At 39.3% G+C, this 72,089-nt stretch overlaps 2 long non-coding RNA genes, 1 other non-coding gene and 2 pseudogenes across 3 annotated transcripts; 1 reads left to right on the top strand and 4 right to left on the bottom strand.

The window, feature by feature from the left end:
* Positions 1-13,324: 13,324 nt before the first annotated feature.
* Positions 13,325-13,463, bottom strand: LOC140699933 (small nucleolar RNA SNORA71). Its single transcript, XR_012078164.1, has one exon. It is a non-coding gene; the product is annotated as a small nucleolar RNA SNORA71 (small nucleolar RNA).
* A 7,351-nt stretch (positions 13,464-20,814) lies between these two features.
* Positions 20,815-63,786, top strand: LOC140699619 (cortactin-binding protein 2-like; annotated as a pseudogene).
* Positions 48,369-48,468, bottom strand: LOC116279514 (U6 spliceosomal RNA; annotated as a pseudogene).
* LOC140699621 (uncharacterized) lies at positions 51,146-56,819 on the bottom strand. Its single transcript, XR_012077840.1, has 4 exons — positions 56,676-56,819; positions 54,782-54,877; positions 52,990-53,312; positions 51,146-51,508 (listed from the first exon to the last, which is right to left on the bottom strand). It is a non-coding gene; the product is annotated as an uncharacterized lncRNA (long non-coding RNA).
* On the bottom strand, positions 59,794-62,810 carry LOC140699622 (uncharacterized). The gene is made up of 3 exons (XR_012077841.1): positions 62,698-62,810; positions 60,749-60,902; positions 59,794-59,900 (listed from the first exon to the last, which is right to left on the bottom strand). It is a non-coding gene; the product is annotated as an uncharacterized lncRNA (long non-coding RNA).
* Positions 63,787-72,089: the final 8,303 nt, after the last annotated feature.

Below are 72,089 nucleotides of genomic sequence, written 5' to 3'. Positions count from 1 at the left end.
CCCTGTATGAACACAGTATGTCCTGTTCTTCAAACTGTGGTGTAGTAGGCTTTTTCAGTTTTGCTGATTGCCAGGGAGGTGGGAGATTTGTTATCAAGGAGAAATATGTAAACAGGGATAAAAGCCAATGTAGTGTATGCAAATGTGAGAGATACTGGGATCTCTGGTCCCCCAATAATCTCCTTAAACCTCTTAAACATCATTTTTTTAAGACGGTCAACTAATGTTTTCTCAATCTTCTTTGAATCTTGTGCAGCTTCAAAAAGTATCACTTTCCTATCCAGATCACCATTTCTTTAGAAATTCTAGTGCCATTATTTTTACATCAATAAGATCAGTATTCACAAGGGCACCATGAAAGAGCATCAGGGTTGCCTAAGACTCCTGGGTAGTGGCAAAGAAATAGATAATTCAGGGTGTTGGAAGCCCTTCCTGAGATTTGAGGGAGACCTGTCCTGTGTTTCCTGCTCGACTATTAAAGTGGCCTCAGACCTGTTGAACCTTTAGCCAGGAAAGCAAAAGAGAAAGAGCAGGTTTCGTCAGGGGACCCAGGATTCATTTCCATAATTAACACCACTAGGGGGCATCTCACCCACTTATGATTTCTTTTATCTTATTTATATTAGAGAGCATAATACAAACTTGAAACACAGCTCCTTCTCAAGAAATCCTTAAAGGAAATAACACTCCTGTCCAGTTATTTATTAATGCATGCTGATATTGTCATTAGAAGAATATTGTTTTAACATGTATAAAAGGTGAAGCTATGTCACAACAATTGTATCTCTTTTTGAAAAAAGTCACCATACAATTTTGGCAAATAGATGAATTAGATAATATTTTAAAATGTGTAGTCAGTTTAAATGGCTAAAAATTTGAAGTCTAATGAAGGTTTGTTATTGAAGGAAAGGAGTTTGGGGAGTGCACACACAAATGCTAACAGGACAGTGTCAAAACAAGCATTCATGAGGCTGATTGAGAATCTGCAGAATGAAACAAGCAGACACAGGCTGTTGTGGGTTCATGTCATTAAACAGCGATAGGTGAGTCAGGTCTGGTATAAAAGACAAAGACCACTTCAGAAGGTAAAAATGAATAGCTTAAAGCAGGAATTTAAAAATAATATCCCTGGTAAATAACCCTTTGATTATTTTTCTAAACAAGAAAAATGTTGCATGTTTTTATTCATGTCATGTAAGAAATTAAATCCCAATTCTTTTGTCTTCTGTTTTCTAATAAATTATCAGTTTGCATTTGTTTCCTTTTAGTAAAATTAACAAGTCCAAAAATGCTATGAACTCCATCCCGATCCAAACTGTTCTCAAACAAAAGGACCTCGTTCACTCTTTGTCCTCCCTTAACCTGACCAGCCTTCTATTTTTACCTCTTTGTCCTGATATGACTTTGGCTCTTAATTTGAATTTCCTTCACCTTGTACATGTTCTAACTTAACTTGGAGATATCGGTGTTTGGTTCACTAGTCACAGTCCAATTCTTACCAACCTATGTCCCCTTTAAGAGTCACCTCAAATTTCCATTAACTCATACATCAAATTGCTTCTAAGAATATGACATTTTGGACATGATTAGAAGGCCAAGTGAAAAATATTTAGCAACATCACATGACAAGGCCACTTGGACAAAAGTAACTTGTGGATGTGACTTCACACAATGGGAAATCATGAACTTTTTGTCACCCTGTATGTGGCACTGGGCCAGAGTAAACTTAGAAGCTACCCTCTGGCATGGTTCTGGAAATCTTTTCAGACTTCAAGATATCCAGAGTTTTTATATTAAAATATACATTAACATTAGGAATAATTAATGATTTTTCATGGATTAAAAACTGTATCAGCCCCTAAATCTTGTTGAAGAACACTACCCTCTTATAGAATATAAATCTCATTCATTACTAACATTTTGTTCATGCAATAGTTTGTCATACATGGGATTATAGGTAAAAGAAAGAGCATAACAGCAATAAGAATGGAAAAAACAAGGGAGTTGATTTAGTCATTGTTCATGTAAGTGAATATTGTCTTTTCAGAAAATAACCTTTTTTTAATTAAAAAATATATTTCTGAAGTTGTCACTGTATGCTCTGAACTGGGCTGGGGGTGATGGAGAACATAGGGCACTGAGAGAACATAGATCCTACTTTAAATGGGATTAGTCTTGTAGAAAGACTAATAAAATTAAGAAAGAATAGAAACCTACACTTAAATGTAGTGCATGTCAGATATTTTATGTACTTCAGCTCTTTTTTTAAAACATTTTTTATTGATTTATAATCATTTTACAATGTTGTGTCAAATTCCACTGTAGAGCACAATTTTTCAGTTATACATGAACATATATATATTCATTGTCACACAGCACTTACCTTCACAAAAATCTTCCACAGAAGACATTATCTTTCCCAATTTATCTATAAGGAAATGTGGTTCAGGAAGGTGAGGTAACTTGCCTGGGGTCACTTAGCTAGGAAGTTGCCAAAGCAGGATTCTCAGTCAGATATTTCTAACTTTAGAGAACCAAGTCATTTCCACTAGGAGAAACATGTAAACAGCATCTAGCATCTCCTGTTTCTAATGTATTACTTCCAGTCAGGATGAAGGAGGATGCTGAATACTAGATGCTTGTACTCAGCTTGAAAGGTTCAGAGAGACATTTCAAGATTTTTGCCAAATCCCTATGCCACTACTTACTGCTTCAGATCTTGAACTTGATAAATCACCTGGCTGAGAAGCTTGGATCCTGTAACAGAAAAGATAACTGTTGGATTCAGAAATATTAGTGTTGCCTGACAAAGAATAGAGCCCATAAATTCATGGTAAACCAGTGAATAAGGTCTGAGAAGTAGGAAAATTTATTGAGTTTTCCTGGAGAGTTAATAGATTGGCCCTGAGTTACCAGTATCACCTGATTCTCCTAGGCAAATCCTCTTAGACCCCTACATGTGAAAGAGGGGCCTGGATGAGGATACCATGTGTGATTGTCAGTGTCTTTCATCTGTGCTAAGTGACTGGCCCATTTAAGGGCTCAGTCCAGTGCAGGCCTGATGACAGCTGTGCTCTAGGCAGCTTAGCCAAAGACCTGCAGGTGGGCATAACAACAAAAGTTTTTTTATAATGACTGTAGTTTCTATTTACTAAGTGCTACTAAGTAGTGGACAGAGCTGGAATTCAAACAAGTATTTATCTGCTTTCACAGCATCATTTTGCCTCTTGTGTATATATGGATCAGTCTTGTCATTCTTTCAAGGAACAAATTGTTTTTATTCTATACAATCTATTCCAGAACATGGAAAGCCACCCAACTCATTTTTAACTATCAAAACCATGTAGCACAGCTTGGAGAGACAGGCTACCCCATCAAGCTGTATGATCTTAGCCTTAGTTCCTTATCTGCAAAATATAGATAATGCTATATCTGTAACTGTTGAAAGAATTATACAAGAAAATACAATGTTTGGAACATGGTACAAGTTTATCACAACTGCCATTATTATTATTGATAATAAAACCTAACAAAGATATGATAAAAAGAAAAAAATCTTTTACAATTCTAAATAATCTAATAGCCAATGGAACTAAATAATATTTGAAAAAAATAATCTACCAAAAGAAAGTATCGGTTTGGTCTAATATTAGAAAATGTACTGTTATATCATACTGAGATTAAATAAGAAAAACCATAAGATCATTACATTTGGAAAAGCATAAAAAGTATTACAATCATTTCTACTGAGAAAAATCTTTTTGTTCCCTATGAATACAAGAATAATTCCTTACCACATTAAGGAATATTATACACAGACAGCTCATATCATAATTATTGTGAAAATACCAGTGGAGACATTTCCATTAACATCAGGAACAAAACAAAGTTGTCTACCATCTTCCTTATAGTTATAATTTTATGTTTTGTTTACAGCAGAAAACAAAGATAGGAAGTGTGATGACTAGAAACAAGAAAACAAAGTTATCATTGTCTGTAGATGATATCACATACCTAGAAAAACTCTAGAGAACCAGCTAAAAAATATTAGAAGTGAGTTCAGCAAGATGAATGAATATAAGTATCAGTGGATTTCAAACACACCCACCACAATCAGGAAATATGAGGGAAAAAATCTCTTTCACAATAGTAACAGAAATATAAAGAACCTAGAAATATAACCTTAATTAAAAAAGTTTCAGACTTCTGTGGAAAACACAAGACTATACTGAGAAACATATAATAAGGCTTAAATAAATAGGAAGCATATAGTGAGTGTATCTGTGTGGACTATTATAAATATATAAATTTCACCACCATTAATTTCCAGATCTAATGCAATCCAATACGCTCTCAGTGGGATTTTTCTTAGGGAGTTTTACTCGAAGAATAAATATATAAGAATAGCAAAAGAAAATTTGGAAAGGAAAGCTAATAAGGACAGGTGAGGGTGAACTCATTTTACCAGTTAGAAGATACATTGCAAAGGGACTGTAAAAAGTGGTATTTGCACAAGAATGGATCAATATAAGAGACTAGCCTTCAAAAAAGAAAGCACCTTATAATATACAATGGCCTGAGATACTGTAAAGACAATGTTACAAAACAAAGGAAGGAATGGATTACACAATAAATGGAATACAGAAAATATTAGGCTAGGTCCTAAGCTTACCCCATATGTCACACACACTAATCAATTCCAGTGATGTCTGTATAAAACAATGTATGTAGCAAATAAAACAACACAAATATTAGAAATAAAGAAAATTGACACTCAGGAGAAGGGTTTTTTTTTTTTCAGATTAGGAGTAGGAACATTTGAGAAAAGATCAATAGAATTGGTGACATAGTTTTAAACACTGTATATCAAAGCTCTCATTCCTTAAATTAAAATGAAAATATCATGGGAAACAGTAAAATGAAAAAGTTGGGGAAATGTTTGCCACTGACGATAGGCAAAGAGGTAACAGTTTTTTTCCTAGAGTTTTAATAAATTTGTAAGAAAAATACTAACACTTCTAAAGAAAAATGTATAAAAAAACATAAGTCATTTATGGAGGAATTACCAATGGTCAATAAAGATGGAGGAAAGTTCAAATTCCTGATAATCTCACAAATCTCAGCAACACTTTAACCCTATTTAATTGTCCACGCAGGGTGAGAGAGGGTCAGGTGGTGGCTGCTGTCAGATAACTGGGGGGAGTGCTCAGTCACTATCTTCCTGGGGTGGTATTTCGTGGTATGTTTCAGGAGACTAAAAACCTCTGGTCTTTTGGCCAGGGATTCTTCTAGAAAGGTGTCATTAGAAATGAAAAAGAGACGCAACAATGCTTTTTCACAGAGATGGTCTTTACATTCTATTTATAATATCAAAAACTGGAAATAAGTTAAATGAAAAATTGTATTGGAATGGTAGATTATGGTACATCGATGATTCTGAAAAAAATCTTATTTTAAAGAAATGTAATGATGTGTAAATGTTCACTATAGAATTTTTCAGTTTAAGTATATAATTCAGAAATGCATCCTTGAGAACGTACCTCGAGAATTTGGGGCAGGGTATTTCAGTTGGAATCGTTATTTTCATTTTTAATACTTTTTTTTAGAATAAGCTGCAATGTCTCCATAAAAAGAAAATAAAAGAAAGAAAACTAGTGTAAGTGTGTCTATGTGTATTTAAGGTGCAATATGTGTAAGTCAGTATGCTTTTCAAGAAACTGATCAAACATCGGCTCCCCTCGCCCGGCCCCGCGCCGCCTTCCGCGCTGCTGCCCACTTCTGGCTCTGGTGGCCGCTGCCTGAGTGGAGGAGCGCGGAGCCCCAGAGTGGGGGATGGGGGGGTCGGGCGCGTGCTCGCGCCTCCCAACCGCCAGCCGCGGGGGCGCGCTCGGCCGGGCCCAGAGGCGGCGCGGGGCCGAGGGGAGGGGCCGCTCCGGCTGCGGGGGCGGCGCGCCGGGGGCCGCGCCCAGGTGCCCCCGGGTCCGAGCTGCAGCCGGGGCCGCGGCCTCCGGAGCCGTGTGCTGCAGCGGCGCCCGCCCCTCCGGCTCCGCGCACCGGCCTGAGGAGAGCGGCGGGGCGGCCCGCGCACCGGCCGCAGCCCCGGCTCGTCCTCAAGCCCGGCTCGCAGCACCTCTCCGCCGTCCTCCGGCTCCTCCTCGTCGCGGACGCCGGCTCGCCGGCCCCGTTAGTCCTCAGGGCACCGCGGCCGCCGGGCCTCGCCGGCCCCGCCGAGGGGTCGTCGCGTCTCCCCGCCCCGCGGGGCCGACAAGTCTTCCCGCCGGGCTCGGCCGGTTTCCAAGGCAGCGGCCGGGGAGAGTCCCGCGCCGACTCCGCCCGGGACGCCGCGGGGACCATCCAGGCGACAGTGGCAGCCGGGTAATCCCACCCCTCGACCCGGACTCCCTCCATAGTCCAGCCCCCTCCTCCGGGGTTCCCGCTTTCAGGAACGCCTGCAGCCCCGGCGCCCCGAGGCCTCCAGGCCAGGGTCTCCAAAGCGAAGGCCCTCCACTCCCGCGGGTCCCATAGCGACTCTGTAACCTGGAGGCTCCTGGTCACCGCCGGGAGTTTGGTTCGCACAATGAGGGACTCAGAATGCGCCTGGCGCGGGTCGGGAGGCAGTGCTGCATATCCTGGGAATAGACTAAGTCTCTCACTCCGGATGAGGTGTGGGAAAGTTTGCCAAATAAACAAAAACCCTTTTGGGTGAATCAGCTTTGAAAATACCCTTCACACTGCAGTGCTCCTAGAGCAAGCCCAAATTAATCACCAATATTGGATCACTCTTGAACTAGTGCCATTTCTTCAGTATGTTGGAGGTAATAATGCCTATTCTAAGGATTATTGTGAGAATTAGGAATAGGAATAATTCTTAGCACACTGTAAAAATCACTGGGATGATGATAGTGATGATGGTGATGAAAATCTGTGTCTAAATCTGCACTGGTGCAGAAAAATCAAGAGTGAATCCAATCCTCCATCCACAGACAAAAGTTCACACGCAGGGTATTGCAGGAACCCAGAAAGCTGGAGCTGGCGTGTGCCCTAGAGACCAGCCTCTCGCATTTTATTGCGGAAGAAACTGAGACACGTAGATGTTAAATGATTTGCCAGAGAAGTAGGCCTGAAGCCTCAGAACATTACTGAAAAAAAGACTTGTGTGCCTGGAGGCCAGAGGTGCTGGTGAATTAGCGAGCCCTTCACTTTTCCTAAGCTATTTAAATAATATGTCAGCAAAGGCCTGCTTACGAGTCAGACACGGTGTGCTCCAGGAGTCTCTTCTCTTCTCCTGAAATCAGTTATTAGCCTAATCGTTCCTAGCACTCATTGTTCTAGAAGCTGAAATCAGAATAACCAAAACGCACATCTTGGGGTACAAATACTGCCTGGATCAAAGTGATGTTTTTCTCCTTTTTAGCATTACATTTCTGTGTTAGGCCATTTCCTACTATGTTTCTGTAAGGTACTGTGTGCTGCAGTTGGTGAGGGGCTAACAGAGACACTGGTGGTGTACTAGGACTTGCAGAACGAAAGCAATGTGAATCCTACTATCACCTTTTCTTTTGCCATTTCTGACAACGGAGAAAATTCATTTCAGTCAATATTAATTCAGGCTCTGTGTAACTCCTGGGCTCGGCTATGGCTCTGTTTCTTCACTACAGTGCTGCAGTCAAGCGTAGGAAGCAGTTAATAGGTGTGGGTCCATCACACACATCCATTCTGCCTTTCTCTGCCTTATGTCCCCTTCCAGAGGGGTTCTGCTTCTCCTCTCAGTGCCTCTTTACTCCAATAAGCTAAAAATACATGATTCCACATTCTTTGAACTTAAACTTCTTCAACTCTAAATATGGGGTATTAATATCTTTATTAATGGTTTGCTGGGATAATTTAAATATAAAAGCTATTGAACAAAAATTATATATGTATATATAGACACACACACACACACACACACATATATATAATAAGTACTATTTACCTTCCTGTCCTTCTTCCCTGACTCCTTCCTCCCTCCCTTTATTTTCTCCATTATTCCCCCTCCTTCCTCCCTCGCTCACCCTTTCTTTCCTCCACCTTCATGCTGTCCAGACACATTGATCCTACACCCCAGCATCCTACAATGATCATGGACCACACATGCCACAGTCTCTACTCTTTGGGGACTACCTCTTCCATTTTGTGAACTAGAAGAGAAGCATCCATTTAGAATTTTGGACCAAGATCCTTCCATCTCTAAAACCCCACAATTCTTTTCATGACACCAAACCATCCAGCGTTTGTGGTAGAAGTACTTCTAGGGACAGGTTGATTATAAATATGTTTGCTTTGGGACTTGGGTTTTTAAAAGCTTCTGATAAAAATCACTCATTCCCTTTTTTAAAGAGAGAATTAGAGAGCTGCCTAGGTTGGGGAAAACACACATTTTCCCCTGATGACTTTTCAGTGTTCTGAAGTCAAGAAACTCATATTGATATATATTTCTTCATTTTCTAAAGAGAAATATGAATGTTTCATGTGCTCTTTTTACCTACAGTGGGTTTGGGGTTGAAACAATTATCTAAAAAGACAAATGTCTTGAGGACTAACCTGGAAGTTTGGTGTCAGTGAATTGTATTTATACCCGGCTTTCCATTATTTCAAATTCCCATTAAACTACACAATATTGTGCTGTGGTGTTTAGCTTTCACTCTTCTCTTCCTCCTAAGATTTGGAGACCTAGAGATACAAAATGAAATAAACCAAAAGGAGAGAATTTCCTAGAAATATTATTGAATTAAAAAATTACTTAGCTGGGTTAATACTATGATTCTTTGCACCCATTTCAGGGAAAGAATGTAGATTCAAATGTATCATCATAGCAAAAGAAGTATCATAAGCGTGAGAAATGTAAGAGGGGCAGGAAGAGAGGGAGGAGAGCACAGAGACAGAGAAACAGATGAATAAAAATAAATTCTCTCCTAAAATCACAGGCATAAAAATCTTGAGTCATCAATCCAAGCTCCATTTCAGGAAGATTTTTAAACTCACAGTAACTGTTACATACCTGTCCTCACACTGGGTGGCTGCCTAGTTTACTATCAGAATGAAAGCTTGGGTTTAGGGTTTGAGTTGGGCTATTGCTATTTAAATGGTACACCCAATACAGGGGAAGGAAAAGACAATAAGCAAAAAGTACTGGATCACAGAGAGGAGAAAGCGCGGAGGGGGCTGCCGAGGACAACCCACCCAGCGCTAGGTTTCCTGGGGGCTCCCTGGCTACTTAACCTACCCAACTCCCAGAATGAGCTACAGAAGTCCTTTCTGAGGGAAGTCAGTCGGTCTCAGGTTCTTGCCCAAGCATCCATATGATCAAAATCACCATCCAGATGAATGTACAGGCAGAACATGATATAGACATACAATGGAATATTATTCATTGTCAAAAAGGAAGGAAATTCTGACACATGCTATAACAATGATGAACCTTGAGGACATTATGCTGTGGGAAACAAGGACAAATACTGTGAGATTCCACTTACATGGCATGCCTAGAATAGTCAAATTGGTAGAGAAGGAAAGTAGAATGGTGGTTGCCAGTGGCTGACAGGAGGAAGCAATGGGGAGTTAATGTTTGGTGGGTACAGAGTGAAGATGAAATAGTTCTGAGGTGGATGTTGGTAATGGTTGCAGAACAACATGAACTGTACCCTTAAAAGTCATAAAAATAGTAAATTTTATGTTATGTGTGTTTTACCAAAATAACAACAATAAAAAAAATAATGAATAAATGAATTACTATGCAGGCCAGAAAGAGCAGCAATGGAGAAAGTTGCTTCATAGGAAATGAGCTGCCTCTAGATGAACTAACACAGGGGGATGGAGAGAAAGGGAGTAATTTTTACCATAGAAGTTTCCTGCTGTCTCAGACATAATGTTAATGTTATCTTACTCAGCAAAAACTCTGTAGAGCAAATCTCATCAGGAAACCAAGGCTCAGAGGTTACTAGCTTGCCTATTCTTACAGTGTGGGGGTGAGTCACATAAGGAATTTGAGGCCAAGTTTGTGACAAAACCCATATTCTTTCCTACACTGGGCTTTCTTTAAAGGGCTAGTTTTCAATGAGTTTGAAATACTGAAGATAAGTCCATACATAGGAATATTTAAGAAAATGCAAGCACTGCACAGTTGTGAGAAGAGAAAGCAGGAGGAAATGGTCTCTAACAAAGCAAGAAAGATGGAGAACCCGTGGCAGGATAAGAAAGTTATCATTAACTTCCAAAGATTATTTTGGCTTTCTTACCTCCTTTGACTTCTAAATTTGAAAGCTTAATAGTAGATATGCCTACTTTATCCCTAAACTGGAAGAGATGCAACAGGAGACTAAGCCAGCCTTTTCTGGATATTCTAATGATAATGGAGAGTTTGGCATTAGTTTGATTTTTAAGAGAAAAGAGGACCAATCCAAATCAAAGACAGCATAGCTCAAAATTGAATTAAAACATTGGGGGTCAGGGCATCATCTTAATAATATCAGCTATCTTTCTGATTTTCTTCACAAAATGAACAAAATGTTCTGTGGTAGAAAGAACACTGGTACAGGAATCATAGAAGGAGGCTAAATCTGTCATTAGCTGCTTTCAGTTATGTCACCTTGAACTCCTCTCTTAACCTCTGTGAGTGTCAGTTTTCTAACATATATATAGGAATAATAATGCCTAACTTACAAGGTTATTGAAGGGTTGAATCACATTATTCCTAACACAGCTGGATATTCATTAGTCTGCCTGGCATAGTTTGATTTAATATGCAATGGTTTTTAATTCACTATGAAAAAAATATACTTTATTTTTCAAGTAACTGGTCTCCTGTGTGAGAACAAGGGTAGGCAAGTTCAGGCCTATCTAAATCTCAAAGTTGCTAGTAAGGGAGGGAAATGTTTCATAAAAAATATTAAAAATTTCCATGCTTTGATGCAAAAGGTAACTGGAATCATATTAAAATTAAATGGAACAATATGATCCAGCAATCCCATTCCAGGGTATATATTCAGAGAGAATTCTAATTCAAAAGGATACATGCACCCCAATGTTCATAGCAGCACTGCATACAATAGCCAAGACATGGAAGCAACCTAAATGTCCAACAACAGATGACTGGATAAAGAAGTTGTGGTATATTTATACAATGAAATACTATTCAGCCATAAAAAGAATTAAATAATTCTATTTGTAGCAGCATGGATGGACATAGAGATCATCATTCTAAGTGAAGTAAGCCAGAAAGAGAAAGAAAAATACCGTATAATATCACTCATATGTGGAATCTTAAAAAAAAAAAAAAAGACACTGTGAACTCATCTACAAAACAGAAATAGACTTGCAGAGAAGTAAACAATCTTATGGTTTCCAGTGAAAGGGGGTGGGAAGGAATAAATTTGGGAGTTTGAGATTTACAAATGTTAGCCACTTTATATAAAAATAGATTAAAAATGTTTTCTTCTGCATAGCACAGGGAATTATGTTCCATATCTTGTAATAATCTTTAATGAAAAATATGAAAACACATATTTGTATGTGTATGCATGACTGGGACATTGTGCTGTGCACTGGAAATTGACACATTTTAACTGATTGGACTTCAATTAAAAATAATGGAGATCCAATGAACAAAATAACATGGTGCCCTGCTGTCATATCACACTTTAGGCTGGCTATTAAAAAACAGAAAAACAAAGATACGAAAGAAAACACAACAAAACAAACAAGCAAAAAACTCCCTATCTTAAGTCTTTAGGAAAACTGATTGGTATTAGCTAATCACATTTATTAAAAGAAATACTTTATAGAGCCTTTTATTTTTACTAGCATTCTGCATGTATAACAAAAATAGTTCATTTAACTGAAGCCAACGGATAGCTGAGCAGATTCAGAACACATCTGCTGAAAGTGAGATTTACAGCTAAAATATAAAGCCACCATTTTTAAGCTACAATTATTGGCTTCAGTGGGGTGAAAATTATCTGAGAAACTAGGCTTTTCAGCCTCTCATCAGTTGCTTTTCAGTAAATGAGTGTTTTAAAAAGCTAGTTTTGAACTCCTGATCAGTGCTTGTCCATTGGTGTCACTTGGAGTGAGGTGGAGAATGAAAAAGTTGAGGCATTTTTTTTTCAATAAAATGTTCTGTGTCCATATTCCAAATTTGTACATAACCATTAAGATCAGTGGAATTGCAAATTTCATCCAATACTGACAGGCCATCTCCCAGATTACTAATTATTCATCCTACTTCATGGACTGGGAATTATAGTTAGGCAGGAAAATCATATAAAGCCTACAGAGACATGAGAGACTGGATATCTAGTTTCATAAATGCGTAGATGTTTGCATACTTACAATGGTGAAAATCATTAACTGTTCATTGCAAATATGTTTTGCCTTCATTGCTACAGAGTATTGTAACTTCAAGGCAAAGCCAGCTTGCCAGCATTTTTAAGAAAGAAAAAGTTTCTTAGGAAGGTTTATGACACAGTGGACCTCTTTTTTTTGGGGGGGGGTGGCAGCTTCAAGATTTATTGAAGCAGGTGAGAGGACAATGTGCACACACAGAAACTCCAACACAAACTTTTGATTCTAAAAAGTTACACAGCAGTAGGCAGAGGGACATGGTGGCCAGTGGATGACCTGGTCCAGATGGAAGGAAACCAGATTTTTGGGTCTGCAGTGCTCTGTGGCATCTGCTAGGGAGAGGCAAAGCTAAGTGAAGGTCTCCAGCTCTGAACCCCAAGTCCCTAGAATCGCAGGACTTTCCATCTGCCCCCTTTTACAGAGGGGCAAAGTCCTTCCATTCTGTGCTGAGCCAACCGAAGATAGATCTGGCTATGGTCATACAGCAATATCACTCTTCCCTCTGCTACACAGTGTCTGTGATCAGCCCCAAAATAACCATGAGGAGGCCCCTCCAGGGGAGCTGGGATCCAGGTCACCAACCTGAGGGGAGCCACTGCTTTCCCTTGAGGCTTCTTCCAAACAAGTCCAGATCCCAGGCAGCACCCTGAGGGTGATGAGGAGGTCACAAAGCAGGAGCTCATGACAAGGATTTGCTCTCCAGTGTTACCTTATCTTTCTTCAAGCTGACATCTGTGAGAATGCCCCCACTTAGTCAGGGATGATCTGCAGGTGTTTTTCACATCAAACTTGGCTCAAGAAGGAATCTCAATCCTCCTCAACCTGACACGGACACAGCCTGGCTCTGATAACAGGAAGGAAAGCTCCAAGTCTCCTCACTGCCACTCACTCGGCAGCCCCCGGGGCCTGAGAGCCAAAAGCATTGGCTGGAGAGAAGCCAGAGTGTGTGAAAGTGCCAGCATTTGAAAGGGACAGGTGTGGACCCTCCAAACATGGGAAACTGCTTTCCACAGTTCCTCTCCCTGCATCATCAACTGGACCTCTTGTGTTAAAAAGTGCTTTAACATTCTTAAAAGACAAAATAGCAGAATAATTTATTTTTTCTCCTTCATCAAGGAACATGTAGCATTGGTTACCAGTTATAGAGGATGAATACACAGGTGGCAAATGTACTTCTCCATGTATGATGGTGAAATTGTGATTCATTTGTTTATTGATAACATCACTTAAGATCAACTGGAAATTTGGTGACAGCACTGGCTTTACTTTTTTATGAAAACATCTTAGTCCCTTTCAGTTTTGACTTTCTTATTTCTTAGGACTCATAGGGAGAGAAGAAAGCAAGCAAGAGATCAAACTCTTGGCATGTTTTTTTCTGATGTCAAATTTTAATATGTCAAAATGTTCCTAATAAAATCAGCTCCTCTCTTTCCCCCTCACTCCCTGACTGCTTCATGCACAGAGGTTGATGCTAACAGGTCAGGACCTGAGTTGACTGTGACATCTTAATTTGATCATCAAGTCATTTGGAACTCCTAACTGCCAAAATTCCAGTGATAATTTGGCATGTGTTAACAAGCCACTGAATAAGGAAATAATTTCACCTACTTCTTACCTTCCCCTTTTGCTTAACTGGCTACTCAACTAGTGGTTTTCTCATCTGTGACATTCTAAGACCCAGGGCCACCCCTTAACCCCACCTCTTTGGGACCTCTCATTTCCTTTTCTAGTTTATTTCTTACTTAAGCAGATTTCAATGAATCTCATTTTAGTCTCTGAAAGAATTAATGCTTTTCACTTGATGCCAAAGGATAAAACTTAATGTCACCAGCTTTTTTTTTAATGTTAACTGCTTATTCATTATTGTAGTTTGATATTGTTAATCAACTACTGTAAATAAGTGCTAATTAACATAATGTTAATTGACTTTCAAAGCAGCTGCAGATGGTTTTTACTTTTCAAAAACAGTTTCAGCATTATCAGCAACAGAGGAAGAACCACCGTATCTGACAACACAGTGATCCATTATTGTTCCAACATATACATTTTAAATTAGGCTCAATACAGTGTCTACTAAATTATATACTTTAATTGATTTAATAATGTCTAATGGGATTATAATAAATGAGCCTCATTGGATGAAGTCTAAATATAGTTAAAAGACATTTTTGAAGAGTCATGAAAGAAAGAGAATAGGAATGCTCACATGAACATATATACATAGAATTCTCTCCTATTTTCCTCATTTTGAAGCATTTTGTAACAAAAGTATAGGCTCATAAAGCAAAAGATTAGGAAATTATTGGAGCCAAATTAATGTTTGCAAGATAAAGAAGGAAACTTCATCTCTAAACAACAGGAAGAACCTCACTGAATTAGAGACACTCAGAAGTTAGCAGAGATTAACCTGAAGCTTAAAAACTCAGATTAGGGAAGTATGTCTTCCAGACATTGGACCAGAAGGCCACACCTCAGGCAACATGTGACAGACACATTCTTTTAGTTGAAGGCCTGGACATATTCATACATACAAACTAGGTAGACTTAGCCCTAAAGTAATGAAGCCATAAGACATCTAAGTGGTATTGGAATCAGGTTCTAATGTATCTGAGAAGACATCTAGAGTAATTTTCTTGTGTCTGACAAAGAAGAAAGATGAAAGCAGAGAGATAAAAATTGTATGTTTCTACTATAGAAAGCTTATCCTACTTCCAGCAATAATGGAGTATCTCACTGCAGATCAAGCCTCCTGCCGAAACCTAGATAATCCACATAAAACACGAAATACACATTTTTGTAACATATTAAAAGCAGCCAAGATACCCAAGACTTGAGGAGTCAAGATCACAGGAGGAGAGAAACTCATGTAAGTTGAATATTCTCTGTGCCACATTCAGGGTCCCTGCCAATTTTTGGCATAGAAGGGAAGGCTGGGAGTTGGGCAGAAGTTAGATGCTAAGAGGCAAGAATCCATCAGAGTTTTCAGTATCTCACACAGCTATGGAGACAGAAATTGGAGTTTTGGAGTTCATGACTGACTGGGAAGACAGGACTGAGGCTAAGACCTCTGAGATGAGAAGTGAAGAGGATACTCTTGTTTTCATTTAGAGGCATTTGTTGAGTTCTTAAGGTGTACAGGCAAGAGACTAAAAAGTCAAGTAGAAAGCAGGTTAAAAGCAAAAAAGGAGTTTGCAGCAGTCTCAGGAGTGTGAGGTGGTAAAAACTGGAGTTCAGGGTCTGCTCAGGAGGACTTCAGAACTAGGCTCATTTCCCTGATTTGCAGCAAGCCAAATGCTGAGACACTGAGGTTTGCTGCAGAGAAGCAACATAGATAGACCTGAAGATTGTCATTCTAAGTGAAACAAGCCAGAAAGAGAAGATATCATATGATATCACATATATGTGGAAGCTTTAAAAAAGAAAAGAAATGGATTTATTTATAAAACAGAAACAGATTTACAGACAGAGAAAACAAACTTATGGTTACCAGTGGGGGAAGGGGTGGGAAGGGAGAAAGGGATAAATTGGGAGTTTGAGATTTGCAGATAGTAATATATATATATATATATATAAATTTTATATATAGTTTATACTATATAGCACAGGGAACTATATTCAGTAGCTTGTAGTAACCTATGGTGGAAAACAATATAAAAATGAATATATGTATGTTCATGTATGACTGAAGCATTATGCTGTACACCAGAAACTTGACATATTGTAAACTGACTATACTTCAACAAACTATATATTAAAAAAAATAGGTTTATTCAGGAGGCAGCCAAGTGATGAGGTGAGATGGGAGAACAAATTTCAAATCTGTTTCCCCAAAGGTGAGGGCTTTGGGATATTTATGGGATAAAGAAACAGGGTGGTCTGAGGCATGGTGGGGAAAGGTGACTGGAGGTGAGAAAAAGGTGATGTCATTATTGTTCTGTACAGGAGCAACTAAGGTACATGCTTTTTCATGGGATGCAGGTGCAGGAAATGTTGGTGTTAGCTTGTTCTGAGGGTGGAGCTTTTGACCCTTTGATGCCAATAGGTCATGGATTGGACACGGTGCATAACCCAGTTGTGGATCAGTGGTTCCAACTAGCTGGGGCTCAAACTTGAAAACAGCTGATTCCAAGTTCCTGAAAAACAACTTGGGCAAACATTGTTTAGACTGTGTGATGCTTGAAGGATATGTGAGTTTCTGTAAAGACAAAGTGAGCTTAATCATTAAAGGCAGGTTACAGTTTACTGTTTATTAAGCAAGCTATAGTTTAATGGATCTAACCAATGACTGACCTCAGTTTCACTAGTAAGTATCCTAAGCTCTCAGTTGACATGCTAGAGGTATTAAAAGTCTTACAGAGATTACAAGTTGTTTCAATCAGCCCAGTCTCTTGTTTACTATAGCTGTTTGTCAGAGGATGGGATATATTTCCTTTGAAGAATGATAACATCATCCTGAACATCTACAATTTTCCATTAACAATGTTGTACGTTCAGTAAAATATTACAAGTCATTCCAGGAAACAGCATTCTAAACAAAAACTGGCAATAGAAACATCCATAGTTAAGCTAGATGCTAGGATTAAGAGACATGGATATTTTAAAATCCTGATTAATGTATTCAAGAAAAATAGATGTCAAGAAGGAATTACACCAGAGAAATTCTATAAAAGCATCAAAAGGAATTTCTACACCTGAAGAATGTAGCAAGTGAAATTACGTTCTAAATAGGTTTAATCACATATTGGACATAACAAAAAGAGGATTTGTTAACTGGTTAAGTCAGTTAAAATATTCAAATTGAAGGACAGGGAGCAGAAGGTTGAAGAATGCAGAAAAGTCACATAAGAGATACATGCAACATAGGGAAAAGATCCAATGTTGAAATCAGAGAAGAAATGGAGATCATAGCGCAGAAGCAGTATTTGAAAAAATAATAACTGAGATGTTTTTTCCCCCAAAACTGATGAAAGGTATCAAAAAAGTGCTACAAACTCCAAGCTGGATAAGAACAAAAGAAGCCACAATTAGACTCATGATTGTAAAATTTCTGCAAGCCAAAATCTTAAGAGCATCCAGAGAAAACTGACACTTTTAAAGGAGCATCAATCAGACTGATAGCTATTTTCTCAAAAGAGAACTGAAAACCAGAAGACAATACAATGATATCTCCAAAATGCAAGAGAAAAAAGCCAAAAATGTCAACCCAGAATTGATCAGCTAGTGACAATATTTTTCAAATGTGAAAGTGAAATAAACAGTTTTCTAGACAAACAAAAACAGAAAAATTCATCACCAGGAGACCCACACTAAGATAAATGCTAAAGGGAATTCTTTGGACTGGAGGAAAGTTATCCCAGAAATCCAAAAAGGAATAAACAAGAGAAAGAGTGGGTGGTAAATACAATGCTATTGATAGTTTTGCAGGGCTTAAAACAAACAGAAAATTACTGTTCGTGAAAACTATAACACAAAATTAGGGCATGTGTCATTTAGACTATCATTTATTATTAAGCCAAAAAACCTCAATCATATTGAATTGGTCAAGTCTTTGTGATCTCTCTGAAGGCTTCTGGGCAGAGTTCAGTCTGAGTGAAATTAGTTACAAAAGGGGCCAGGGGACCTTGGGAATATCAGGCTAAGGGCAGTGTCCAGGGCTGAGGGAGAAAAGGATTACATGGCCCTCTCTCTGAGAGGCGGGACTACCAGTGCAACTAACAGTCTCATGTGTGGACTTTTAAATGCTTCTACATGAAGAAATATTTTTTATCAGTACTCTTTCATTGTTTGCCCCCCTCAAATCCCAAATTTATGTTTGGTTATTAAACACAAGGGCCATTTGATGAGTAGCAGGGTGTTCTTTTTTCATTTCATTATCTAGAACAAACTGAAACTAAAGTGTGAGAACTTGAATTTCATTGTTGCAGATCAAGTTAATTTGATCACACGACCAAAATTCCTAGATAGGACAGAAGGATCAGTGTCTTGGTGGCCTGATGGGGAGTTTGTTGTAAGGAGGCAGAATGAAGCTCCAAAACTGGATTGAAAATCATTACTTTAAGGTGGGCAGGAAAAGATGGTAAGTTTTCCTCTCTCCTCTAGCAATATAAACACATATTACCACAAAGTTGGCCATTTGTTGAAAAATTAATGGGATGTTGAAATCCAAAGAAATTAACATCATTTTGTGGCCCTTGCTACTTGTGGGATATTGGGCACCTCTTCTCCAAATATCTAATTCTCTCTTTTCATATGTCTAATCTGCTGTTAAAAATTTCTATTAAGTTTTTAATTTTTGGCTATTTCATTTTCCCTTTTTAGACTTTCTATTGCTTCTTTAAAGAAAAATTTACACTGCCATTTTTGTGGTTTTCTGCTATGAATCCTGTTATTTCTTTTCCTTTAAGAATAGTAAACACTCTTGCTCTCTAACCTGTCTCTGATACTTCTAACAGCTAAAGTATTTGCAAATCTGTTTTTGTTGACATCCTGGTGCTGTGTTTAATTATGTAGGTTATTTTCTTGATGGTTTGCTAGGTCCTCATGCTTGGGAAAACATATATATGAGTAATCTGAGACCCAGGATAAATTATAAGTGCCTTCTTCCAGATATGATATATCTTTGCTTCTGAAAGATGTCTGGAGGAACTATCACCTTCAACCAAGTTCAAGGCTAGAGGGTCTTTGATCTACCTGGGGATGTGAAACCTACTTATTTGCAGGTGAGCTGCTTCACTTCTGTCTCTCTTTTACCCCAGGAGTTATTCCCTTTGAGTTTCAAGTATATAGTAATGGTGATTTCTTAAAGATTTTCTAGCTTGTACAGGCCCTAGGCTTTGATTTCTGCCTTGATCACCCCATGAATTACCAAAAGCAAAGTTCACTTTTGCCAGAATCAGCAAATGATGTCAGGGTAAAATTTGCTTCTGTGCTTGCTTAATATTTTCTCTCCATTTAGTTCTGGTAGTTTCTTCCTATCTTGTTTCCTCTCAGATGCTTTTAGGCAGATTTTTTTTTGTATTATATTCAGCATTTTCAGTAGGATATTTGATCTAGATAATCTACCCCACTATTCCCAGAAACTGGAAGCCCAAGATAATAAATAATCTGCATTAAGATGATATTAGCTCACAGAATTTGCAGTTCAAGCAGATAGTGTGTACTTTCTAAGCTGAAAATAGCTGTTAAGTTGTCAGTTATTATTATTGTTAGAAAGTAGAAGAAAGAAACCCAGTTATTGTGTATTGGCTACCACCTTATATGGGGCTGTGTCATCCCCTCAGAATGGCTTTGGTTTTACAAGCTCCCATTCATAGTTTAGCCAAAGAAGAAAATGTATTAGAGCTTTGCTAGGAAGCAGAGGTTGGCAAACTATGACCTAAGAGCCAAATCTGATCTGTGGCTTGTTTTTATAAATAAAATTTTATTGGAACAAGGTCCCATATTCATTTACGTATTGGGTATGCCTGCTTCTGTATTAATAAGGAAAGAGTTGGACAGTTTCAACAGAAGCAACATGGACCACAAAACATATGATATTTACTCTCTGGCTCTCTATGGAAAAAGTTTGCCAATCCACTGATATGAAGTATTATTCCACCCAGGTCTTGTCTGACAAGTGGATGTGCTGGGAGCAAGTCAATTATTTTCTGCAATATTTGTGTACAATTTTAAATACTGGAAGCTTAGTCTTGATACAATAGACTCCTCAGTCACACTGAAAAAAAATAAAAAGGAAACAGCAATAATGAACACAATAAAATATCTTCAAGTAGCAACACTGTAATTAAATCACTACTCTTATTTAGTTCAGAAAAATATTTTCCTTATCCTCCACAGATATTAGCTCACTTAGTTTTTGCTTTTTTAGAGAATGTATTTTCTACTTCATTTATAAAGTCAAACTCTTCATTTTTTCATTAACCTCTGCTCCTCAGTGCTATGTGAAGGAGAGAAGGCTTAGAGAAAATGGAAACTCATAAGCAGCAAAGAAAGGTGAATCCAGGCACCCATTAATTGTGGGAGAGTGGTTTTGAGCAGACATACAGCTCTCTTTCTCTACGCTGGACTAGCAGGGTTTGTGGGGCAGGATGAGCCAGCAGGGGTTTCTGCCAAAAAGCAAGATACTTTCTGAGATGATTCCTGCTTCTCAGGAGTAATGATAGAGATCTTAGCACAAAAATCAAAGAACAAAACAACTGGAAGAGGAAGCAACATTCAAAGTCCAGTACATTTCTTTTTTGTTCAGCACCAGCTCTAATGAACAGATCTCTTGTTTCTGTGTATGATGTCAATTAAGCTACTGTTCTGGCTCCCAGATACACAAGGGTGTTCTATATGTAAATGGTATTGATGTCATTCATGCTATCAATGTTAAGACTGCATCAATATCTCTGCAGAATTTTGGTTCAATCATACATACCACAGAGTCTAGAAGACGACCAGGTCGAAAAGCATCTTACTGAGATGAATCAGAATACTGAAAAATACACTGGTCCCATTGTGAAAGTGTGTTGCTAAATTAAAAACAAGGAACACAGTAATTTCCTCGACCCAAAGCCCTGTTGGACGGATGTCTTCTGAGATGTGGTATGTATATAAAAGGGATGGGATCCAGGAGTGAGAAATAAAGAAATAATGAAATCATTTCTTTATAGAGGATCAGCTGCCTTATATGCATGCCACTTTGCATATTAAATCATCTGAAATTCCCTGGGGATCTGGAGCTGGCTCTTCACCTGCTGATGAGTTTGTAACTCAGTGCTAATTAACTGTAATGACTTTGAGAAATACCCTTCTAAATCACCACCCCATCCTGGGTTGCCAAAAGCCACCTGCACCTAGGTGGCTGACTAACAGCACCCCAATTTTATTCCATTTTTCATGTGGAATCCATTGTCCTCTGTCTTCACTGGAGAGCCAAGATGTCTCTAAATTTCTTCTGTGATGTGGTGTGGTAGGGAAGGAGAAGCTGCAGCCACAGAAGGTGGATATGTTAGAAAAGCTAAGGGGCTCTCTTCTCTAAGACCAGGACACAAAAGCCCCCTCTGTTCCTTACCAACTGGGCTCACAATTCTCATTCTATGAGCATGTAGGGGTTGATCAGATAATCTGAGGAACCAGGAGTGTCAGAGAAGGCAGTTCCCATGTGGCCAGTTCCTGGTGGCCTGGTGAGAACTGCAAGAGGCTGCTGGTAATTTTCCAGGCACTCAGCATGCTCCATGGTGCCCCTTGCACAGGCACAATGGCCGCATAGCCAGGAAGCCAGATGGACTCTATTCTAGGCAAATGCAGAAAAGGGATGACAGAGTCTGGATTTGCTTAGCCCCTTAGCCTTGCTGCTGGCCTTCTGTCTTCCAGGGCCAGATTTACCCTTCATGGTCCCCAAAGGGAGAGCACATCCCAGCTTGGTCACCTGGAAGCTGTAGATTTGCTGATTTGCACCCTTGTGCATATTTTTATGTGGGCTGGGAAAACAGATGTCTCCATCCCGGTTACTGAAAACCCAGCTGGTTACTGCTGCATCAGAATGACCTGGATTTGGGGATCTGAGTTTTCCTTGCCAGAGCCTTGGGAAAGTCGGGAAATATGTCAGTCTTTGAGTTGAAGCACAGATGGTTGAGGTCAGAATCGCTGCATCCCTCTCTCTCCTGTGTGCTGTGGGGATTACAGGAACAGTGACATAGTACATTACACCCAGTGCCCCTGCTCCCTTACATCATTTTTTAAAATTAGGCAGGTTAAAAATTAATTCAAACCAACCAACCAACCAACAGTAGAATCATCCTATAGTCTCTCCCATTTTTTAAACCACACCTGCACCACACCCTCCATTCTAGGTAATGATGGAATAGACCTTCATAAAATGGGTATTTGACCAGAATCTTCTGGCCAATGAGACAGCAAGTCTGCTGTGGAATACCTAGGAAAGCTTCCTCCCTCCTAAGAAAACAACACTTGAAGAAAGTTTTCTCTTTCTCCCACAGATGTTGCCCTATCTTCTCTAAGCAAAGGTGAGGGGGCGGGGAGTGTTTCAACAGGGAAGAGATATGGTTTGACTGGGGTTAAGTTTAACCAGAGCAGGAAGCATCACAGGGAGATGGCTGGAAATAACTGCTGGAGGGCTGTGAATGCGTCCAAGGTTCTGCTTCCCAAAGCAGGTGATGGTGTTATTTTTACAGTCCTGGCTGTGGCACAGCAACAACAAAGCATTTTGATTCAAGGCAACCTTGTGCTGGGTATAGAAAACAGTAATGACAGGTGAGGTGGTGTAGCGCTAAGAAATAGAGGTGGCTCTTTTTAGTAAAGACTATGCCAAAATGACATTTTCTGTAGAAACCCTTAAAGCTGTACACTTGCCTTTTCAGCCACTCTCATTATAATTACTCACCACTGAAATAATATATGTAAGGTGCTAAGTATAGTATCATGAGCATGGCAAGTACTCAGTACACATTAGCTACCGGCAGTATTGCAGATAGCAAAAGATCCTTCCTGGATGCCAAGGATAGCAGAATAATCTATAAAAATAACCCTGGGGGATCTGTCTCCCCTTCTCTGCCAGGTGGGAAGTCGGTTTGCCCTGTGGCATCATTATGCTTGTAATGTTTATCTTCTTCCTCCGGTTTCTCATTGTGCTGCTGGGCCCCTGGGGTGGTGTTGCTGGCAGGGCCCTGGCTGCAGGCTGCATGCAGCCTAGCTGGTCCAAATCTTCAAATTTAGGTTGCTGACCCCACAAGCACAAACCCCTTGGCTCCATGTCTGGTTCTCTCTGCTTCAGTTAGACAGGAAACCAAAGCTGGGCAAACCTCCAGATTTTCAGATAGGCCTTCTGTTCAGATAAGCTTCCAAAGATGTTTCTGCTTGGGAACAGTAACACACCTCAGGTTCCTTCCTGGGTTTTGACTTGTGCCTCTGTGACATGCCACCAGGTTTAGAACTGATGTTGTACTTGGAGTGGAAATGCCCACATGTGGCTTGAATTAAACAGACCTCCATGGATCAGAGATGCAAGGCTAACTAATCTCAGGGTGTTAAGCTGAAATTTTCTTAGAGGCACCGAGCAATCTCCCCTGTGAGAGATAAGTCTTTGGCCCATGCGGTTCTTTTTAACTGAGTTCAACTTCATATTGAATACATAGCAGCTTCCTGGTGACTTAGTGAAGCAGTACAGTAAGGTGGGAAAATGGGCTTTAGCCTCCTTCTGCCCTGTGTTCAAATCCCTGCTCCAGACCCTAGTACTTGTGATGAAATCATCAAATTTCTCTGATCCTATGACCTTTCTCATAGGTTTATTGTGAGGATCATATTAGTATGTGCCAAATGACCAGAATGTAATAAATTCTCCATACATGGGGGATATTATTTCTAACGCCCCAGGGAGAGGAGATTGCTATTGTTCAAATGTATTTTATAAGTCAAAAAATAATGTTAATAAAAATAATGACATTAATGGAAATAGGCTAGTTTGCTCAAGAGAACAGTTTCTTTCAGACATTCTCATTATACCTGATTCTTTCCACATCTTTCATACTGGTTACCCAGGCTTAAGATTATTCTCTAGAAGCAATATATGGGGAAGAAGTTCTTTGAAATGTTACTAAAACTAACAACAGTGTTTGCCAGCTCAGTTTGGAAGAATGAACATAGCCCTAGGAAAGGAAGTTCTTATTTTACCTTTGCAATCAATTCAGCTTTATCAAAAACAAGGGGAAACAAACTAGCATTCAAAAAATACATAACAACTTTGACAAGGAGAGAAATTCAGCATTTGTCCCCTTTGATAGCAGAGCAGTCTATCCTGATATAGAGATCTCTTTATTCAAGTTTAGCTTCACTAAAACATGTGATGTTGCTGTACCTGTGAGGATTTGTTCAGCAAATGATATTTAAGCACCAACATTGAAGGATTCAGCAATGATAAAAAAAAAAAAAAGACTGTTCTAGGTGAGGTTTGAATCTGAGGATCTCTAATGTGAGGCATTTAGAGCCAAGAATCTGAAATTCAAAATTCAAAATTGCTCAGTTCCGAGCAGGACTGCATGCCCTGATTCTGGGCTGGCTCTCTCCAAAACATACCATTGGGCCATCTCATTCATTCTTCCACCTTTCTTTCCCTTATGAGAATTTGTCAATTTTGATATCATTTATCAATTACCTGAGAAATGGATCTCACGATATAATTCATGGGACTCTGTTTGGTAAGATCTTTTCCTAAAAGAAAATTTTTTTTTGCTATTTTTATTTTATTTTATTTTATTTTATGTTGCCTTCATTTTTGTTTATTGAGTTATAGTCAGTTTACAATGTTGTGTCAATTTCTAGTGTACAGCACAATTCTTTAGTCATACATGAATATACATATATTCATTTTCATATTCTTTTTAACTATGAGTTATTACAAGATATTGAATATATTTCCCTGTGCTATACAGTATCAACTTATTTATCAATTTTATATATATACCCATCAATATCTGAAAATCTTCATCTCCCAGTTTAGCCCTTCCCACCCTCCTCCCCCTGGCAACTACAAGTCTGTATTCTATGTCTGTGAGTCTGTTTCTGTTTTATATATAAGTTCATTTGTCATCTTCTTTTTTTATTTTTGTTCCAAATATGAGTGATACCATACAGTATTTTTCAGTGGAAAAGGAGGAGAAATTAATATGGAAAACCTAAAATAACCAATTGGAAACCAACCACTCTGCTTGATGGATGCAAATAAATGTTGTTTTTGGCAAAAGGAAAGTATTGTTTTCTATTTGGAAATAGGTGAACCTGTCAAGCCAATAAAAAATAAGTTAATTATGAATAAGACAAGGAATACTTTACAAAATGTATTATAAAAAGGTAATGAACAACTGCATACCTATATACTGGCCATGTTAGGCTATGTGAATAATTTTCTAGAAAACAAAAGTTACAAAATTGAGTCCCAAGAGGAGGGTATGGCTCAAGTGATAGAGCACATACGTATCATGCACAAGGTCCTGGGTTCAATCCCCAGTATCTCCTCTAAAAATAAAAGTAAATGAAAAAACCTAATTAACTCCCTTCATAAAAAACATCTCGTATCCAAAATTGAGTCTCGGAAGGACAGAAACTTAAAACAGACCATTTTCTTAAAAGAAATGGAAAAGTTGGTCACACATCCACCTCGGGGTGGCCTGATGAGCTGATGCCTTTGAGTTGTTGGAAAGCTTGGCAACTATCTTACAAAGGTAGCTTCTCCCCACCCCAGCATCCGCCAGCACCCCCAGGATGAAACTGGGGCTTGTTTAAGTTTAAAACATACAAGTAAACATTCCTATATACGCAGAGCTTATTTATTTTATATGTAGTAGTTTGTGTCTCTTAATCCTTTATCCCTTCTTGGCCCTCCCCGCTTCCCTCTCACCACAAGTAACAACTAGTTTGTTCTCTATATCTGTGAGACTGTTTGGGTTTCATCATATACATTCACTTGTTTTGTATTCCAAATGCCACATATAAGTGATAACATCCAGTATTTATCTTCTCTGCCTGACCTAGTCCTCTAAGCACGCTCTCCTCTAGATCATTTCATGTCATTTCAAATGGGAAAATGTCATTCTTTTTTATGACTGAGTAGTAGCCCATTCTATATATGTATAAATATAAATGAAATAAATTATGTACATATTTATTTTTTCATCTATTGTTGGACACTTAGATTGCTTCCATTTTTGGCTATTGTAAATAATTCTGTTATATATATATATTAGGATGCAACTATCTTTTTGAATTGGAGTTTTTCTTTTCTTCAAATATATATCCAGGTGTGGAATTTCTGGATCATATGAGTTTTATATATAGGTTTTGAAGAATTTCCAAATGTTTTTCAAAATGTCTGTAACAATTTACATTCCCACCAATGGTGTACAAGGGCTCCCTTTTCTCCACTTCCTCACGAACATATGTTATTTGTGAACTTTTTGATGTTGGCTATTCTGGCAAGTGTGAGATGACATCTCATTGGGTTTTGATGTGCATTTCTCAGGTGATTAATGACGTTGAGCATCTTTTCATGTGCTGTGGGTCATCTGTATTTCACCTTTGGAAAAATATCTATTCAGAATTTATACCCATTTCTTTCTCTTTTTTAACATTTTTTATTGATTTATAATCATTTTACAATGTGTCAAATTCCAGTGTAGAGCACAATTTTTCAGTTATACATGAACATATATGTATTCATTTTCTCATTTTTTTCTCTGTGAGCTACCATAGATCTTGTATAATAGATAAACAAGATTATACTGTATAGCACAGGGAAATATATACAAAATCTTATGTATGCATTTCTTAATGAGAGTTTGTGTGCTATTGTGTTGTGTGAGTTTTTATATATTATTTTTATTTTTATATTTATATTTATATATATATGTTACCACAATCAGATCTGAATTGCAGTTATTTTCTCTCATTTCATGCCTCACCTTTTCAATTAGTGCATGATTTCCTTTGCTGTGAAGAAGCTTTTCAATTAGCTGTAGTCTCAGTTGCTAATTTTTATTTTCATTTCTTCTAATTTCTGTAGTCAGAGCCAACAATTCAAAACCAAATCTGATGTTAAGGACCTCACTGCCTATTCTTTCTTGGTGTTATATGGTTTCAGGTCTTCTATTCAAGTCTTTAATCCATTTTGACTTTCTGTGGATGCTCTAAGATAGCAGTCCAGTGTGATTCTATTGCATATAACTGCCCATTTTTCCACACACTATTAATTGTGGAGATTGTCCTTTCTGCTACTGTGCATTTTAGGCTTCTTTGTTGTAATTTTCTTGACCATACATGTGTGGATTTATTTCTGGGCTCTGTATTCTGTTCCATTGGTCTAAATGTCTGTTTTTATGCCAGTACCATACTGTTTGTGTCACTACACTTTTGGCTTTTTTTCTTCTTCTCTAAATTACATGTGGAAAACCAGCAGGGGGACAGGGCTCCCGAGCAGTGCAGGGCCTTTTATCCTGTAGTCACCAAGGGCTATAGAGCCCACTGGGCTACCTGCTAGACAGCTGCAGGACAAGACATGGGACTGGGGACCTGAGGTTTCCCAAAGCCCCAGCTTCCTGCCACTTCCCAGGCGAGTACTGGGGCCCACGAGGCCACACTGACATCTCCCAGGACTATGGAAAGAGCCTTGGGGGAGGAACTGTGGGCCCAGGGCAGACCAACCTCCAGCATTTGAGGTAAACCTGAGGGAGGAGTCAACCAGGTAAAGAGCTCAATGGGCTTTCACTGAAGGCAGGGCAGGCGGTGGTCCTTGGAAGAACAGACAGACAGAGGCCAGTGTGGCTGGACTGAGGAGAACAAAACTAGGTGGGCTGCTGACAGGAGGAGGGGCTTCAGATCTGGCTCAGGATTGGGGCTTTTCCCCAAAATGACCCTGAGACATTTCTTGTGTGTTAGCAGAGTGACAGGAACAGGTCTGTATTTTAAACATCCCTCTCTTGGATTGAAGGGAGTAAGAAAGGAAAGCAAAGAGCATGAATCTGGGGCAATGGCAGTGGTGGATTAGACAGGGAAGGTGAGGGGGATACAGAGAGGTGATGAATGCATTTGCAGTTGGGACCCAGGGACAGGGGAGAAGCTGACTGCATGTGGGGTGAAGAAGAAAGAGGGATCAGACAGAGTCCCAGGTTCTGGTTTGAGCAGGTGGGGAGATTGAGCAGCTGCTGCATGGATGGGGGAGGGGTGCGAAGTGAGTTCCAGAAGGCAGAGTGGGGCAACATAAATCTTATGAGATTAGATCAGTTCTGATACACTTTATTTTTTCATGGACATATATTTGATTTGCAGTGTTGTTTAAGTTCCTGGTATACAACATACTGCTTCAGTTATACATGCATATATGTTCTTTCTCATATTCTTTTCCATTATAGGTTATTGTAAGTTACTGTATATACTTCCCTGTGCTATTCAGTAGGCCCTTGTATATCCTACCTTGTGTCTGTAATCCCACACTCCTGATTTATCCCTCCCCACCACCACTTTCCTCCTGGAAACCATAGATTATTTTCTATGTCTGTGATTCTATTTCTGTTTTGTAAATAAGGTCATTTGTATCCTTTTTTATTTTTTTTTTAGATTCCACATATAAGTTATATTTATCTTTGTCTGACTTACTTCACTTAGTATGATAATCTCTATATACATTCCATTTAGTTGGAAATAACATTCTTTCATTCCTTACAATGACTGAATAGTATTCCAAGGTGTATATATACCACATCTTTCTCATCCACTCACTGTCAGTAGACATTTACTGTGCTTCCACATCTTGGCCACTGTAAATAGAGCTGATGTGAACATTGAGGTGTATGTCTGGGAAATCTAGAGATTATCATACTATGTGAAGTAAGTCAGACAAAGACAGATATTATATGATATAATTAATATGAGAAATCTAAACAAAAGGCAAAAGTGATACCATTTTATAATGAAGTCACTGAGAGAAACTGCTTCCCAGGGGGTTTCAAGCAAGATGTAGTACTACAGATGACAAAAAAATACTCCATACCTCATGATCTGGACTCTGATTATACTGGGTTTGGACTGTAAAACCTGACAGCCATCCTGTGTCTTGGGGAGAGTAATTTAAGGACAGGAAAATAAAGGAAGCAGCAAATGACACTGACAAGCCTGTCTGGTGATGCCAGCCATCATTTGCCTGTCTGTCCCTGGCCCCTATTCATAAAGCCAGAGAAGCCCAGCTTGCCAGTCTGTGTGCCCCATGAAGGGGATAGTCTCCTATCCCCAGCTATATCCTATCTGCCTCCAGCCCTGTGGTTTTTAGTGTAGGCTGTTGAGCCAGACTGTCTAGGAGTCTGTGATCCCATCTCCAGCCCCTGCTACCTGTATAGCTTTGAGTCACTATGTTCTGACTTCCTAGACAGGACCTCAACACCTCTCATCAGCTTTGCTTTGGAAATTAGAAACTCTCAGACCTCAGGATGCTCTTGTCCATCCCACCTATGTGCAGGCAGTTTTCTGCTGGCCACACAGAGATTTAGCACTGGCTTACAAGCCTGCACAAACAACACACACACCCACATGTGAAGGTTGACATTAAATACAGGCTATGGGATGGGATCAAGAGAAAAACAGACACAGGGGAGATACTAAGAGTAAGTAAAAGGGTGTAGGAGGCATCACTAAGATGGGGCAATTCTCCCCCACTTTTCAGGTCTTATCCCACATGCACCTGAGGACAGCCCTAGAAGTACATGATAGAATAATCCCCACTGTGCAGGTGAGGAGACAGACAGGCCTGGACAGATGCCAGGATATATGCAGGATGGAGGACAGGTAAGAATGAGGAGTTGAGTCTGGAAGCCAGATTGTCTCCTCACAGCTACACACAGAGCCTCCCCGGGAGCTGTGGAGAGGCAGGGCTGCTGTAACTGTGGAAGATGTGGATTTGCATGGAGAAGGGTGAGCAGGCAGGTACGTAAAGGGCTGTGTGTGGAGGTGTTGTCTGAGCATGGGGTTCAAGTAAGGGGACCCAAGGAAGTGATGTCACTTCTTTGACCACAGACCCCAACAGAAATAGAACCAGGTAACCAGGCACCCACATTCTAGTGATGGCCCTAGAGCCAGCTCACTTGGTAGGAGACAGTTGAGAGAGAAACATGTTCTCCTTCTGTGTTCCCACCTCCAGGGCTTCAGCTTCAGGAAATCCTGAAATGAGAGGTTTTTCAGATGCTGTAGATGTTGGTTCAATCCTCAATTCGGATGACTCTGATCTTTTACCAGGAATTCACCTAAGGTAAAATATGTGGCCTGGAGCAGACCAATCCAGACACAGCCACCTCAGGGAGCCCTCCCTGGTCAGGGCTACTTCTCCTCATCTCCATTTGGGGGAAGGGGAACTTGAGGGGAGTTTTCCCTTCTAGGCAGGAACAGGTTGTTGAGCACTTGGTAACCTGGTGGTCCTGTCATTGTCACAGCCAAGGACAGGCCTGGCAGGGGGGAAAGAGGACTCCTCAGGGGCCTCCTACCTGTGCTTTGCCAATGGGAATCCAAGGGCTTCAGGTTGTTGGGTTTTTGTCCCTCATGTAGATCTGTGCAGAGAGTGGTATGTGTGAGTCTGGAGTCGAGACGTAGATCTGAGAATCAGCCAATACATTCAGACAGGGCTCTAATGATTCTGACTGGCTGCTAGGCACTGTGTTTGCAGGACTCTACACAGGACATCAGAAAGGACCTGGTCCGTGGGGTCCCCAGTTCTATCTCCCTACAAGAGGGGCAAGGGCCCCAAGACACCAGCAGAGCTCAGTGCAGGCTCAGGGTGAGTGCGAGCGAGGAGACTCCACACCCAGGAAGCCCTGGGTCCCAGAGCTGCCCTGCACCTCCCTTGGTATCTCTATTAGAGACCTGCTGGCAAAGGAATCTGATTCCCTGTTTCTTCCACCCACCCTCACAGCCCAGGCCCTGTCTTGGCCAGATGCAATGTCAATGTCCATATATTAGACAGAATCTCAGAAAGAGACTTTGATAGAATCTCAGTTCATGTTAAGTCAATGGTGTTTTTACATTTTTCTACAGATTTTCCTGTTTTTCTTCCACCCTTACATTTCCATGTTTGCCTGACTATCCTGATCCCTCCCACTCCAGGATCAGTCTCTGTGTTCTCATCTCTAAAATGGAATGTTTTGACAGCAGTCACAGGGATGATGTAGTTCATACAGGGAGGTGCTGTCACTTCTGTGCTGTTCACTTATCTGTGAAACTGATGCATTTAATCATCACCCACTGATACCTTTCCTGGTGATAAGTATAACCTTTATTCTGCTGAGGGCTCTCCTGTCCCACCTCTTGGCACATGTCCCTGAGGTTTGGGGATTTGGTCTGAGCTCTAGCCCAACACCCTGCCCTGGAGGTCCATGGTGTTGCCTCTGACTCTTATCTCTCCTCTGTTCCACCCCAGGCGGAAGATGTGTCAACAGGAAGCAGGAATGGGACCTGCATGTCATGAAACATCCAGAGAGACAGACTGGAGATTCTGGTGGCAAATCTGGTGCCTGCCATCCTGTCAGCAACCCCACTAACCACACATGTTCCTGGGCACCTATAGAGCTTTGGCCACCACCTAGCTGGTTCTTGACCTTCTAGTCCAAAAGTGAGCACTCTGCCCTCACAGGACATTGGTGATTCAGCCACCTACTGGCGATGAGATGGGGGAATGTCACTCCACCTACATGAACCTCAGTTTGCCACTCTGCACCCTGGAGTGAGCGAAGATCAGGCCCTAGGATGATAGTAAAACAGAGGGGGCCCTTCATGGAAAGTGCTTTCTGGGGCCCTTGCCCCTGGAAAGGTCAGCTGGAGGGGTTGTGGTTGTGCTAATTGGTCATTTTCCTCCTGCCCTTGAGGAAGTCTCCGCCTCCTGCATCACTGATTGTGGCCTTGGGTTAAAATAGTTTGCTATTTCAAATGTGATTTGTATTCCATTAGCTGTCCGTGTCCTAGGTCAATGAGAGCAGGGATCCCTGGGAGAAAAAAAATGGAGTCCTAGGCCCACTCAGGTCTGTGTAGTGGGACTGGTTGGGTTCATTCATTCCTCAAGTATAGTAAGGGACCCAAGGGACAGATACATTTATAGGAACAGCAATCATTTAATGCACTGAGCAGACAACAGCCCTGCCCTCCAGGGCTTCCATTCTACCAGGAGTCACACTGTCACACTAGACACCACATCCAGGTAGTGTTCTCAGTACAGTAAATGTGACAGAATCCTGGCCTCCTTTAGATATTGATACATCCTCCCTTACACCGATGAGGATGGTGGACACCTTCACCAGCTGAGATGGCCAGTTTCTTTGATTGAAGAGGAGAGGCCTCCCTTCCCCAAATCCAGTGTGGATCTGTAGACTGTGTTGATAAGCAGGGAGCAAACCCTGAATTTCACACATATGATTTTTGCTTGAGAGCAGAAGTCTTAGGGCTTCTTCTGGCAAAGAAGAAAGGAGACCCAGAGAGCTGTGGTTGGGTCTGTGGCACTGTGAGGGGCATGTGGGAGGTCAGAGGACAGAGTCAGCCCCTAAGAGAACCCACAGCCATCCCCTCTCCATCCCAGCCCTGTCCTCACCTCCTTCCTGGGACCCAGAACACAAGGAGTGAAGAGCATCCTGCTCACACTCTGGTGGAGCCTCAATGATGGGAACTCAGCAGGTGCTCAGGGGACCCAGTGAGCCTCAGGAGACAGGTGAGCCCACCCTGTGGGAAGTGAGTGCCATGGGCAGGAAAAGACCCAGGCGGGGTTCCTGGAGTTTTAGGCAGCAGGAAGGTGCAGGTGAGTAGTGAGGAGGCCCCCGGGAAGCCTGCGTGGCAGACACAGCCTGTCTGTTCCCTCCTGGGTCAGACACTCATAGAGCAGCTCTGTGTTCCTGAGAGGGCAGTGCCCAGAGCACACAGCCTGCCTCTCCTCACAGAGGTCACATTCAGTGGGGATGGGCAGGGAGAGGGACAGAGCAGTGTGACAGGTGTCCCTGAAGAGGTGAAGAGGTGGAGAGTTGGTCACACCACTGACCAAGGCCTTTCCCTTCATAAGGCTTGTAGCAGCCCCTCCTCTGTGTCCAGGCCCACTTCTGCCCAGACTGTCAGGTGAGAAGGGATGTGGAGCAGAACTGGCCTCTGGGTGGAGAGGAGCCAAAGGCAAAGAGGCTCAGTTCCCCACAGGGCTCTGAGATCACAGCCTGGAATGAAAGGCCAGGTCTCTGCTGCCCTAGCCCCAGTTGTTTCCCTTTTTACTGAAGAATTAGCAGTGGTAGAATAGTGTTTAAATTCAGAGAAAAACACTGGTGGCTGCCAGATATGTTATCTTTCAGAGCTTAAAATCCAGTCCCAAGTGCAACATCCAGGGACCACTTTAAGGATCACTTCTCTCCTTAGCTCATGGTCTGACACCCAGTGATCAAGCCTGGTTTCCCTCCATTTTCCAGGAGTTCCTCTAAGCACGTCCTGGTCTCCTTGGAGGCCACAGCTCAAGTCTTAAAGGCCCCAGGTCAGGAAGGAGTTGCCTCCTCCTTCCATGCTAAGGAATTTCCCTCAAGCCTTTCATGTCTCAGAACCTGCCTCTTCCTGTGATGAGCCAGGGGCAGTCACTGTCTTTGCAGTAGTCCACTCCAGCCACACTAAAGGATGTGGTCTTCCCCTCTGATCTAAAAAGAGCAGACTCATCAGAGCACAATAGAGCACCAATAGCACAAAGATACACACACATGCCCTGGCATTGTCCCATCCTGAATTATAAAGAGAGAACAGACCCTTTCATGTCTGACACTTCTCTAAGTTTTGGTGGCTCAGGCTTCATACACGAGCTACGTCACCTGTACTGGTAAGGCGGCGTTTCACCTGCACAGGTGCTTTTCTACAAGACCTTTCCAAGAAGAAAGCTTCTCTGCATCACGTAGGCTGGGAGTGGGAGCTCAGCCCCAGGATGGCAGAGGTCGGGGGAAGGGTTCCCTTTCCACATCTTGCTCCAAATGCCACTGCCTTTGCCCTATGTAAAAGGTCATTGGCTTTCTGTCCCAACATCCACTACATCTCCACATGTTCTCAGGCGAGGTATCCTTATACATGAGGGTCAAGATTTTATTTAAAAACCCTATAGGCTTCCAGGCAGGACATTTTCCTTTTCACAAAGTAAAAGTGATCAGTCTCTACCTAGATTTCTGGAATTCAGTGCTTGAAAAAATGGAATTATATAGAGAGTTTATTCAAGAATTTTATACTCATGAAAATGTCTTTTATGTAAAAAGTCAACACAGAGATATCATCTGATATATAACAGCTGTAAAAAGATTACACTATTACACTCACATATTGTTCATAAAAAGCAAATACACACACATCAACTATATGAAGAACAAAGCTGAAAGGAAACAAAGACATTTACAGTGATTGCTTCAGTGATTCCTCTTCTGCTTCTTTATGTTTCTTTGTATTTTCCAAAATTAATAACATTTGTTTCTATTTTACTCGGAAAAGTAAAATAAGCATTGGGAAAATTCAGACTAAGAAGCATCCACAAGATATAATAAAGACAAAAATTAACATCTGCATGGGACAGAATATTGTAGGAACCGTGTTCCCAGCTAATCCACTGACCCTCCTTGTAGAAAAGAGAGGGTAGATGGTGCGTGCTTTTTCATAAAATGTCATCTCTTGCTATAAGTATGTAAATACTATATAAAATATACCACATAAATACTATATTTGCCCGTGTTTCACATTAAAATGAAAGACTTGACATGCCCAGTGAATACAGCTAATCCCTAGAATAATATTTCTAATCTTTTGAAAGGCTGAGGACAGTCAGAAAGAAAATTCCACACTTGTGTACCACTTTTTTTCTGCTTAGCAAAATGCTACCCAAAAGCCTAAAAAGTACCTAAGGTCTCTTCTTGGTTTATTAATAGATTGACCAATATCATAAAGTCACTTTCCATGGCCCAGAAGGAAGCTTGCAAGAGCACAAGGCACATCAGCTGCTGCTCTGAATGAAGGTATCAATTACTTGCACACCCCCTCCTTTTCCCTGAAAACTTGAAAGTGTGTAGAACTAGTGACTATCTCTTCTTATCACAGCACAGACAGATGGCTGCAGGGTTCTCCTGTGAAATAGTGAGAGCCGAAGTGGACCCTGATTTCTCCAAGGAACAGCTAGCAGATCTGTTCATCAGTAGTGGTAAGTCTGTTTCAGCAAACTGAATTGTGGGAACAAAAACACGTCTCGTCAGTGATGCCATTACAAGGAAATAAATGTTGCTTGGGATAAATTTAAGTGGACTTTTAATTTATTCAGCAGCATTCCGATGAAAACTGGGACCCAGGTGAACACTTGCAAAGAACTATTTTCATGTACATATCATTACATTTATTGCACATCCTGTATTTTTTCTTTTTCTTCATCTTTTGTTTATAAATTATTGTCTGCTATGAGCATACTACATAACTGGCACCCGATGATGCTAAAGGAGGAGGTGGTAGGAGCAGTCCACCTGGCAGAGCTAAGTATTGTGTCTTTGGTGCAGTTTAGAACTGCACAGTGATAAAAGCAGATCAGTTTTGGGTAAATTTTATTCTTACTTATAAATGCTCTGCAACCAAAGAACCCCTTATTGCTGCACCTGGGGTGAACTGCTTTCTCCACCTCACTCTTAGAGTGCTGTTGACTGGTACTTTGTTAAGCACATTACATGTATTAGTTAACTCATTTCATCTCCACAGCAGCCCTGTGCAAGTCAGTATTGTTACCTCCATTCCAAAGGTGAGGAAACAGGCACAGAGAGGTTCAATAACTTGCCACAACTACATAGTGGCAGAACCACGGTTAAAATGTCTATTAATAGAATGTTTTCATTAATTTTTCTATCCTTAGGCTCTAGAGTTTAACACCCCAAGCTTCACCACAGGTGGAGTTAGTGTAACCCTGCATAGCATAGCGTGACTAGTGGTTGTGAAACAAAACTGAAACGGACCAGCCTCCAGTCTCCAAGACCTCAAAGCCACAGAGACCCTGGGGGCCAAGGGGAGTGAAGGAGGGAGGCAGTTGTGCGCTGAGTGGAGAGGAGGGTTGAAATGTGAATTCAGGTCTCTTTTTTAGGGGAAGTGGTGATTCTCATCTTTGGAGCTATGATCAAGGAATATATCTTGTGGCTGGGGTAGCAGTTGACCAGGATGAGGAAGAAGGAAATAGCCAGGAGTTTCTAAATCAAAAAAATAAAATTCAGAAGCAGTTTTAGAGAGGGATGGAGGAGTCCACAAAACCTGAGGCACATATTTTGGGGACAGGAAAATCCCACCAGAATCTGAATGTTGCTCTGGTACTGAGGTCAGTCTTTGACCAGATACTAGTGAAAGTTAGCTACAGAAAGTTGTTTTTCCCTGACCATGATACTAATAATAGCTAATATATATTAAGCTTTGACTCTGGTAAGCTTTATTCTAAACACCTGACTTATAAATACTTGAGATAGAAGTTAAGTACCCGATCCACAGATCCCATGGCAAGAACACAGCAGAGCAGGGCTCAGAACAAGCAGTCTGGCTCCTAGTCCTCAAAAGACTAGGAATAGACTTACCATATGACCCAGGAATCCCGCTCCTGGGCATATATCCAGAACAAACCCTACTTCAAAATGACACCTGCACCCCAATGTTCATAGCAGCACTATTTACAATAGCCAAGACATGGAAACAGCCTAAATGTCCATCAACAGATGACTGGATAAAGAAGAAGTGGTATATTTCTAAAATGGAATACTATTCAGCCATAAAAACTGACAACATAACACCATTTGCAGCAACATGGATGCTCCTGGAGAATGTCATTCTAAGTGAAGTAAGCCAGAAAGAGAAAGAGAAAGAAAAATACCATATGAGATCGCTCATATGTGGAATCTAAAACAAACAAACAAAGCATAAATAGAAAACAGAAGTAGACTCATAGACATAGAATACAAACTTGTGGTTGCCCAGGGGGCAGAGGGTGGGAAGGGATAGACTGGGATTTCAAAATTGTAGAATAGATAAACAAGATTATACTGTATAGCACAGGGAAATATATACAAGGTCTTATGGTAGCTCACAGAGAAAAAAATGTGACAATGAATATATATATGTACAAGTATAACTGAAAAATTGTGCTCTACACTGGAATTTGACACAACATTGTAAAATGATTTTACATCAATAAAAAATGTTTAAAAGTAAAAAGCAGTCTGGCTCCTGAACCTGACCTGAATCACTGCCAGCCATTGCTCCTTAAAAACTCACCTGTGCCAAATATTTATTTCTCCTCCTAGTTTTATAACAAAAGCCCGTATGTGTTTTCAAGGTTCCATCTTGTTTCATCTCAATGTAAAAAACTAAAATATTTTGTTCTCACCCTATCATTGTAGATAAGCAATTAGACTGGATTCTGCTCTAAACTTAGAGAGCTAAAAAAATCTGAGAACAGTGAACTAGGTCAAGGAGGATGCAAAGGTGACCAACTCAGTGTTTCTAAACTTTTGGGAGCATCTTGTTAAAAAACAAAGCAAAACAAAACAAAACAAAAACACCTCTTCTTCCTAATTGCCCAGTTTGGTGAGTGCACAAGTCTTTTGGCCCCTAAACTTGGAATTCAGGTCTCATTGGCAGACTTAAAAAACCTAAATGCCCACAAGTGCCAAAAAGCCACATTAAGTGGTGAAGCCAGCTAATTGGGACTGGGGGAGGGGAGGCACATCTTGGTCTCCCCAGGGCAGCAGCTTTCAGCTCTAGCCACTTGTTGGTGGTAGAAGCGTAGACCCAGGGTCCTGAGATCTTGTGATTTGGAAGAAGAAGCCAGAAATCCAGGTTTTTCTGTGAAAATCTGGGAGTTTGTTCTTTCCATATTTTCAACTATCTCTATTTTTTAAAGCAGTATGAGGACCATTTAGAACCCCCAGGTTCTCATTCATGGACCCCTCACCCTTTTCACACAGCCAGTCTGTGTTCATGTCCTGCCAAGTGGGCCTCAGTGTGCCTTTTTCATCCACCCTTATGGTACCATCCTACTGTATGCCCCCTTTCCCCTGGCAGTGGCTGCTCTGCCTACCTCTTCTCCCTGAACATCCTTCATGGACCACCAGACTCCTGATTGAAAGTTCTGTGTGATTTCTGCCTCCCACATTCTTTCATCACTCACTGAATCAAGTCAATGCTATTCAAGACCTTCCATTCAAGGACATTGACCCATCTGATTTGCTTATCTGTCCCTTTTTAATTTAATTTTTGAGATATAGTGTAAGTTTAAGGTGTACAATGCATTGATTCCATACATGTACATATTGCAAAATGAATACCACTGGAGCATTAGCTAACATCTCCATCACTTCACATAATTACCATTTCCTTCTCACAGTGAGAACATTTAGTATTTTCTCTCTTAGCAACTTACAAGTATAGAATACAGTATTGTTAACTATAGCCTCCATGTTTACATTAGATCTCTGGAACTTATTTATCTTATAACTGCACCCTTTGACTGTCATCTCCCCATTTCTCTCATCCTCCAGCCCCTGACAACCACCATTCTACTGTGTATCATCAGACTGGCATTTTTAGATTCCACATACACATGATATCATGCAATATTTGTCTCTCTGACTTATCTCACCTAACGCAATGCCCTCAAGATCCATCTGTGTTGTTACAAATGGCAGTGTTTCTTTCTTTCTCATGGCTGTATAATATTCCATTGTATATATATGGCACATTTTCTTTATCCATTCATCTGCTGATGAGTAGGTAGGTTGTTTGCATATCTTGGCTATTATGAATTAAGCAGTGAACATGGTAGTGCAAATATCTCTTCAAGATCTCTGCCAGATTTTATTGCCTTAGGATATATACCCAGAAGTAGAATTGCTGGATTATATGGTAGTTCTATTTTTAGTTTTTGAAGACCCTCTATGCTATTTTCCACGGTTGTTGTACCAGTTTTCATTCCCACCAACATTGTACGAGAGTTCCCTTTTCTACACATCCTCACCAGCACTTGTTAACTCTTTGGTGACAGCCGTTCTAACAGGTATTGATATCTCACTGTGGTTCTGGTTTGCATTTCCCTGATGGTTGCTGATGTGGAGCTTCTTTTCATGTACTTGTTGGCCATTTATACATCTTCTTTGGAATATCTGACCCTTTTTAAAAATAGATACCTAAGCTCCAGTGAAAATATGGTATTTCTCCACACATATCCTTTGCTTTTCCACTCTCTACTCTTCTTTGTTTATGCTGCATTTTTTGCCTAGAATTACTCTAGGATTTCATCTAGAATAAACACACAAACTCTCTCTCTCTCTCACACACACACTATGACTGCTGCATGGCAGGTACTATGCCCAGTACTATGTTGTACAGTGCTGATTGAAATAGCCATGGAAGCCCCTGCTTAAATGCTCTAAGGACACCTCAAATGAAGGCTTTTCTAATCGCCCCAGATATGACAACCACCTCTGATGAACAGCAGTAGGTTTTGTTTACCTCTGTGCCCCACCTAACTCTAGGTCAAGGCAGTGAGGGTACTATCTGGGCTTTTGGGCTTTTGGGCTGGCCCACACACATGTTGCGAGCTCCCTGAAAGCTAGTAATGTAGCTTATTCTTCTGTTTCACCTTGTACACTGATTGCCAATAATTGCTTTTTTGAATGAGTGGATGATCAGGAAATAGCATGGGCAAAGAAAAAGGAGTTAGTCGTACTTAATTGTCAGCAGGTAGAAGAACTTGCTTATGGCGGAGGTAGAAAGAAGTAAGATTAGAGTGTGCAGGAGTTGTTAAGGCAATAGCTGATAATAGGGCATAAGGATAAGAGTGAACTGAGTTTGAAAAAGGAAGTTTTGGAACTATAGAATGAGGCCAAAAATCTCCACTCTAACTCCTTTCTCATGTAGGAAGTAGTGTAGCATCTCCAAGTATTAAAGGACTTTATTCTGTATGTGGCCCAGCAATTTATAAGTATCAAATACCCTCTTCCTTTTTTTAATAACAAAAGTAAAACATAAACACAAGATTCATCTGCCGAGACTGTGAAGGCATTTGCCCAAGTTTGCCAGCTGAGTGTATCATAGATCCTCATCTGCCTGAGTGCACACGTCCACTCAGCCGTGGGTTCTTCTGACTCTGCTTCCTACATCTCGTCTCCACCCCCTGCTCTCCTGTCCCCCTGCCACCTATCATTTCTTGCTCAAGGGACAATGGAGACCCTTCTTATTTTCTCTGGTCTCATTCCTTCCACAGGCCCCCTACAGGCTTCCGGAGGGCGCACCCTAGAATAGAAAACTGCTCAGGACAGTTCCCTGCTATTACACTGCAGTGGCTCCAGAATAAACACTGAAGGTCTCCAGATGTTAAGAACATTACAGTCTGGCTTCAGATCTCTCCCTTGCTGCTGTCCATCCTCATCTCCTAAAACTCCATCCACTGTCACCATCATTTTCTCAGTAAGACCAACTGCTGTTGACTGGTGACCAATGAGGAGGTCAAAGAAAACATACACTTTGAATAGATGGGGGCACCAGAGGCTTCTGAGCAGTGTGAGAGAATCTTGTGTGAGCCAGTGGGAAAGGTCTATGGAGACTGTGGTGTCCCTTTTTTTGTTGTGCAGAAAGCACCTAGCAGGGAATGTTCTTTTGGTCAAAGGGTGATGGAAAAGGACACAGAATAGCATGAGCAGAGATCTGGATGAAAGAAAGGGGGTCTCCTCCTCTATTCCATGTAGGCTTTTAGAATATTGGGGATAGGAATCTTTCAGCTATTCTCTTGCTTTTTTACTAATAAATTAAATTGATCAAATTGCATGACTTCCAAGTGAGGAATACACTGATTTGTAAGGTATTCGAAACTTATCCCTGGTTTTTAACCTTATTTTCTCTAAAGAAAGAGATTTAAACTACTAGAATTGGGCTGGGGTTAGAAAGTTGCACTTTTATCTTCCAATGGGCATCATACATGCATTACTGTATATGTTCCTCTATACAACTCTGCAGAAGAAAGCCAGTGAAAAGAGACACAGAGAAAGAATTTTTTAAAAAGTGTGTGAATGAAAAAATACAAGAAGGAAAAACAGCAGATTTTTTAAAACTAGCTTTAATAAATAAAACTTATATGGAAATTAAAATGGTGCCAGTGAAGAAAATAATGTGGAACAGAACATGTCAACAAGGGTTATCTTGTGTTTATTTTAAAATAACATCTTCCTTATCATACTGACTTGTGTGAGAGTCAGTCATGCCACATGGCTCCGTTATTTGCTAAGGAGGGTGTGAACGTGTTTTAGAAGTGGGTCAAATTTCTCCTCGGTGTAAGGTATTGAGTTGGGTTAGCAGGACCGACACTTTTTAAAATTGCATGTGACAGTAGTAGAAAAAAAATTAAACACTAAATTGCTATTTCAAAGAAGTTCTTAGAATTCCTGAGAGAAATTTCTACTTCAGACGTAATAGAGATGGACTTACTGTGATAATAGGAGGAGGCTGTGCAATTGAAGTCTACTTAAATGAGTGTTCCTCCTTCGACCCTACGTTTGTGGAGGCTCTTGGAAGTTTTGTCCCTTGCTTCTCATCTGGACTCAGAGCATCATCCCTACAGAGCTTTGTTTTAAGTGAACAGTATAGAAGATGTGCTGCCATCCATCTCAAAGGGGAGATTTTGGACTTGAGGTCATGTTAGACATAAAGGAGTTTGGATTTAACTATAAATGTGATATGTTAATTATTTTTAAGCCCATGAGTCTTGCTCTAGAACTGCTATCCAGAACATTTAATACAATGGCGTGCAACACTGGACAATAGCCCTGAGCCTACCCAAGGGGGTGTCTGTTTAATATGACCAGCCTCTGGAGAGGATCAGGGCTGATATAGCCTATAAAGTTGGAAGAGAAAAGGACAAAAAGAGTAGATTTGTTTCAGAAATAGGGCTTTGAATTATCACAGGGCAAAAGGAATCTGAACGGCTTTCCAGCACTGGCCAAAAGGAATCTCCAGCTGTAGCGTGGAGTGGGTGGCCATCTTGTGTCTACATGAACCCTGATCAGGGGCTGATGAATCCTTCAAGCCAGAAGGTGTAATGAGTTTCTGCTTCTGTGGTTGGTTAATATATTAGAACTGAAACTATGTTAACCTGAACTCAAAACATGCTATTTCTCAACTAAAATGAAATTTACCTTTGGACCAACTTGCTTCAGGATGTTGCTTGTAAGTGGTCTGTTGGAGACGTAGATGTTACTGAAAAATTGAGTATATTTTTGAGTAATTGAGGCCAGCAGTATTGAAGACCAAGCTTTTCATCAAAGAACCCAGTCTGTTTGACTCTTGATCAGTCCCTCAGGGAAAACCAAGATGAACAGAGATGAGATGGAAACAACCCAACAATCATGAACAGCACCCCCACCTCCTTTTGTCTAGGGCACAAGCTGTCCATTCAATGCGGGATTAACGAGCAATACAGTTCTTGCCTGTTGACCCAGGAGGATGAGTTTATGTCTTCTGAACTCCTATAAACTCAATTATCTCCAGTCTGAACCCTCCTGTCCTTCTGTTCCAGCCCGGCTGGACAGCTCAGGAGAGATGCCTGACTCAGCAAACACTCAGGCCTGAAACAGCCCATCCTCATCTCCCTGCCTCATGTGTGCTCTTCCTCGTATGCTTTCTGCCTCCATTACCTGCATGGCCTCTTCTGATGGGAGCTTCCAAGTTGTCTCTGGTATTTCTCTCCACCGCTCTGTCAGGACAGTCAACCACTGAGCATTACCGACTCCATCTCAAAACACCTTTTTGTTCTGTGCCTTGGCCCTCGATGAGGGTCCCACTCCCTCTTGTCCTCACCTTAGCAATAAGAGCCTGGGGGTGTGTTTTCCTGTTTTTCTTTCCTTTCCTGTCAGTTCATCACACCAGGGTAAAATCTCAAAGCAGGATTCAAATCATGTTTATCCCCCTCCTTAAAGACTTTCACCCATTCCCACAGCTGGTAGTTTCTCCCCTGTAACTTGACATTCTGGGTTCTGAGACTTCATATGAGCAAATCTCACCCTGGCTGATCACAAAATGTCAATACCTGAGCTCAGAACAGACCAGTTAAATCAGAGCTCCTGGGTATGGATCCTAGGAGATCATAATGTGTAGCCCAGGGTGAGGACCCAGCCTGCTGCCTGGCTGCTCAAAAATGGGCCTCCTGGATTCTGTTCCACTGATTTCATTCCTCTGCCCCGAGCTCCCAACCAAACCTAACTGAGGCCTGTATCAGCTTTGAGCTCACCAACATACCCCTCTTGCAACATGCCCCTCGATTCTGACCTTGGTTTGAGGCCCCTGTCCCCTCCAACTTTCGTTCTTCTGACTGTGCCATGTCTTAAACCTAGAAAGCCATCTTCTGACCTGCCTGTTAAGATGCGCTTCCTTTTAATAGGTTCAGTTTAAAATGGCACACATCCCTGGTTAGAATTGATCACCTTTCTCATGCCACAGTGCTTAGCATGGTACATTTAGCAAGGAGGCATGGGAAAACATTTGCTGAGATGCAGTTCCTCTTTCCTGCAGACACGTTCTTTCTGGATGCAGCAGCTTCAGAACTACTGGAGCTAGTCAGACACTTAACACACATCAGGGAAAAGCTGGAGATCTGTAGTCCTTAGTTACAGAAAAGCAGTTCATCAACCATTCAACCTGGCCAATTTTTTTTTTAATCAGTGGATATAAAAGGTTGTTAGCTTATCATTGTTGTTGTTGTTTTTTTTTTAAAAAAAATCTACAGGTTTCTCAGACTTCCATGTCTCTGAAATAACATTTGAACCTGAGAAGCATAGAATTTTAGCACTCTTGACTCGATCGCTGTGTTGAAGAGGACCCAGCCCCCCCAAGTACAGCTAAATTGAGACGTGGTTGTTACTGTTTCTACTCTTCTAGTTTTTAAAGCTTCAGAAGAGATTCATTTACAGTCCTCAAGGAGTTCTCTTGAAAGTGAAAATGCATTTGTGTCTATAGTAACAAGGAGGCCGAAGGGAGTATGATACACTATCAGAAGTGTTTGTGAAAAGCAGAAGGCATGACAGAATTACTCTCAAGTATCTTAAATTGATCTTTTTTCAAGGTTAATTTACCTATGACTGGGGCATCTTAGAATCTTTTAAAACATTAAAAAGTAATTTAAATCTTTTTATTCATTGGTATATAGGAAGAATTATATGTATTTTAACTACAATTTGAATGACATTAGAGTGCTTAGCAGGTGCCAGGCACTGTTTCAATTACATTTTGTCCACTGACTTATCTTCTACATAAAATAACAATCTTCCATTTACTTTCCATCTTTCATTTGGGGTTGATATGTAGTTCAGCACCCCCTGTCTTTAGTGTGAGGACCCCTTAAGTAAGAATCAGAAGTCCCAGACTGTAGTCCTTCCTTAACCACTGTTTCTGAAACCTTAGTCAGATCACTGTAACCTCTCTGAGATCTGTAAAATGAAAGGAGGGTTCTGCTTGTCTCTGAGGTCCTGTCTCCATAATTTTATGAATATTTTACATATGTGTCATTAGAGGTCACTTAAGGATTTTGGCTTTCTGTATTGTGAAATATACATCTATAAGATACATACTACTTATATTTACAGATCAGTGAATCATTTAAAATAACCACTTAACCACTGATCGGTCACGGAATATCCCCAGTTTCCAGAATATACCCATGTGCCACACTCTGTTCACAAACTTTTCCTTCTGGATATGTCCACTAGTCTGTCTTGTTGTAGTAACCATTTTCTTTGCTTTTTAGAAAAGTATTACTGCATATGAACCCCTGAATTATATGTTTAGTGTTGCCCCATTTGAATTTCAATGTTCAAATTATATTGTATGTATCCATGTGTGATTTCTTTATATTTATATTTTCAAATTAAATTATAGTCAGTGTACACTCTTGTGTCAATTTCTGGTGTGCAGCACAATAATTCAGTCATACATGAACATACATATATTCATTTTCATATTCTTTTCAATCATAAGTTACTACAAGATATTGAGTATAAGTCCCTGTGCTATACAGTATAAACTTGGGGTTCATCTATTTTATATACATTAGTTAGTGTCTGCAAATCTAGGACTCCCAATTTATCCCTTCTTCTCTGCCAGTAGCCATAAGTTTGTTTTCTATGTCTGTGAGTCGGTTTCTGTTTTGTAAATAAGTTGGTCTTTTTTTTTTTAGATTCCACATATGAGTGATATCATATGGTATTTTTCTTTCTCTTTCTGGCTTACTTCACTTAGAATGACATTCTCCAGGTCCGTCCATGTTGCTGCAAATGGCACTATTTTATTTTTTTAATGGCTGAATAGTTATTTATATTTTTTAATATTTTTATTGATTTATAATCATTTTGGAATGTTGTGTCAAATTCCAGTGTAGAGCATAATTTTTCAGTTATACATGAGCATATATATATTCATTGTCACATTTTTTTCTCTGTGAGTTACCATAAGATCTTGTATATATTTCCCTGTGCTATACAGTATAATCTTGTTTATCTATTCTACAATTTTGAAATTCCATCTATCCCTTCCTACCTTCTGCCCCCTTGGCAACCACAAGTTTGTATTCTATGTCTATTAGTCTATTTTTGTTTTGTATTTATGCTTTTTTTTTGTTTTTTAGGTTCCACATATGAGTGATCTCATATGGTATTTTTCTTTCTCTTTCTGGCTTACTTCACTTAGAATGACATTCTCCAGGAGCATCCATGTTGCTGCAACTGGCATTATTTTGTTAGTTTTTATGGCTGAATAGTATTCCATTGTGTAAATATACCACATCTTCTTTATCCAGTCATCTGTTGCTGGACATTTAGGCTGTTTCCATGTCTTGGCTATTGTAAATAGTGCTGTTATGAACATTGGGGTGCAGGTGTCATTTTGAAGTAGGGTTCCTTCTGGATATACCATTTGTAACAGTCCTCCACATGGTTGCTTGTAGTTGTGATTTGTTCCCTTTCATATCTGTTGTATGAATATACTCCTGTTGGAGTACAATCTATTGTTGGTGGACACTTGGGTTGATTCCCTTTGGGATTTGTTAAGGAACTGGTATTGGACCATTGTGTATGTGTGTGTGTATTCAGTAATGCCAAACTGTTTTTCAGAATCCTTATACTCCCATAGCAGTTTAAGAGCATTCCCATTTGCACACTTAACTTTTTGCCAGTTTATATAGGTTTCTGTAAAACCTTTAATCACCAAATTTCCTTTTTGATCACAGCATGTCTGATCCCAGTAAAACAATCCTCTGCTACCAAGAAAATCATCATCATCTTAGAGAATTTGGAAAAATCTTCACTGTCTGAGTTGCTGGGGGACTTTCGGGGACCTCTGGAAAATCACAGCACTGAGAGCCCCCCTACTTTCCAGAAAAGTATAGATAGCGGAGAGGGCTCACTGAGAAGCAAGCTTCTTCAAGATCCCTTCAATCTTTCTATTCCCCAGAGTACACATTAGGCTCCTGGTCTTCTTTCCTTCGTGTATGTGAATTTGGATTTGTCCCCTGATATGGCTTGCTGAGGTTGAAACGTTGCTTTCGGTTTGTTTTAGGAAACGTAACATCTGAATGTTACTGCTTTCATGAGAACCACTTTCTGATGGGAACCATTGCCAAGACCTGTGTCCAGGGCTCTGACTTGCTGGTGCAGCAGCATTTCCACTGGGTTCAGCTGCAGTGGGACGGGGAGCCCGTGCACGGGCTGCTGCAGAGGTTCCTGAGAAGGGAAGTTGTGAACGAGGTAACAGCCCACGGGCACAGGCTGCTGCCGGGAGAGGGGCCTTGCGTGCCAGGCAACCTGGGCCTGGGATCTGCCACTTACGTGTGGTCCACAGCAATTAAAATTTTTGGATATTCAAGGGTTAAATAAGATAACACATACAAAATCCATAGTGGTTTCCGGAATATATTAAGTACTAAAAAAAAAAAGCAAATATTCATTGTTTTCAAGGAGTCTCTCCAAGTTTAAAATGCTGTGGGAAACTAGATTAGAAAGTTAACCACTCTTCTTAAGGAAGGCCTACTGCTTCCTTGGAGCCTTCACTGTCCGTCCCCTTGAGCTAATGTTAATATTTGACTGTTACCCTGTCCTGTCATAAATATTAATAAGTCATGTGAAAAAAATTAGAACTCTGTTGACACCTTTTTAAGAATACTAATCACTGTTAGTGATTTTTCAAATAATAAAATATTCTATATTCTACCAAATAATGAAATTAATTAGTGCTGACCAAAACTAGTACATTACTATTTAATTTAATATTCTTAAATGAGGCCAGTAGCTGAGTGTCAGGATGGATCTGAAGTAAAAGAGCTCAGTTTAGCAGGGTTTTATTGTGTAATCCTGCACAGTGGGCCACACTTGGAGGACAGGATCTTCATTGTATCAGCACAGTATTTTAAGCTGTAACCCAAAACCCCTCTGCTAGCTGCTTCACATAAAGAGGCTTTTCCCCTTATATAACCAGACATCTTGCAGAAGGTGTTGCTGCCGTCCATTCACACCTTCATGATGGCAGAATCTCAGGTCTGGGTGAGTCTCTTGACCACCTTTCAGACTGCAGGATATCTGCAGGGCTTTGGGTACCATAACCTCACACAGACATGTCTGCTGGCAGGAAGCAGGATGCTGTGTAGAGAGGGAGCTTCAGCATCCTCCATCTCCTCTGTATCAGGGAGGAAAACAGCTTTTTCTGAAACTCCCAGAAACCTAAGACTTCCCCCTTAATAGTTCATTAACTAGAACTACTTTCATGCCCACCTTTCCACCCCAGACCATGGCTAGAATGAACTTCCCAAGACCAAAGTGCTCCACCAAGTTCCTGAACAAAATTCTGTGTCTGTTGCATTAGAGCATATGAATGTACGTGCATTTGTGGGGTGGGGTGGGGGAGGCAGGCGGAGGGAGAAGTGTGGAGTGGGAATGCCTTCGGTGATTCCATGAACAGTGCCTGCCACTAGTAACTTGAATTAGTTTCTGAAATTTGTAATTTAATCAGAAGTCTTCTGCCCCAAGCTCTGCTAAAGTCAGTGCCTGGTTATAAATCTATGCTTTTGACCAAAGCACATATAATGTACAACCTTAACCAGCAGGAAGGAAGGTAAGGTAAACATAGTCATAGGTGTGTAGCTTTTCAAATTATAGAGATTTCCATTAATTTCATCATTTTTATTATTTAAATCTTATGGCCAAAAAAATCACATAAATAATTGCAAAAGATACTAGTTTTTCTTAAAGATTTTATTTTTTAAGAGCAGTTTTAGGTTTACAATAAAATTGAAAGGAATGTACAGGGATTTCTGATATACCCCTTGCTCCCCAAACATGCATAGCTTCCCCTGTTATCACCAGAATCGTGCATTTTCTTATCAAGAAGTAACCTACATGGCACATCAACGTCCCTAGTTTACCTAAGAGAAAAACATCAAATGCGTCATGAATTTGCATGTCTTCCTTATGCAGGGGCCCTGCTTCTCTGAAATGTACAAGTTTACCGGTTTACCAGTTTGGTTCTGTAGATACAGCACTATTTTGGATAAAATGTACCTCTTTTTCCCCTTCTCCAGCCCTCTGGTGAACCTAGTTTGAGAAGGATTGATTTTACTTGTTTTGAAAGGAAAGTTCCAAGCGTCAAGCTCTGCACTTTCCTCCTCTGTGTTTAAGAACAGGCGAGTGGGGTGTGCTGTGAAGAACAGAAAGAGGGGAAAGGGTAATGCCTTTAATTTACCAGGAATCACTCAGGTAGGTTAATAAAATGGGCTCTTGGAGTGAGTGCACAATGGGAATGAATGACTCCTGCAACACATTAGAACTCTTGTAACTGCAGGAAGGAACCAAACCTTTGGGGGCTCTCAGAAGCACACTGGTACTTGTTCACAATTTCTTCTTCTGGTTCCTCACAGGGACAAAGGTAAAGTGATCTTTTAGGACAACATCAGGCTTCTAGTATTAAAAAAATAATAATTATATTTCTTTAGTAGGAAATTAATATTCAACTGTTATTAATTGTAGCACATGATCTCATTATTCCTGCTAGAAGAATATTGGAGAAAGTGGGAGAAATATGACTGTTCCTTTTTTTTGAAGAAAAGGGAAATTATAACAGATCCCTAAGCCTGGTGTAACACAGTGATGTCACTTTAGTGGTGCTGCTAGAGTCACTGAGCCACTCTTTCATTTTTTTTTTCTATACCAAATTCTATCCCTTCATGTAGGACATACAAATATTCATATATTATCCTCAGTCTTAATATCATAATTATTATGATATATCATAATCATCATTATATCATAAAGATTTACATAAATCTGCTTTCTTATAAAATAGAGTTAATTGTGAAATAATTCTAAATTATTGAGATTTCTCCTCATAGTAAATAAATCTGCATCCTTTATGAACCTTCTGTGCTACCAAAAAGGGACTCTATTTTATAAAATATAATTCTAAAGAGAATTGCTCCCATTGAACTATGTGTACGATACAGTATTACTTAAAATATATACATTTTAAAATTTGAAAACAAATGAATTTCCTTATGCCAGCAGACCTCTGTACATTTTGATGAAGTTAGCATTTTAGCTGACTTGCATTCTAGGGAAATTAAAAGTAATACAAGGTGAACATGCCACAGGTCCAGATGTACCATTTTCTCACTTATCCAAATTATTAAACTATTTCATGTCATCTTTATTCATTTGTTCAGAATCCTTTCTTGAACACCCTACTATTTGCAAGAACTTGTGAGGTACTCTCTGTATGTGTGAAAACTGATTTCTTCCAGAATTGATGTGTAAGAATTCATCTGAGGTGTCTTACTGCACTGTCACGTCTGAATCCTTGCATTTCACATAATGAGCTACAGATCTATCTCCGCATCTCATACTAACACACATGATAGAGCGTGGTATTACCTATCCATCCTTCAGCCACCCCAGCTGGAGGGAAAATCAGAATTGGCTACATTTTTGTTTTACAGTTTTAAATGTTTATCTTTTAAATTTTGGACTGATAGAAACAAAAGGAAAAGAATCCCTGTCCTAAACCGAGCCCCCAGTTTGCTCCTCCCTGTGTCTCTAGTTATGAGGGCAGGTGCCCTCTCCCTGCGATCCTGTGTGCAAGATGGTTGACTGGCCCTGGCTGTCTGGCAATAGCTCAGCGTGTGCCTACCCGGCTTGCGCACACTGGAAGCACTTCTTGGACCAAAGTATTTCCTGCCTTGTCCTGTAATCCCAGGGTATATACAAGCAACAGTGAATTAAGTGTCATTTCTCCTTCTTTGTCCATGTAAAGTAGAGCCCAGGCCAGTTTGGGATTTTGGGGGGTGAGTGAGAAAGCTGCAGGGAATGCTGGGCACCACACTGCTGGCGCAGGAGCACCAGGACTTGTCTGTTGAGCAGTACCTAGGGAAACTGTTTTGTTTTTTGTTTTTTTTTGCTAAGACTAGATTGATAGCAGTTTCACTTTGTTTACAAAACTCTCATCTGAGTTGTGGGTGACTTGCTGTGCAATGTCTCCTGAGGAAGGTCCACATGACACAATCTGTCAAGGATCCTATAACAAAAAGAAAGAAAGAAAGAAAGAAAGAAAGAAAGAAAGAAAGAAAGAAAGAAAGAAAGAAAGAAAGAAAGAAAGAAAGAAAGAAAGAAAGAAAGAAAGAAAGAAAGAAAGAAAGAAAGAAAAGAAGGAAGGAAGGAAGGAAGGAAGGAAGGAAGGAAGGAAGGAAGGAAGGAAGGAAGGAAGGAAGGAAGGAAGAGAGGGCCAAACAAAATGGCACAACTTCATTCTATTGATGAAGTGAAGAGCTTCCTCCTTTATTAATGATACTTATGTACTTACTAGGTTTTCTTTTGGAGCAGCTTATGAGAACAGACATATATACAATAAGGTTAATGAGACAGAAAATCAGAAGGAAATTGAAAGGAGGAAAAATTTATCTCCATCCAGCTTACCTAGGAAGGGTTCTGAGATTAGCTATTACACTTGATTCTGTGCTTTCTGGCATCCTGGGCAGAAATCCATTTTGGAAAGCAGGGGCTGCAAATAATATATCTTCTCTTTTGTAAGACAAACTGTCAAATTAGTAATAGCTCACTGGGGGAAAAGAAGAAGTGCTATATTAAAAAATACATAGCATTTTCTTGTGAAAAAACAGAAATACATTTATTCATATAATGACTCCTTTGTCAGTATCATGATTAAATTTAAGCCTTTTCAGAGTCTCAAGATTCTTAGGAGCCAGTTTTCACCTTTCCTGTTTGGAGCAGTTGTTGTCAAGGAGTAGACGCTCAGAGAATTTTATGCTCCTTGTAAGCTGACAGGTTTACCTGCCTCTGGTTTGGGATGCTGGGTCAGAAGCCAGCACTTCATCACTTACAGCACAGCTGCAGCCTAGGTTTCATATGTGCATCTGTTCTCCAAGCTTCTCGGTTCCCCTGGGGTGATGCCTGGTGGCCCAGGTGGGTGCTGTCTTTGCATCAAAGCTGTGGAACTTCAAGCTTGGGTGGCAATCACCCTGTCTTCTAACAGGAGATGCTGGTGAATCTGTGTACCTTTTGTCCTGAAAGGAAAAATTTTCATTATCCTGCTGAGGAAACAAATCTGCCCACTGCTCCAGAAGGAGGCACTGTATTTTCTAAGTCTGTTTGCTGTACTAACATCCTTGGAAATGTAGTCCAGGACAACAGCTGACACAGGAGGTACAGAAATGCTGTGGAGAGTTGTCTCTGAAACATATAGGGAATTAAGAGATTTTTTTTTTGCCAAAGCTTATCATCTTTACCCCTTTAGCAACTTTAAGAGTAATTGTGTATTTTTTTTCTGAATTATGTATCACTAGACATGAACAAAGAAGCTGACCATACACAGATGCTTGTTATCTGGATAATAGTTTTAACAGTCTTGAAAGGCTTATGCCAATAACCTAATAGCTTTGACAAGTTTCCTACTCTGGGAGTAGTTTTTTAATTTACAGCCTTTAATGGTAATTGTTTTTTTTTCTTAATGCTACAACAAAGTGTCATCTTTTTTGAAAGAATCTAAATTGGCATTGAGGGCTTCAAATTTGGGCTCAAGTCCCACAGCTACAACTATTAATGTGAAGAGTTCACTTGAGGTGATGGCTCATTGACTGCATCCCTTCTACAGGGCTAACCCTCCACATGTAGACCCACCTTGGGGTAGGCAGATTTTATTTGCCAGTGATTATAAAATGAATCCCCATTGCAGAAATATTAAAATACAATCTATGTATCTTACTAAGGAAAATGGCAAGTAAGTTTAAGCTGTTTAGACACAGATTTTTAGGCAATCGTTTCCCCAGACTGCTTCAGTGTGTAAAGTTTTCTCCTTTCCACTTCCCCCTTACAGTAAATACTTATTTGGGCATTTATCTATTCAACACTCAAACATTGATTCCTGCTCTCCAAGATCTTATACAGAAAAAGGAGAGAGACATGTGAACAGCTTCATTTGAAATACATTGCACTTTTAAGGCAAACTCAAACTACTCTGGTGTTGGATAATTTCATTTATTCCCAAACTACCTGGGAATTATAGGATATATATAGAAACACTTAGGTTTTGTTTCATGGTCTTCAAACCTGTCCCTCATAATGTAATTCACAAGAGGTCTGGTCTTAACAATGAACCTGCCCCTCTCTCACAAGTTGGATGTCTAAGCTGTGGAATGCTGTCATTGCACCCAGAGTTCAAGAAGCAATATTGTCAGGAACCTCTGAGAAAAGACAGCCAGGCCTTGGGCACACAACCAAAATTCCTAGCCAAAGGCAGCAGGCTGTGGTGAGAGCTGCTCTCAGCATCTTGCTTAATAAAGCTGTTCTGCATGGCTGTTCCCTCCAGAGAGCAGGTATGTGGTTTCATGCTGAGAGGAGAGGAAATTCACACACTTACGTAAGACTTGTTTGAATTTGGTTTTAGGGATCTCTCTTTTCTCTGTGTAACTAGAGAAATTATCTCGACATAATGGTTGTCTCACAACATTGCTCTAGAACTCATCTATTTTTTAAATTACTGGCTCACCTTTAAATACCAGACTTCAAAGTAAAGTTTGCTCGTTGACAAAACCTCTGCATGGATATTAAGCAGGCCCATGATTCTGAAGAGGCTATTTCTTTGGGAACTGGAAATGTTGGATTTTGCTTGACTCCATGAAACCGCATTAACGCCACTCTCCTTTGTGTCATTTCAGAGCTGGACCAGCATACAGCTGATTTCAAAGGAGGAAGTTTCCCTTTATCCATAGTTTCAAGTTACAACAGTTGTAGCCAAAAGAAAGAAAGGGGTGCCTGGAGAAAGGTGAGAACCAGTCCTTGCAAGAAGTCTGGGCATTTCTCTTCATTCACCTGGAACAAGCCAGACCTGAGTGAGGAAGGTAAGGGGGCCAGGCATGTCACCTACACACATGTGGGCAGCCACAGGTGGTTTCTGAATGCAGATGTGCTATTATTTTTATCATTACGCATTCAGCTAAACAAAACTGAGTATGTCAATGCATATTTTCAAGGAATAAAGTACATAGAGTAGGTACATTTCAAAAATATTGAGAGTACCCTACATGAAAAGATAACCTTTTATACCAGAATTCTGAAATTAATTTTTTCTCTACTCTGTTAATTATCATCTGGTTTTGATTAATTTTTCTTAGGAGCCACACCATTACATATGTATGTAAAAAAATTGACCCATAAAAGGAAAGAAATATGCCAAAGAGCATCCCTAAGCCAACCTTAAATATTTAGAAATATGTTAGGGTCTCTTACATGTTTCTTTCTCATACATGGGATGTACCTTGTCCCAGGATTTACTCTAAGCACTGGAAACACAGAAGTGAAAACACGAGATAAAAATCCTTTCCCTCATATAGTTGACATTCTAGTAAGTCAGTGAACAGATTGTGTGTATAACTGGATATCATATACAGAAAAGAAATGTGTAAGATTGTATTCTAATAAAGAATAATTTATCTCTGGGGTTGGCTTTGACACTAGGATAATCAACAATTGTACAAATTACAAATGTCCTCCCTAAAGGAGATCATCTTTGAGTAAGAATGATGTTCCAACCTCATATGCATTGAGGATTTCTAATATACGTAATTAATTTTAGGTCTTCAGGGTACAAGTGGGCTCCTGAAGTAATACGTTTCATGTAATTTTATGGCAACTTTATAGCAGAGGGGTTGCTAAAATAAAAGGATATGATGTCTGAAATCTTATATTTCTTAAAGCAGAAAAAAGTTGCTTTAGTATATTTCCATATTTAAGCTTGTATTTTTAATAAAAATTTAATATGGCTTTTAACCATATCAATACATGCCAGATTTTTGAAATTACTCCAAATATGTGATGATAAATTGTGACCACTTTTTAAAAATGATTAAATAGACAGTAACTGGGAAAAAAACTCTCATTGTAAAATAAGCATTATATATTTATAATAGGATACATTCTGATCCCCAAAGCTTGCCATTACTTCCTAAAGTTAGAAATAATGAAGTTTGACTCATGGAATAAAATCATTACACTCCAGTCCCGCAAGAGACTCCCCTACATGAATTTCTGTAGCGAGAATTATACCCTCTACCTCTCTATCCCTTGGTAGTATTCAAAAGAGCTCTATGATGAGGATTGCCACCTCTGATTACAGATGTCAAAACTGAGGCTCAGAAACCCATGGCTACCTGCTCCAAATCCCTTCGACAACCCCATGGTTCTGTAATCCATGTTTTTGTATCTTGCAAGTCCAATGCTGTTTTTTTCCATCTGTTCCCCTTTAATCCTGCAGCATGTGGAATAGCCCATGGCAGTCGTACCTGGACACCATGCAGACTCTTCACTGTGGCAGTTCCAAGTGTGTGAGAATTTCTTGAGGGTTCAGCATCAGCCTCTTTCCTGAGCTAAGTAATTACCTAAACAATAAGCATTGTCTGTATATACTTTAGAGTTGACAAACAAAACCCATTAAATGAATATGAACTTATATTATGGAAATGAGTCTACCTTGGCAGACTATCATGCAAAATATTAAACAGTAAATGATTATAAATGATTTTAAATTCATTTATATGTTCAGTAATTAGTTTTAGAACTATTGGATATATCGGATATTCTTTGAAGTATGAAAACTCACTTGAAAGATGAATAATATTGTGTGCAACTATAGGTTTACACTGACTTCAACACAGAGATTTATAAAATTCATTGTCCAGTGTTGCGGTGAATAAACCACTGTTTGGTTAAGAACCAAGGTGGACATGCCTCTAGGTATTTTTCATCATAGTAATCTTTCCAACAATTACATTTGATATAAAATCATTACAACAAGGTTTGGGTTGAATTTTGTTTTTGTTTTTTAAATCATTGTTTAAAAAAATACCAAAATAGGAACCCTTTTGCATTCCCTGCAGACCACGGTGGAAGCTCATGAAATTTGGTAAAGACACAGCCTCTTTCTTTGCTGACCTAAAGCACAAAGATATAGGTCACAGGCTTCTGGAGGGCAGGGCCCAAGCCTGTGCACTTATCTGGAATTAGGGCAAAACTGCTATTTAGTGCTTTCTGATAATAATGACAGAAGTAGGGATGAGGAAACAAGTACAGAGATTTTCTGATGGTCTGCCTTTAGTCAGGAGATTTCAGAATCATTGTTTAGAGATAACCTGTGTTAGCAGCATTCATACAATTTCTTTTCTTTTTCCTTATTTATTTATTTATTTATTTTTCCTGCCTAATTTTTTTTAACTTTTTTTTTTTGATTTATAATCATTTTACAATGTTGTGCCAAGGGGGCGGGGGGTGGGAAGGGATAGACTGGGATTTCAAAATTGTATAATAGATAAACATTCATAAAGTTTTAGAATTCACTCAGAAGCAAATGTTTTCATGAACTTACAAAATGTAGGCTGTATTATAGAAACAGACATTTTGGTTTGGAAATGGCTGAGTGTTTCTTATACTTTGACTGTAACCCACAGTGAGAAATAATTGAAAGCATGACTAGTTACACACGGATAGATATGCATTTGCATGTACCCATAACTATTACAAATTGGTATGTTTACTGAAGGCAATACAGTCTGATATTTCCTATCCTGTTTCTTTTTTTTTTTTAATGGATTGAAATCTGCAGTTTGAAATATTGGTATGATATGCAGTACTTCTTAATGGTGTGACTTTTTGTATACTGTTTCTACTTTGAATTTCTTTGCATTTTACAGAAAACAAAGTTAAATTTGTACACTATTAATGCCACCTGCACTGTAATACATCATGGGGTCCACACATCAGAAACTCTGCTTAACCTATAGTCAGCAGTGTTAGAAGGCAAACAAAAGTAGAGAAAGGGACATTACCATCATCAAAGGGCAGGTATTAACTCCTTTTTAGGTACTTTGAGAACAAAGGCCTAAGGGCATGGGGAACGGACCAGTGAGAATAGGGTCCACTGATAAAAGCAGAGTTCAGGAATCCCGAATTCATCTTCAGGAGGTGTGAGTTGTACTGACTTTAGTTATAAATATACATGAGGTAGTCATTCTCTGACCTTTCCATAGTGTCTTAAGAGATGGATTTAATCCAAAAATAGTTTCTCTGTACTGAGAAATTAATACAACATTATACATTGACTATACTTCAGCAAAAAATTACAATACTCTCTCTTATAAATAAAGTTCAAGATGCACAGGGACATTCTTTTAAAATGCTTACAATTTTTCTTTAAACAGGTATCAAGAATAATATTGCAGCTGAATTGTAACAGGAATGCTTCTCTGTCAAAACAAAAAGTAAGTTTACCTTGCAGATTTAACTCATAACAAACAATACACATTCTTATTAGTTTGTGCAACAGCTATGCTGTTAATACAATTTCTTAAAAAGCATAGAGGTCATTCAAATGCTAGTATTAAACTGAAATCTAATGAATGAATGAAATCTAAAGAAAAAACTTCCTTAAGCTTAATATAACTTAATAATAGCCTATTTTGCTATTAGTTTGTTAAAAGGTTAGAAATATCATTGGATTCATTTTATATCAAATTTGATAATTATTCTTAATGCTTTTGCAAAGTTAGGGTAAATCCTATTTGTGAACTTTTAAACAGGCTTTTAAATGTTACCATTTTTTTTAAATGATAGAATTACAGAAACATAGCATGACTTATTCTCTTATGTTGCTCCTAGGGAATTGAGTGTAGCTCCAAATTTGTAAGCTGAAATAAAGAATTATTTATTATAGAATATTTGTAAATAGGTCCCCAGTGTAGCTGAATAAACTGTGTGCCCTCTCACTTGGCAGATAACATTTAAAATCCTGTGGCCTGGTTTACAGAATTACAGAAGGGGGAGAGGGTGAAGGGAGGTAAAGAAAAGTTTCATGTGCTTGTTTCTGCCAGGCCCACTGTTAGATCTGCTGTATTCAAGGAACCTATATAATTTTTTGTGCTAATTCTATGATGTAGTATAAGGAATTTGTTCCAGATAAGGAAGCCCAGGTGCTGAAGTGTTGAGTCCAAAAAAAAAAAATCTGACCCAGGGCCATAGTGCTAATAAGTGGTAGAATCATACTTTCTCCACTATCCCACTGCCCCCTACACCATACAGTAGAGTGTTCAATGCCTTAGCTTTGGAGACAGAAGAAAAGGGAAGAGTATGAAGACTGGAATGTTATAAGACAACATCGATTTCTTTGTGTAATATTTTATCCTATGGAGAATTTTGAGTGGGAGTTATCAAAATCCAATGGGAGTGGGTTGTTGCCTAAAATGACATTTATGAATGCCTTTAAAAGATATTAAAATCATTTTCCTGCCCTCCACCAAATCCTCCAAAAATGGTGTGGTGTCTAGGTTCCATATTGGGAATTGGGCTGTTGCTCTCAGTTTGAAAAACTCTTCTGAACTTTGTGGTAGGTCTTTAGAGAATAATATATCATTGATGTTGAATTTGGATCAAAGACTCTCTCTGTGTTCAGATGATGAAGCAGACCTCGTGAAGGTTCAGAGCATGTGTTTCTGCAAATCTGAATCTGATATAAGCAAGGTAAGCAGGAGACATCAGGGAAGGCACTGAGTGGCTCCACCCAGCAGCACAGAGACTTCTTGGAGCCGCATTATAACACTCACTCCCTGATAGAAATTCCTTATAATTAATGCTCCAAATCAAAACATCCCTTACCTTGCTTAGAAAAGCGTTTCCTTCCAACATACAATTCATAGAATACGAGAGCCCTATTTAGCACAGCTAGTCAGAAAACCATGAAGTTAAAAATTGTGTATGTTAATTGTCTTACCACAAGTTACACTAACACATCCTACTTCTTTCTACATTCCTAACTTTGGCCCATAAGTCATCTATCTGTAAGAGAACATTACAGCAGACTTGTGCTCTGGATAGAGCAACAACTCTCCTTAACAAATAAGAAAAATGGGTGGCCTGTGTAATTTGTTTAGTCAGTCTTTAAGCTGTGAAATTTGAGATCCAAATATGTGCATCAATGACTCAGTCTCAAAGAAAGCATTATTATAGCATCAAGCTCAGCCTGTTCTGGCACTCTGATATCTGCAGCAACACTGACCAAACTTCCTTGATAAATGTCTTTTACTTCAAAGAGAGAAGGAAGGTAGTCATAACTTGTGCAGGTTCCACTGAGAGACTCCCCTATTATACTTGGACAGTTATGGTCTCTAGGACAGAGTAGAATTGACTACCTTATTTAACCTTGCTGGAAATGAGCTGAAATACTTAGTCATTGGAAAAATAAGGTGACAATCAAAGTCTTGCAAATTTTATATTCTTTTGTTGACAAGTGACTTAAAAAAAAATAAAGGCTCATGTGGTTATCTTTTTTCTTAGAGACTGTTTCTCATGCATTTGCTGTTAGTTTCCCATGAAGTCTGCACGTATACAGTATAGGACTTAAGGGTCTGTTCTGTAGAATTTCTGACAGAGAAGAGAAGGATCACATTTCTGGTGTGGGCCTTCCACAGTGACTTTGTCTCACCTTGAATATGTCACAGTGTAACTGCAAAAGCACAACTTGATAAATTGTGTATTTTCCAGATTGCAGATTCCAGCGATGATTTAAGGAGGTTTGATAGTTCAGGAAACAATCCTGCATTGTAAGCAATTGTTAATAATTCAAGAATGCCAGTGTCACAAAAGGTAAAGGCCCCTTTCCCTCCAGAACAGGACAAAGAAGGATTGTTGTGGAAGTGACTTCACAAATCTGTCAATGTACATCACCAGGTTACTTTTAAACCATAGCTGGGAAATAAATAGGAGAAAGGTAAAAGTGTTCATTAGGTAACCAAGGTTAGAAAGATTACTGTTGAGCTAATAGCTTGAAAGAATCATATAGAAACAGCATTATCCCCTCCCCTTATATTTGATGCCTAAAAACTTGATTCCAAAATTTTGGGTGTCTTTTCCATTTGGCTTTATTATTTTATGCCAAAACTAGAACTAATGTAACTTCTGTCTTCTTTGTTCTACTTTAAAAGGGAACACTGATTTTCATCTGAGAACTATTTTGGAAAATTGGAGTTAATTTACAGCAAAGGGCTGAGTGATAACCTAAAGGTCTTCTATACACGGTCTCACTTCTGGTTTTCTTTAACTTGCTGTATCATGCATGATGTTTCAGAGTCTTTCCTTTAAAAACCAATCAGAATGTCAAATAGAGGAGCCCAGATTCCAACGGAGTTCATTAACCTCTTGAAATAAAAGATTGGTTAATAAATGCCAAGAGATGAAATGGCCCAGCCTGATCCTCCTGGTGAAGGGAAACAATAAAACTGCTCCTTACCCAGCAGTGATTTTGTGAGGATGCATCTTTTGCAAGAGGCATTTAATGATGTGTGATTTGCTCACCAAGCCATGTTACTTCTGGTTCACATCCTGTTCTCGTCCCCTCTGATGGCGACTGACACCGCCCTGTGGGGAGCGCAGAGAGCAGATTCTCAAGTGAGCGTGGTGAGACCACTGAATTATTCCTCCTCCTCAGCTCCCCTGCCCCTGCCCTCTCACTGCTTTATTAGTTTCAGTCTTGATGAATTACACGTGAAACTGTGGGGCTGTGTGTGTTTTGGGGAGGAATAGTGATGAGGCTGCGGTCCCGTGTAAGAAATATGTAACTTGACCATCTGTAAAGAAGAGCACGACCTCCCTGGCTCACTCTCTAGAGTGTCTGCTTTTCTTTTTCCCAGTTGGGAACAGTTTAAAAGCACAATAAAATATAACTTGGAGAGCAGGTATGCAAGGATGACTAAGGAAGTGACCTGGGGTCTCTACTGAAATTCTGGCTGGGGAACACTTTGTTCAGGAGCTCCCCTGAGCTGTGGTTCAGAATACTTTTCTTAAGCCTCCAGGACTCTGCTTTAGGATTCCTTGTGGAACAATCTCCTGGCCCAGTCACTTACCTGTATAAAAAGTTTTCACTGCTAGTAACTGGCTGCTGTTGACTAGCATCTAAGGGAGACAGTTTTGTACCTGTTTCTGTGACATGACCATATTGACTTTCCACAGTAAGGTACTGTTCAAAAAAAAAAAAAAGTACTGAAAGTAAGATAAGCCCAGGACAGCTTTGTGTTAAAAGGGACCTTAAAAAATTGGTCCTTTGATACTTTCTGGGCTCTTAAAAAGAAACCTGGAGTTGTTTAAATGTGTGTTTGATGTGGGTGTTAGGCCAGCTGCCTCCCGTTTTTCCTTTGCCCACTGAACACGTTCTGTTTCCCAAGGTTACTATTTTTCTCCGAGCCTACCAGCAGAGAGCAAAGTAATACCCATTTGGATTTGGCGTCCTGAGAGCTTCACAGACTTGTGCCTTTTCTAGCCTGATAAACTCCGAGTATTTCTTGGTTAGATACCCAGTTCGTTCTGTTATTAGGAAGTAATTCCCTTTAGAAGAGCTTCTGTGTTAGTTGAAATCACCTTCCCCTGTTTGGTCAAAGAGGGGCCTATTAATCAAGTGGCATGTTAGCCTGTCTTCTAAATTAAAAAAAACTTTACAGAAATGCATATTTAAATCAATGGAAAGAACAGGCACTAATACATGTTTTCTTCTCATGAAAATGCACATTAAATCTCCTAAAGCAAAGTTCTCAACTTTGGTTGCATAATGAAATCCACTTGATTTTCTCTAATCCCTGATGCCTGGACCACAGGCCCTAGACCCTTCTGATGTAACTGGCCTGAGATGCAAGCTGGACATTGGGGTTTCTGTAAGCTCCCTGGTGAGGCTCATGTACACCTGGGCTGAGGTCTACTCTAACACATACCTCTGCTCTGTCATTCTTATTTTCCACCCCATTTCTTTCTTTACAAATGTGTCTTTGACCTTCATGCAACTTACTTTTTACATGTTATTCTCTCTTTCCACACCACACCCTACACCTCCCCCTGTCTCCTCACCTGTCACAGTCCCATATGTCCTTAGAGATCCACTACAGTGTCATCTCCTCCACACTGTTTTCCTTTACCTCTTCCTGCTCTCCCATCTAGAGAACTGGGATTATGGTGTCTCTTAGCTTCCAGCAGATGCTCAGGATTGTATTAGTTACTCTGATTTAACAATATTTCTTTACAGTTAAACAATTAAAACTTTTAGGGGCACTGCCTTTTCTAAACAAACAAGAGGTTTTCTTTGAGCTTTATATGCACAATATGAGTATCCTTATGTTTAATTAAGGGAACTTTTGGGTTTTAGCCCAGGAAGGGTTGCCATGGCCCTCCCAAAGCCAGGTGACTGTCCATGCACTCCTCACACCTCCCTACCTGTCCACATCCAACCTCAAGATCAAACCACAATTTTAGCTGTTGTGGGTGCTCACTGGTACTTTATATCATGTGGGCATTTCCTGCCACAGGCCATCCAGATGCACTCCCCTTGCCTTCCTGATGCTGACAGAGGGGTGGATTGGCAAAGAACACACTGTGCCACCTTTATTCCCTCAGGGCCTTGACAGCACTACCCCGTGGATGCCCAGAGTTAGGTCCACCTCCCCTCCTCATAAATACCAGTAGGCTGTTATTTTAGCATGCCATCTTCTGGCATTTTAAACCAAATTACAGGTTGGGATTGCCTTACTAGGCCCATGGCTCAGTGCACAGATTTAAGAAGACACCCAGGAGAATTCAACTGCCAGCAGAGGCCATACTGTTACTACTGTCCATTAAAAGCCATATGAAGTATCTTGCCTGTTAAATTCTATGGTGTATACATTGCTGTATGGTTGCATAATTTTAAGTTTAAAAAGAAGGAAAGTAATCAGTATCATGTGCTTTAAACGCATGTGGAGCAGCACACTTGGTAGGCCTCGCTTCTTGTTTGCTGGTTGGCAGAATTGAACACTACAAGATAAGGGAGCACAGCGTGCAGGAAAGGTCTTGTCCCAGCATCATCTACTCACCTATCCAAGTGTTCCCTCCTGTGTTCCCTCAAGGGCCTAGACCAGATGAGCAGAGGAATTCTGGAACCCTAGGAAAATGAGAGCATGCAGTTTCCCAATGTGGAAGAGCTTGGGCTGCCTCAGCCCAGAACTGCTGCACAGGAACCTTAATTCTCTAGGACGTAAACTCCACTAGAGCAAGGATGTTGCTCTTTGATGGTCTCTAACCACATGCCAAGCACCGCAAACAGTTTTGTTTTGTAGTTAAACACTCAGAATATCTGTTGAGTAATAGTCCAATTTTTCGTTTACTGCTCTGAAGTCAGAAAATGTAAATAACTCACTCAAGGCACCAGGGTTGATTTGTAGAACTGCTTACAACTAGTTGGTGGGACTAGTCCCCTCTGGTTGATTTCCTCAGGCCAAGGACTTCATGAAACTCCTGTTGGTGGGGAGACCCCAGGCCCTTTGGCACTTGATTCACGGACTCCTGCACTGAGCTCTTTTGTGACACCAGAAAGGGCCTAATGAAAGCCAGGCAGTGGTCTACGGGAAGTTAAGCACTCATCTTTTCCTTTTTCCATTTTCATTTGCTCCTTGTTAAGGAAGAACCTCCAACAAGCTTATTCAGAGAGGAAGTTAGGACTGATCACAGAAGCTGGTCACAATGTCAAATGTGACACGCTGTTTTGTTTCCCTTTCTTACAGGAGGTCAGTCCTCTCAGCAGCTATCAAACACCTGAATGCAGCAACAGTAAATCAAAGACTGAGTTGCGTGTTTCAGGAGTTAAACCTTTTCTTCCTGTTCCTAGAAGTTGTCACCTAGTATTTCCAGAGCACTGAAAGCAGCAGCAACAGCAGCAGTAACACATGGCAAATAGAGATAAACAACAACTCAAAAGAAGAGATTTGAAATTTATGCAAAAATGAACAAGTAGAAAAACCTAACAAATAGGCCTGCCCACAGTTGTCTTATTCTTAACTTCTGTATATTTCACACAGAAACCAAGGACAACAAGATGTAAATACCTTTAAATGAATCAGATGTTTTCAGTGTAATACAAATATGAGAGTGGGGCCACTATTCAAGTTTTTGTAAAAAATGGATTTATAACCAACATTTTATTTTCAATTCTGTAGGACCGAACTGCAAGACCAAGACATTATACCCACTTTTCAAGTAGTTTTATAATAGAACAATTGTAATAGTTTTAATCAAGATGTTCAGGGGTATTAAAACAACTGTGTACTGTATATCTATATATATGTACCTATGTACATTTAAGAAAACCATGAATCATTGCATACTACATGTTAAAAATGTGTACAACATTGGCTTAGATAACATGTACCATTTTAAATGAATATCATACTTTTAGGTTCACTTGATGAGGAATGAGTTGAATGGGGCAATAACAAATCGTTTCTAAACAGTTACTTTTCCTAAAAGCCATATTAAGTATTTTGCCTGTTAAATTCTAGTTTGTAGTTTTAAATCTTTTAATGGTTATATCATGTGTATTTATGCATATAAGTTTGCATTATGCCTCCTGTAAAACAGGAAATTATATAGTGCAATAAATAAAAGTGTTATCTTTCTTACAAAAGTTTTGTACCTAGGTGGATATTAAAAAACTGTAAATGCTTCAATCAATTAATTCAAAGTTAATGCCCTCTTCAAATCTAGTGGCACAACAGATAATAAATATTTTCTAGAATTGGTTCTTCTAAAATTATTAATCAAATGACTTATATAACCTCAAAGTTAATGCCTTGACACCAAATAAAATACTGAATTAATGAAATCATTTTGCTCTTGTTTCTATCTATTGCTCTTAATAGTTTATCAGTGCAAAATATGTTTGTGTTCAATTTTGGGCCATTTATAAAACTGGTCCTCCATGTTGGTATTTCACTTGCTATTATTCAGAGAAAGACCCCATGTTATTAGAAAGTGTTAGAAGGTTTAAACTGAAATAAAGCCAACATCTCAGTGGAGCTAGAGGAATTAGGTGCTCATTGGAAAAAAGTGCTTTTCATACATATAAAAAAGTATGATTTTGTACCAAGAATATTTGAGTATTGAAAGTCTTCTCTTGGACAGAATGATTATTTACATATAGGTACACGTGTGTTGAAAGGATTTTAAACTTTATAAGTAAATTTTTAAAATATATAGTGAAGATTATGCTACATGGTGAGAAGTAAAGGAGGAAGTATCAGGGAAGAAATCAATTCCAGCACATGTCAGTTAGCCTAGGCTTTATCTCTGAAATCCTTGGAGTGTACAGCTTTGATCTCATGGACAGGGAGGTAGAACTAAAGCAAGGGACAGAGTGTTGGTAGGAGAGAGAGGATGGTAGTCTTAGGATTGAACATAATAATGCCTTTGAGCTGAACTCAAATTCTTGGTACCATGCTGGTATTTGATACTCTCAAGTATTTTCACAAAAAGACACTAGTCTTGGGAAGAAAACTGAATGCTTTGGAAATCACAGACCAACATACCTAGACTGAGGTGGCTCTCATGTTCTTCCTCTTGCTTACATACACCATCTTAGATCATATCAAATTGATTTCTTAGTGATAAAGCATTGCTTTATATTAGCAGCTTTTCTGAAGATAAAAATCTCTTTAGTGCATTCAAGGACCAGAAAAGAGATAAAGGTACATTTGGAATACATTATTAAGAACCTACAGTAACATCCATACAGTTTTGATTTGTTAGTAAAATTCAACATGTACTTTTTTATAATTGGATGGCAGGCTGCAAGATGTCTAAAAGGGACATTCAGATTAGGAGCTTCCAAAATACAGTTAGAATACATACCTATGGTCAATTAATCTTTGACAAAGGAGGCAAGAATATACAATGGAGAAAAGACAGTCACTTCGACAAGTGGTGTTAGGAAAGCTGGACAGCCTCATGTCAATCAATGAAGTTAGAACACTTCCTCACAGCATACACAAAAATAAACTCAAAATGGCTTAAAGACTTAAATGTGAGACAGGACACCATCAATCTAGAAGAAAACAGACAAAATATTATCTGAAATAAATCTTAGAAATGTTCTCCTAGGGCAGTCTACCCAGGCAATAGAAATAAAAGCAAAAATAAACAAATGGGACCAAATTAAACTGACAAAGTTTTGCATAGCAAAGAAAACCATAAGCAAAACAAAAGACAACTTACAGAATGGGAGAAAACATTTTCAAATGATGAGACTGACAAGGGCTTAATTTCCAGAATATATAAACAGCTCATACAAATTAATAATAAAAAAAAATAACCACCCAATCCAAAACTGGGCATAAGACCTAAACAAGCAATTCTCCAATAAAGACATACAGATGGCCAACAGGCACATGGAAAAATGCTCAATATCACTAATTATCAGAAATGTAAATCAAAACTACAATGAGGTTCACCTTACACCAGTCAGAATGGCCATCGTTCAAAAGTACACAAATGATAAATGCTGGAGAGGCTGTGGAGAAAAGGGAACCCTCCTACACTCTTGGCGGGAATGTAGTTTGGTGCAGCCATTATGGAAAACACTATGGAGATTTCTCAAAAGACTAAAAATAGACTTACCATGTGATCCAGCAATTCTACTCCTGGTCATATATACAGAGGGAACCTTAACTCAGAAGGATACATGCACCCCAGTGTTCATAGCAGCACTATTTACAACAGCCAACACATGGAAACAATCTAAGTGTCCATCGTGGATGACTGGATAAAGAGGCTGTGGTATATTTATACAATGGATTACTACTCAGCCATAAAAAGACTAAAATAATACCATTTGCAGCAACATGGATGGACCTGGAGAATATCATTCTAAGTGAAGTAAGCCAGAAAGAGAAAGAAAAATACTGTATGATATCAATTACATGTGGAATCTAAAAAAAAACAAACAAACCAAACAAAACACTATGAACTCATCTACAAAACACAAACAGACTCCCAGACATAGAAAACAAACTTATGGTTGCCAGGGAGAAGGGAGTGGAAAATCATAAAATGAGAGTTCAAGGTTTGCAGATACCAACTGGCATATATAAAATAGATAAACAAAAGTTTCTACTTTATAGCACAGGGAACTATATTCAATATCTTGTAGTAACTTATGGTGAAAAAATATGAAAATGAATATACATATACTCCCATATAACTGAAGCATTGTGCTATACGACAGAAAATGACATAACATTTTAAACTGACTATACTTCAAAAATATTTTTAAAAAGCTATCACTAAAGAAAGAGAAATCATCATTTCAAAAAGTTATGTGCACCCCATGTTCATTGCAGCATTATTTACAATAGCTAAGACAGGGAAAGAACCTAAGTGTCCATCAATGAATGAATGGATAGAGGAAATGTGGCATATATACACAATGGAATATTATTTGGCCATAAAAAACAAAGAAATATGCCATTTGTGACAGCATGGATGGACCTTGAGGGGATTTGCTAAATGGAATAAGTTGAACAGAGAAAGACAAATACTGCATGATCTCATGTATATGTGGGATCTTAAAAAGAAAAAAAAAAAAACTCTGATCAATGAAGCAAACAGATTGGCAGTTGCCAGAAGCAGGGCCAGGGAGTGACACGGGTAAAGGTGGTCAAAAGGCACAAAATCCCAGTTATAAATTAAATAAACCCTGATATGTAACATATAGCATAATGACTATAATTAATAATAGTCTATTACATATTTGAAAGTTGCTAATACAGTAGTTCTTAAAAGTGCTCATCACAATCAAAAATATAATAATGTGCAGTGATGAGTGTTACCTAAACTTGTTGTGGTAATCATTTCACAACATATACATATATCAAAGTACTATGTTGTACACCTAAAAAAACTAATAAAATGTTATATGTCAGTTATATCTCAATTCAGAAAAGAAAAAAAGTAAATATATAGTATACTATATAGTAGCAAGTGGAAATTTTAAAAGATATCTTATTTATAGTATCATCAAAATTTAAAAAATAATTAGAAATACTTTTAATAAAATATGTATGTAATACATGCACTGAAAAGTATAAAATAACATGAAAAAAAGAGTACTCAGAAAAATAGAATATCCACTGTGTCAGTGAATGAGAAGAGTCAGTAATTTTTAGATATCCATTCTCCCCAAAATGATCCATAGGTTCAACGAAATTCCCATTAAAATCCCTACAAGTTTTTAAAGAAATTATAAGCTGAAGCTACAATTTATATAGAAACAGAAAAGATATAAAATATCTAAACCAATTTTGAAAAGTAATTCAATGGGGAAAGGAAAATCTTTACAATACTTGGTCCTGAAACAATTTTATATCAATACATAAAAAAACAAAAACAAAAAGAAAATACTCAACCCTTACCTTACATCGTATATAAAAATCAACTCAAATGGGTTATAGACCTAAATGTAAGAGCTGAAAGTCTTTAAACTTTCCTTTAAACTTCTAAAGGAAATCATAGGAAAAACATTTAACTTTAGATTAGGCACAGATTTCTTAGGATATAAAAAGCACTAGTCAATGAATTTGACTGTTGGTCACTTTCAAGCTCCACCACTCCCCTTTCTCCTTACCCACATCAGGGCAAGCTGATTAGAAAGCTTAGAATCTCACTCCTTTAGCACTGGGAAGAAGTTCAGGTCATGCAAGCCTCACCTATACAAAGGAATCATCACCCCAGCCCCACTACCTAACCACCATAAAACCCCAAGCCCTCCCAGCTTTCACTCCACTTCTGGACTTGCTTGGAAGCCCACCCTGCTTTCCCCAGAAGACCTCATTATATGAGTGATAAACCTTTCATGCCTTCTTGGTTGTATGTATGTGTTCATCAGTTTTGATATCTGAACCAAATTTTGGGTGGAGGGTTCTAATGCCCTCTGTTGGGGTAACCACAACACCATCTTCTTTCTCTCCATTTCAGGTACTAAATATTTATACCTCACTTACTCCTGTAAATACTTATACATTAAGTTCCTTTATCTGTAAACCTAATGTTTACCCAATGTACATGAAGAGCATTACTGTAACAACAAAACCTCTACACGGTGTTCATGACTGGGCAGTTGTGTCAGTCACAGAAATCTTGTGGTTTGTATGTAGGTAGGTAGGTAGGTACGTATGTATGTATTAGCCTTCACTTTCTTAAGCTCACATCTACCAACTTTCCCACTCACTGGAGAATTTGCATTGCCAAGACGGATCATTATTGTGCTCCTGAAATACAAATCAAAACTACAATAAGGTATCACATCACACCAGACAGAATGACCATTATCCAAAAGTCCATGGACAATAAATGCTGGAAAGGGTGTGGAGAAAAGGAATCCCTCCTACACTATTGATGAGAATGTAGTTTGGTGCAGCCATTGTGGAAAACAGTATGGAGAGTCCTCAAAAAAGCTAAAAATAGACCTACAATATGACCCAACAGTCCCACTTCTGGGTATACCCAGAGGGAACTCTAATTCCAAAAGATTTATGCACCCCAATGTTCATAGCAAGCATAATAGCCAAGACATGGAAGCAACCTAAATGTCCATCGACAGATGACTGGATAAAGAAGTTGCAGTATATTTACACAATGGAATACTATTCAGCCATAAAATAATAAAATAATATCATTTGCAGCAACATGAATATACCTCAAGATCACCATTCTAAGTGAAGAGGGACAGAAAGAGAAAGAAAAATACAATATCACTCATATGTGCAACCTAAAAAGAAAGGATACTATGAACTCATCAACAAAACAGAAACAGACTCACAGACATAGTAAACAATCTCATGGTTACTAGGGAAAGGGGATGGGAAGGGATAAATTTGGGAGTTTGAGATTTACAAATGTTAGCCACTATATATACATAGATTTTTTTTAAACTTTCTTCTATATACCACAAGGAACTATATTCAATATCTTCTAGTAACCTTTAATGAAAAAAATATGAAAATAAATATATGTATGTATATGCATGATTGGGACACTGTGCTATACACCAGAAATTGACACACTGTAATTGACAGTACTTTGATAAATTTTTTAAAATAAATAAATTAAAATTATTGTGCTCCTTCTCATGTCTTGCTTGATAGATGTACTTCATATCCACTTCAGATTTTTCAAAAGTGTGGCCCAGATTCATGGAAGCATACAGTACTTTGTGGTAGATGTGAGGTTGAATGTCTGCTTTTTAATTTCAAATCAAGTCACATTTCCTCTTGGGAATAGCCAACCTGTATATTGTAGAATCTGACTAGTATGGTGTCTTTCAAGAGACATCAACAGACTTATGCTTCAGGGCACACAATTTATACTGAACTCCATGTGAATAGCTTCCTTTGGATCATGAAAAATGTCCACCTTCCCAGATTACCTGTCATTCACATCCAAACTGAGAAACAGCCTGTCCTAAATTAGAGACATGTTGCTTTGAAATCGCAAATGAGTGACTCGTCTGTATAAAATCAAAAGCCAAGATGTTTACGTCTTTAAGCCATTTTGAGTCTTTTTGTATATGGTGTAGGGGAATGTTCTAACTTCACTGATTTACATGCAGCTGTCCAGCTTTCCCAAAACCATTTGCTGAAGAGATTGTCTTTACTCCATTGTGTGTTCTTGACTCCTCTGTCAAAGGTTAATTGATCAAAACTTTGTGGGTTTATTTCTGGGCTTTCTATTTTGTTCCACTGATCCAATGTCTGTTTTTATACCAACACAAAATGACACTATAAACCTCTTAGAAGAAAACATAGGCACAACATTATCTGACATAAACCTCAGCAATGTTCTCCTAGGGCAGGCTACCCAAGCAATAGAAATAAAAGCAAAAGTAAACAAATGGGACCAAATTAAACTTATAAGCTTTGCATAACAAAGCAAACCATAAGCAAAACAAGAAGACAACCTATGGAATGGGAGAAAATATTTGCAAAAGATGAGGCTGACAAGGGCTTAATTTCCAGAATATATAAACGATTCATACACCTTAATAACAAAATAAATAAACAAAAAAACCCAACTCAGTCCAAAAATGGGCAGAAGACATAAACAAACAATTCTCCAATGGAGACACACAAATGGCCAATAGGCACATGAAAAAAAAAAGCTCAATATCACTAATTACCAGAGAAATGCAAGTCAAAACTGCAATGGTATCACCTCACACCAGTCAGAATGGCCATCATTCGAAAGTCCACAAATGATAAATGCTGGAGAGGCTGTGAATAAAAGGAAACCTTCCTACACTGCTGATAGGAATGCAGTTTGGTGCAGCTGTTATGGAAAACAGTATGGAGATTCCTCAAAAGACTAAAAATAGACTTACCATGCGATCTAGCAATCCCACTCCAGGGCAAATATCCAGAGGGAATCTTAATTCAAAAAATATATGCACCCCAATGTTCACAACAGCTCTATTTACAATAGCCAAGACATGGAAACAATCTAAATGTCCATCAACAGACAACTGGATTAAAGAAGCTGTGGTATATTCATACAATGAAATACTACTCAGCCATAAGAAAGACTAAAATAATGCCATTTGTGGCAACATGGATGGACCTGGAGAAGTTCATTCTAAGTGAAGCCAGAAAGAGAAAGAAAAATACCATATGATATCACTTATACACGGAATCTAAAAAAAGAAAAAAGACAAATGAACTTATTTACAAAACAAGCACTCATAGACATAGAAAACAAACTTAAGGTTACCAAAGGGCTAAGGGAGTGGGAAGGGATAAATTGGGATTTTGATATTTGCAGATACTAACTACTATATATAAAATAAACAATATTCTACTATATAGCACAGGGACTATATTCAATATCTTATAGTAACTTATGGTGAAAAAGAATATGAAAATGAATATATGCATGTTCCTATATGACTAAAGCATTGTGCTGTACACTAGAAATTGACACAAGAGTGTAAACTGAATATAATCCAATAAAAACATATCACATTTTTTAATATAGAAAAATATCCACAATACATAATTTTTTGAGTCTGCAAATACAGACCCTACACTTTCTTTTTAATGGCTGCATAGACATCCATATTATAGATGTGCCATAATTTATTCATCCATTTTCCTACTGATAGGCTTTATTCAAATTCCTTTAGTTTTATTTTTCCCTCATATTAAATTCTGTATTTTATCTCCTGCTGTTTTGACCAAAAATTAACAGTAAGATTTGACTTCTTTTTCCTTAAAAGAAACTTGGGGTTTGAGTCATGGGTATATTTTCTTCCCATTTAGTTTCTTGAGTTGCATACAGGAAAGCATTATCATTCAAATGTTCTTTTAATCATCTAGTCCACAATTTACCAGCAATCAGAACAAATTTGTAACTCATAAGCCATGTGCAGAAAAGAGATATCTCCCTTCACTGAGAAAATAGACAATTTTGTGAAACATTGGCCATTTATCTGCCAAAGTGGGCCATTATACACTGAACCACACTGAGAAGCCACAATGCACCTTCATTTGTTTTCATTTATGCTTTAACAGTTTTTTTTTGTATCTAGTGCAAGGCTGATCCAAATTTTGCTACATTTCAATTTACTTTTGACAAAACTGTCTATGAAAATATCAATCAGGAAAACTAGAAGAATAAAGTTAGAATGCATAGTCAGCCCAAATGTTTTCTTTTAATTGAAAAATCAATCATTGAGAAAACAATGAAGGAGATTGTTTCAGTTTATTTAAT

The sequence above is a fragment of the Vicugna pacos genome, chromosome 11, assembly GCF_048564905.1.
Source record: "Vicugna pacos chromosome 11, VicPac4, whole genome shotgun sequence".
NCBI lineage: Eukaryota > Metazoa > Chordata > Mammalia > Artiodactyla > Camelidae > Vicugna > Vicugna pacos.
Note: the sequence above shows the minus strand (reverse complement) of the source record. Positions and strands in the feature narration are given on the sequence as shown.